We start from the raw sequence: 62,756 nt of genomic DNA on the forward strand, positions 1-62,756 counted from the left end.
CATTGTGGTCACATGATGTCTTGCTTAATGACCATGTCACTTAGTGATGGAGTTGCTGATCCCAATTGTGATCATTAAGTGAGGACTACACGGTGCATATTTTGTAGGCATATTTCAACACTGCTTATTTGCATTACACTGTATAACTAATTTAAAATACACAATATTCTATTACTAACTATAGGGAATGGAACTGGAGAGAAGTTAGGGGAATCTCAAGTCCCTCTGTTGATACAATTTTGTCTCTTTCTGCATAAAACGTTCCAATTTTTTTCTCAGTCTCTGAGTGTAGGTTTAGCTGATTCTATCTATCCCATTATTCTTCCTAAACTAGATCCAGTGAGTGACAATGGGCAGAAGTTGGGCCTGATATTTTGCTGGTTAATATTCTCTCCAAGTTTCCATGGTTTAAGATGATTTTTACAAAGCCAAAAAAATCCAATCACATTCAACATTCAAAACAGTATGAAGTGCTCTTTACTGAAGTTCAGAAAACAATCTAAACATTTAATATGGCTGCTCAGAACAGTAGGAGGAATATTGGTAAAGATAACCCATTAATGGAGAAATTACTGCGGCTCCAAAAATAGTGACAATCTGAAAATCAGAAAGAGGGGCAGGACTGACAAACTCTCGCTTTACTGCTATGAGCAGTTAGTACAACTTTTTGAAAGTTAAGTCACTCAGATTTACTTGACTCCATATTGGCAAGAATTAGGGTGATGTCTGCCATATTATCGGGGATTGTTTTGGGCCTGTGATGTCTGATGAAGTGGATAAGGTCTTCTCTAATGTCCTCTGCCACCTGTAGGCTAGATCCTTGCCCCTCTTGGCTGCTTCATGGACCTGGGGGTGGGGGATAGTTTCCTTGATCTGGCAGATTGTAAACACTTCATTAAGGGAGACCTTGCCAGCTGCCTTAAAGGAGGCCATGAAATTCAAAGTGAATATTATACTAAGAGAAAACTGGTACAAGGTATTTTATTGCTAGTATATTACCCTAGTGCTGATTGCCAAAATAGGCAACTCGTTTTCTAAAAATTTGGAAATGCAGTTGCCTGGAAGTTGGGTGGCCTAGAAATGTGTCAATTAAATTATCAGGTTGAATCATTCTTTCATGTTTGGTGGCAATGCTGTGAAGTCCAACAATTCTGGAAGATGATTTAATATAGAATGAAACAAAGCTTAAAGGTCCAATTCTCTTTCTTGCTATTTTTCTGTTAAATATTACTAAACCTTTATCCCTACAAAGTAGCAAGTCTGTATATGATAACAGCTGACACTTTATGCCTTTTATTGGAAATCACACATAATTCTCTCTTTAAAACAATGGCAAACTAAGCTGTGGGAGTACACATCAATGTCAAAAATAACTTCATACCTGAAAAACAAGTGTGAAACTGAATTCAACTTGGAAACCATTTATGGATTATAATTCTTTGTATGGATTTCTATTGCATCCAAAGTTTAGGTTTCTCTTAACAGAAGACTTTAACGTATTAGCTTCTGCTTGAATTATTAAATAAAGATAGGATTTTTAAACTTGATAGAAACTTTTGTTTATAGTTCTGATTTATGATGCATATGCAGATCACTTTATTACTGAAGATTGAGTTAATCTTAATGGTTTTGAAATCTCAAATTAATACAAGAAACTTTAATATACGGCACTGATCTAACGTTACACTGATATTTTACTTTATTTTATACAGCCTGTAAATCATTTTCTATTCTCTTTTTTTTCCTCTTTTCTCCCTGTTAGTATTCTCAGTTTTGGTTGTTTTGTTGTAGACATTTCATTTTGTTGTAGACATTTCTGGGTAGCATCAACAATACATGGGAGAGACAAGTTTGCTGGTTTACATATAACAGCTTGCCTGCCAGTCTTGGCTGGAGTGTTTTTTTAATAGTCCCTTGATTGAGATATTACTGACTGTTTATCTGATGCTATTTCCTGCCAGACAGCCAGTTTAGTACAGTGGTTAAGGCATCAAGTTAGAAACTGGAAAACAGCTTTTTAAAATTAATTTTCATTGCTTTCCAAAGTAATAACAGAAAAAGAAAAAAACAAAAAGAAATAATACACAAAGATACATATATTATAAAAAAAAGAAATATATAACAATTACTTTAAAAAGTGAGAAAACCTGTAACAGAAAAAGTAAAATAAAAATATGAAATATTTCATTACAACAGTAAACAGTTACAATTCTATATATATTTATCTAATGCAAATATGATACATATATACATATAATAGAATCATGCTTTTCCCTAAACTACTGTATGTTGTATAAATGAGTCCCATATTTCATTATACTTATCCATACAAAGTCTACATCTATAGGCAATCCTCTCATAGGTGGCAGGTGTAACAGGTCTTCAATCCATTGAGTAAATGGGGCATATGTTTATCTTTCCAATGCTGCAATATCAAACTTTTAGCCATAGTAAGGGCACAGAAAATCCATTTACATTGTCCAGTTGTCAAATTCCGTGTACTAGGTATGTAATTCAGGAGAATATTGTCCTCTGAAAATTTTAACTTTTGTCACACAGTCACATTTATATGAGCCACTACTTTCTCCCAAAACTTAGTAAGTATAGGACATTGTAAGAACATATGTTTTAAAAAGGCATTGTCCTTATTACATCTCCAACACAATGCTGTCTTAGTCTTTTTATATATAAGCATAATGGAGTCCAATAAATTCTAAATATTATTTTTTGTTGTACAAGTTGTAATTTAAGATCTATTGACACTCTTGCTATAGAAGTTTAGACACCCTTGCATTGTCCAGGCAATATAGAAACCTCTAATTCTTTATTCCATTCATTTCTTAACTTCTGCATGTCAAACTGATTTGTTGATAACAAATATCTATAAAAGCTAATAGTAGTTTTCTAGTTTTAAAGGATTTAACAAGTTGTTCTAATATCTCAGATATCTCAGGAGCTGAAAATGCTGCTGGTCCAAACAATAGTGTTAACAAATGTTGTAACTGTAAATATTGCCATTGGGATACATCAAGTAGTTGATATTTATCTCTTAAAACAGCGTATGAAAAATTCATCTTCATCATCTATTAATTGGTCCAAAGACAATATCCCCACTTCCATCCAATTTTTCCCTATCACCATCTTTTTCCCAATTTTTAATGTTGGATTTCCCCATATGGTCAATTTAGCATGGGAAAAAGTATCAAATCTTTTTTTATTAGACAATACATTCCATAACTTTCTGACATAATTGTTTCCAGAGATACTAACATTCTGTTGTATTTAAATCCTAATACCGTCTATCCAACCAAAGGTGCTATATGTATATTCCAATGTTGCCCAAATTGGAAAATTAGCACCAGTTGATGGCTTCCAGTATTTAATATTTGGCAATACTATAGATAAGCTTGATGATATAGCTCCAGATTTGGAAACCGAATCCCCCTTCATTAATTGGTAATTGCATTTTCTGTAAAGATATTTCAGAATTGTAGAACCCCCCACCCCCACCTCTAAAATTAATCTGGGAATAATGTTCATTTTGAGAGCATTCACCTTTCCCCAAAGGGTGAGGTTTAATGACTCCCATCTATCCATATCTGAAGAAACCCCTTTATATATTTTATTGTATTAGCTGTTACTGAGTTAAATCCTTTGGTATATACATACCTAAATATTTAAGGGATTTGGTACAAATACAGAATTGATATTCCTTAAACGGATGGGTAACCAAATTTTCACCTAGAGGCATCAATTCCAATTTGGACCAGTTAATGGAATATCCTGCTATTTTACTAAAGGCATCTATCATTTGCATCAACACTGGAATAGTAGTGTGAGGCTTAGTAATTAACAAAAGAATATCATCTGCAAATAAAACTAATTTATATTGAACTGAATTATGTACTACTCTGTAAATCTCCTGTGTTGTCTAATAACACAGGCCAAGGGTTCCACAAAGAATATGGAAGAATATTTTATATATACATATGTATAAGTATATAAATAAAAACTGGGAAACTGTAGTTCTAGTCCCACCTTAGGCACAAAGCACCCTGGGTGATTTTGGGTGAGTTACTCTCTCTCAGCCCTAGGAAGGAGGCAAGGGCAAACCACTTCCAAAACCTTGCCAAGAAAACTGCAGGGACTAGTCCAGTCACCAGGAGTCAACAATGACTCAAAGGCACCCTGCCACCAAAAAATTATCTTGCTTATCTAGGTATTGATTGCTGGGGAAAATGTGCTCTGAGCTGTTTATTTCCTTCCTTGACTTTGGGTTATGCCTTTTAGATAGTTCATTTTTATGCGTATGTTGATTATTCATTTGTCAAAATGTCAAGCTTCCAGGAATTCTCTAACATTTCTGAATTTGGCTTGATCTGAAATGTCAACAGCTTCCCAGTTGAAACTATCTATGTGTTGAGAAATAAAGGGATTTGCATCAGATCATCTGACTGTCAGTTGATGTTTCTGGATACATTCTGCTAATCTTCTACCTGTCTGTCCTACATAATGGCACTTACGTTTTTATATTGTATGTTATAGATGTCCCGTTTTTTCTTCCTTGGTTACTGGGGCTTTGGGTTTGCTTAAGATATTTTGAGGGGTTTTGTTGGTTTTGTGAACTATAGTGATGCCAAGAGGTTATAGTAGCCTGGTTGTCTTGGAAATGTTTTTGAAGTGTGGGAGAGTTATCCTTTTCATAGGTTGTGATGGTTGTAATGTTATGAGTTGTATAGCTAGGCACTTTTTAATGTGTTTTGTAGGTATCTGTTATGTTGGAAGATGTTGCATAGGTAGTCTGTTTTCTCTTTTTGGAGTTTTGGGTTGCTGAAATGTGTTCACTCATTCATTTTTCTTATACGAAACCTTTTGATTATATTTATACTTTGTTATGCAGGTCTTTTGGCTATCCTAAATATTACAGTACAATATATGAAGCCACTAAGAGAAGCAATCTGATGGTTGGGGGTTCAGTACCATCAATATACTAATGATAATCAGTCTTATTTATTTATTCATTATTTATTTATTTATTTTCTATCCCGCCTTTATTTTTATAAATAACTCAAGGCGGCAAACATACCTAATACTTCTTCCTCCTTCTATTTTCCCCACAACCAGCACCCTGTGAGGTGAGTTGGGCTGAGGGAGAGTGACTGGTCCAAGGTCACCCAGCCGGCTTTCATGCCTAGGGCGGGATTAGAGCTCTCAGTCTCCTGGTTTCTAGCCTGTTGCCTTAACCACTAGACCAAACTGGCTATATGAATATCAGTAAAAGCCCATTTTGGCATCTCTAGGTTACATTTCTTTAATTCTATAATTATGATTAAGCCAACCCAAAATATTATCTTATCAGTACTGGACTCCTGGGCACCTTTTCAAGAAGAAATTCATAGGCTTAGCTAATTGATAGAGATATGGTGCTCAAAAGGCAATGTTGTTTCATAAGATGTAGTTTGTCTTTTCTGAACCAAATTTATTACTGTTGCTGTTGTGATTATCATCATATTATATGGTGCTGCAAGATTCACTGGCTTTTGTAGATGGTCATTGGCTTTTGTAGATGGTCATTATTCATTCATCATATTTATCTAGCCACCCATGTCATAGAAAAGTGACTCTAGATGGTGCACAATAAAAAAAATCATAAAATCAAAATATTAAAGCAAGTATAATTAAAAACATCAACAATATTGCTACCCAGGCCAGGCTGGTGATGGTGCTGAAGTGTTATCTCAGTGCCTGGAGATTGTGAGGGTCTGGATGGGACACAACATGCTAAAACTGAATCTTAGCAAGATGAAGTTACTGTTTGTCCATTGAGGTTCTCTGTCTGCTCCAGCGATGTCTCTGGGAGGGATGCTACCTCTGAAGGAACACGTCCAGCTTCAGCTGCTGGATCGATTGTGGCTTTAATTGGGATAGCAACTTATATCACTGTCACCATCCATCCCAACATGGGGCTGCCCTTAAATATTATTCTGAAGCTGCAGTTGATTCAAGTGCAGCAGCCAGTATATTAGCAAGCATTTACCAGTGGGAGCATGTTACATCTGTGCTGCAGTCCCTGGATTGGTTACAAGTAGGCTTCTGGGTGCAACTTAAAGTGCTGGCACCAAGTTACCTGTAGGACTACATTCTCCTACTAGAATTGGCCCAATCAATTTAATCTTGCCAGGAAAAGCTCCCCACTCTCAGGAGCTGAAGGAGACCGAGGCTCAAAGACTGCTGCTCAGTAGCAGTACTAGCCCCTTGGAATGACCTTCCGTAATGAATGCCTTTTCTCAATAAAGTACTCAGACTCAAAATCAAAGTTTAAGTTCTGATTTTATTAAGAACCAAGTGCAAACGGAAAGAAAGCTGAGAATGAGAAAAGCGCGCCTAAAGTCAAACTAAATAGCCCGGTTACAAACAGCGTCCCCCCCCCCTTCAATCAGTACAAATCCACATTCCCAGGTGCTCCTAAAGAGCTCTGCTGATCAACGGGCAAAAAGTCCCTGGCATTAAAAAGATAACCCAAACACATTCCTGCTTGGCAGAGTGAGATACAGCTTTTGGTACAAGGTTTATCAGCAGCTCCCTCCCAGCCAGGAACGCGCGTCAGCGCTCTGGCATGCAAACCATTATGATGGACAAACACATTGAAACGATGAACATGACACCTTCCAGTGGAAGTTAAAGTAGCTCATAGCTTAATTTCTTTTTAGAAGCAGTTGAAAATGGAGCTCTTCCAAAGGGAGTTTGGCATGTGTTGTTATATTGGGTGACGTTTATATATAAACTGATGGCAACTAGGGTTGCTTATGTTTTACATGTTTTTAATGTACTAATTTTAACCAACTTTGCATGTTTTAATTGTTACCTGATATCTGTGAACCACTGAGAATCCTTCAGGATTTCAGTGAGATTCCAGAAAGATTTCCCACTGTGAAAAAGGTAGTGAGAGAAGTAGGAGATAAAAAAGCAGCAAAAATAACATGTTATAGAATGGAGAAGCTCATACATATTAAACACACACATAACCTCTCTCTCTCAGAACTCTTCTCTCTTCCCTATTGGGATATGAATGTTAGACTTTGATCAGCTGGTTTCCATCAGCCCACCCCCACACACACTTACACTTTATAAAGAGGTTTGGAGATGGATTCTGCTGTTCTTGGGCACTTTTGTCAGCATGAAAGTTCATGCCCTGACTTGGTATTTTTGTCTATCAATCATGCTTTGATCTCCTTCTCCTCGTATCAGGCCTTTGATGCATTATTGTTTTAGTTTATCCTGGCATGGTGTTGTGCTAACTCCCTTTTATACATACACCCATGTTTCCACATGTACTGTATTTCATTAAAAATCCAGCTTTGCTCAGACTGCAAATAAATAAATGAACCAGTAAAATGTTGGCTGTCTTCAAAGTAAGCCAGTGTCATGAGGATGAACAGACAGGGAGCTGATCCAGGCATGGTACAAAGACTATATGTGGAAATGTCCTCAGGATTCAGACAAACTGGCAGGTTTGGATGTCATCAGAGATAATCAGGGGCCTAAAATGAACTATGTGGTGAAATTAAGGGAATTGGGTATGTTTCCTAAAGCATCTCTCTGAACCTGCTGCTTGAACTGCTGAGATGCTTGATCACTCTCAAAGGCTTGCTGTGGCTGTTTTGAGGGCTATCTCACTTTATATGGTGAGCAGCTTTACTTCAGTGGCTCTTGCGAGGGCAATATGATAGCACTTTTCACATACCTGAAGCACCGTTACATAAATGATGTACTCTTCATCTCAACAGTACAGATTACAGAATAATAATCTTCAGTTATAGAAAGGCAGATTCCGCTTGAATGTTAAGAAAAACTTCCTAACAGTAATAGCAGTTCCAAATTACCAGGTAATGATCTTATATAGGAGCAGGAGGCAGTAGACAAAGAACTGACAGCACTGAGCAAAGAGAAAGCAAGGCACCCAGGAAAGATGGAAGGCTTTAAAGTAAGCTAAAGAACCAAACACAAAGTGATGTCACAGGGCTGTATTAAACTGAGCAGCAAGAGAGGGCTTGAAGAATGAGCACATATTGTCTAACAAAAAGAGGCCAAAGTTGAGGCAAGCAAACAGTCATATTCATCAGAAAGTCCATCATAATTGGATTTTCTAAGGCCAGGAGTTTATAACATTTGTTCCAATGAAAAGTTAGATATTTTCCATGAACAAGGACTGCTCAGACTTACTCGTATATATTTAAGTTTAGGGAATCTGTTACAAACTTTGTATATACTATTCATAGTAAGTGGCAATATCTGGCCACAAGTCTAAAACAGATATAGGGGTATTCTATTTTGACCCTACTTGGTCAAAATCTGGTTTCTGCACTTTGCCCGCTATTATCATTTTAACTTGGGTTGCAGGGTAGACCAAACATTTGGTTTCTGCAAAGACAAATCCAGGAAGAGGCCAGCATGGGTCCCCAGTGGCATACATGAAACTGTAAAGTTAAGAACTTTAAATCTGCCCCAATGAAAAAAGAGAGAGCACAAATTCTTGCAAAGAAGTATACAGAGAGAATACAGAATGCATAACAGCAACAACAGAGAATATGGCAAAAAACCCCATCCTTTAAATATATTTGAAGCAAAAAACTGATCAGGGATGCAGTTAGATTCATAGCAGTGAAAGGAATGCTCAAGGAGTAAATAGATTATAGATAAGGTGAAGGGATTATTGGCATCTGTTGTTACCAAAAAAATATAGGGCAACTAGTTGAACCTGTACTGATTTTATCAGGGAAGAACTGGAATTAGAAACTGAGGTAAACAAAAGAAGACAGTAAAGGACATACTGACTACCTAGCAACAAATCAACAAGTCTCAGCAGCAGCATCCAAGAGTTCTTAAAGAACTCAGATGTGAAATCACTACCTCCTATCAAAAATATGAAACTTGCTCTTTTAAACCAAGCTCTGTGCTAGAGGAAGGAAAATACCCAGAATGACATATTTTTTTAAAAAAAAGAGATTCAAAGGAGCTTTGGGAAATTATAAGTCACCATCATAACATCTGTTCTGAGAAAATTGGTGGAAATGGTGACCAAAGGGGGTGGTGGGGGAATAACTTTATTATATAGCCACCTAGAATCATATAAAAGTGACATAGGCAGCTGTATAAATATAATGAATGTATGTATGAATGAATGAATGAATGAATGAATGAATAAAATAAAATAAAATAAAATAAAATAAAATAAAATAAAATAAAATAAAATAAAATAAAATAGAACAGTAAGCCTTGTAGAAGGAAAACCATGGATTCTGCAAAGGTAAATTGTGCCTCAGTATCCTCTAGAAATTTTTGAGAATAAAACTTAGGATGGGGATGGAGGTGACTCTGTTGATACTGTATATCTGGGCTTTGAAAAAGCCTTTAATGAGAAAATTGAATAAGCGTAGGCATCATGGGATAAGAAGACCTGGCTTTTATGGATTGCTTACTGGTTCAAAAACAGAAAACAAAGAGTAGGAATAAATGGGCAATCTTCTCAACAAAGGGAAATAAAAAAATGGTTCATGAAAGATCTGTATTGGGACCAGGCTTTTTTGTTCATAAATGTTCTTGACTTAAGGCTAAGTAATGAGCTAGCCAAGTCTATGCATGATATTAACCTATCCAGGATGGTAGAAATAAAAAGCCTTTGTGAAGAACTCTGTAAGGATCTCTTTAAATGGAATGGTCAACCAAATAATAAACGCAGTTCAATTTAAGTAAGTATAAAGTGATATACATTGGGCACAGCTCTTTATATGGAGTCTGAGCAGGTCTATCCTTGTATTTCTAATGCATATAACACTTATATACTATTACTTAATCTCTATCCTTCAATTATTCAAAATGTAAAGGTAAAGGTAAAGGTTTCCCTTGACGTAAAGTCCAGTCGTGTCCGACTCTAGGGGGCGGTGCTCATCTCCGTTTCTAAGCCTTGGAGCCGGCGTTGTCATAGACACTTCCGGGTCATGTGGCCAGCATGACGACTCGGAACGCCGTTACCTTCCCGCTGAAGCGGTACCTATTGATCTACTCACATTGGCATGTTTTCGAACTGCTAGGTGAGCAGGAGCTGGGACGAGCAACGGGAGCTCACCCCGCCGCGCGGTTTCGAACCGCTGACCTTCCGATCGACAGCTCAGCGGTTTAACCCGCAGCTCCACCGCGTCCCTCATTCAAAATGTACCTAGGAAAATAACAAAAATCCAGCTGGAATCAAACCATGGGCCCAGCTAATCCAATATTCTGAATCATGCTAGATCCAACATGGCATCTGCAGCAAGCCAATACGACATGCCCACATTTGATAGCAGCAAATTTTGTTGTTTAACTATACACTGAGGAAAGAAGCATTTTCTTCTATTGATCTGGAGCTTTCTGCATTTACTTTTAATAGATGGTCCCAAGTTCTACACATGGGAGAGAAAACTTCTGTCTACGTTTTCCATACTATGCATGCTTCTGTAAGTCTCTATTATGTCTCTCCTTACCCACCTTCCCTCTAAGCTTAAAAAAAGCCTTAATTGCTATAGTCTCTCCTCTAATCATGCTGCACCTTCTCAGCGCTACAAAATTTTGTGGTGTTAGCCAGAATTGTAATCCGATTTCAAGTGCAGCCATTCCATAGTTTATGATATTGGCAATTTCATTTTCACTTTTGTAATACTCCTAACATATTATTTTTGGTAATAATTGGATATTGAATAGACATTTTGAGCTATTCACCATGACTCCAATATTCCTTTCCCAGTCAGTCAGTGCGGGAATTGTGTAAATATGCATCAATTTGCACTTGCCATTTTGAGAGTCATTCATACTGCTTGAAAAACCTTTTGTAGGTTTTCACTATTCCTTTTAATTTTATTGTTTTAAATTTTACCACCCTGAACAAACTTGGTTACTTCACTGCATTTGTCTCAACAGGAGCCCCTTAGCACATTTCTCTAATATGAAATCTGACTATTTGTTCCCACTGTTTCATGATCTTACTACTACCTGTCCTCTTATCTCATGGCTACTGAGTTTCTTTAGGAACTTTTGATAAGGGACTTTACTGAAGGCTTTTACAATATTAAAGAGTTGCATACAATTTCACTGAACACTTTAATAGTGTACACTGAATGCCACTTGCCCAAGGCTGAGTCTAGTTTGTTTAACTGAAACACAATTCCTAACAGAATAATAGAAAGTTACTTTCATTAGCCAACATCACAATCAAGTTGTAAATATTCTACTTTTGCCAGGGAATAATGAAATCCATAAAATTCATCAGTCACCTTAATAAAAGACGTTTGCTTTCTTGCTCTAAAATGATCTTGCTCTAACTGAAAGCAATAGGAATAAGCAACAGACTCCAAATTGTAAAGCATATCATGAAAGTATTTATTGTGGTTTCAAATGATCTTATGACATTCATGTACGTTTAAATGTTCATACACAATAAATTAACACCATTAAAAATAAACTTCGTAAAAAAATATAAACTTGTTTAAGCATTGCATGGTTCAGTAGAGATTTATTTCCAACTCAGTGTGGTATCTTCATATGCTTCATAGCTGTACCACATTTCTCTGAGTTCCAGAAGTACATAAATTTCATTTGAACGCGTTGGCTGCCTTTTACACTTTCGTATTCTCAGCGGATGATTCTGAGATCCATTGACCTATGAGTCAGAAATCACATATTTCTAACTAAAATATTACTTGCATATTATGTGAATCACTAAAATAAGTTCTGTGTTTAAAAAAATTCCTATGTTTAGCTGAATCTAGCTCTGCATGTTCACTAAAAGCTGCTTTGCCTTTGTTTCACTAATAATTACCAGCACAGTTGGATCCTGAAACTGCTTCATCCGTCTAGGTCTGAAAATCTGATTAATATTTTGCCAGTTAGGTGAACCTCACATCCTTCTGTTCCTGAATCCATGTAACTTTTCATACAATTTTGTGAAGTTTCTTTTGAGTTGAGCTCGACTGTGGATGACTTCATGGAACCATCCATGCAGCTTTCTTGCCAACAGAACAGAAGTGGTTTGCCTCTGCTGTTCTCTGAGTTTTTTTAAAAAACTTTCCTGTTTTGCCTACAAGTTGAGATTTTCAGGGGGTGGGGTCTTCCCAACCAAGTACCAACCAGGCTTGACATAATTGCAGAGCCCAAACAAAGAAAGCCAGATGCTGCCAACTTACTATGTTTTGAACTTTTTATAACCTTCTCTGTTCTTCCAAGTGGATTATCTGTACTGAAAAAAAACTAAATTCTCCAACCCATCAATATACATTAACCAAATATATTGATGGAAAGATGATGAGGATTGATTGCTGTCCACTCCGATTCTTCAAAGCTGCCTATAAGCCAAAATGCCATGTAAAGGTCTGCCACACAGGACAGACCTTTACATCTCTGATCTAAAACGTCCAAGCTGAATTCTGCCATGCTACACAAAGCCGTTTCTCCCCTGGTCCGCTTCACACACTTCCAGGGAGACAGCATGGGAAAATGCTTAAGACGACACTTCTGCACCTTGGCCCTAAGCATATCTGCAAGTCAAACCCATGTCCCCATTTTTTCCCCGAAAGCAGGTACGCAGAGGACTGCGCAGTCTTCTCCCCGCCATGGTAAATTGGCGGACCTCATTTAGACGGTAAACTTCACCTGAAACGGGCTCAGCTTTGAAATCTGTGAATAAAGCTCTCTTTTCCTTACCCAAAGTATTTCTTCCTGGCATCGAAATCAGGGGTTCTAGATCAGACTATGTCACAAGCACGCGACAGCTGAACTAAGAAGCAGTTTCAGCCATTTACGCGCAGTAAGGGCGGTTTCCCCGGTCAGTTAGCACTATTTGCAACATCGCAAGCCTGCTTCCCGCGGATTTTCGGAACCCCCAGCTCGTTGAATCCCCGGTTCTTTTACCTCGGAGTAGCCGTCGCAGCGTTCTTTCAGGAGGGTGTGGGTGAAATTCCAGATTTCCGATGTAGAAAAGTACTTTTTGGTGAAGTTGTGGATGCAACCCAACAAGGAAGCCTGAGGCTTTCCGGCGCGGAAGAACAAGAGAAAAAAAGTACGAAAAGGGTAACTAAACTAAGGCATCCCTGCAGCTATTGGCCGAGAACTGGCAGCTCCTTCCGCCCCGTGCAGCTTCCTCCAATGGGCGCCCAGTCCCATCAGCGTATCAGAGGTGCGGCACATCATTTGAAAGAAGATGGGTTTAAAAGCTTTCCGGGAATGCCTTTCTCCCTGATCGTAGGGAGACGCGTGCTCAACATGGAGTCGCCCCCTGGTTAGCTCCAGGTAAGCTTTAGGAGCGTGCCAATTATGTCGAGCACCAAGGAAAGTGGATCTATGGATTGACGCGATATAAAGAAGCTCCGAATTTTCCTGTCACCACACTCCTTTTCCTTGGAAAATGTTTTATTCATTTTATAATAGAAACTTCCTTCTAACATATTAATTTGCTTGGAGCGTTTATTTGCTGTTTTAGGGATTGGGCAAAGCTATGTGAAAAACATTTTGGGTACTGTTAGTAGCCAACGGGGTTGAGACCATCGATAACCTGTTGATTTTCCCTCTGAATACTATGTACATAAAAGAATGAATTACAGATGTACAATTTATAATGTTTGGAAGGCTGCAAAGAGAATAAGTAAAACATGCTATAATGGATTGGTGTTGTGTCTGGTTAGTCCTTAAGCATTTTGAAATTGTATTTTCCAAGTAACAAAATCTCACCTTCAAGGTACAACAATTCTTAGTGTTCTGATTAGTATTATTTGCCTACAAAGGAAGAATAAAGCAATGTGTGGTATACATATGATCCTCAAAATAATTTTTTAAACAAGAGAGTTAATTAATTTTTGATAGGAAAAAGTTAACAGGCAGATAATTATACCCAAAAATATTCAGGGATTCTGTCTGTCTAACCCATGAGGAATCTTGTAATATGCTATATTGTAAATTATTATGAATCATTATTTAATTAAGGTGTATTCTTAATAAAGAATTACTAATCATTTAGTTACATTGTTACGGCAATATGCACATCTAAAAATGGTTTTCTAGCTGATCTTACTTTCCTCTTTCGCTCTTGGGACAATTCACTATAGATTTATCCTCTGCATACACTAATTTATAATTGGTACCATTTTGTACATTTTGTTAATGGATGCTAAACACTTCTGCGTCTGTACAATGCCCAAGAGAATTCTGATTCAGTTAGATAAAGACAGATGAAAAAAGAACAGAGGAAAACAAACCTTGCTCAGCTCCTTTTCAATAATATTCTAAAAGAAATTACAGAAGAAATTAAGTAAATGTGTTTAACATTTTTTTAGACATTTTCACTAAAAACTGCTTGGAATGCTTTAATCCCAAAAGTTATTGTAGAAGTAAAATGAATATTTTTTAAAAATGCAGTCACCCTAAATCTTATGTTCTGTCACTTCTTTAAAATAAGCCCTTTTGAATTTCAGTGAGGCTTCCAAATAACAGTGCTTAAAACGGGACTATCAGGATATAGCATTCCTTATTAGTCTGTTCTTAATCCTTTAAAATTTAATCTATGGAGATATAAAATAAACTTATGACTCCTCACTATGCTAGCTTTGTTCATTAAGAATAAACAAAGACATTTTTATGTAACTTAATTATATCTTGAAAAATTAATAAATAAAATGAAAAAAAAAATAAAGACATTTTCATTCTGTGGTAGAAAATCCAGCATGGCCTGAATTTTGAGAGATGATGGTAAAACTTTCCACTTGAAGATACTACCTGCATTTTAAGTCTTAAGGCATTTACTCTTAGAGAACCTGTCACTGACTGCAACTATTGCAGACACTGTCTAATAAGCTGTGTCTATACATTCTCCCTTCATCCCAACCAGTGCCATACCTGTAGCATATTCCGATAGTCTGTCTTGATAGCTGTATGGTTACATAGAGTAAAACTGTAAGCTCCCACAATTGCATAGAAAGACAAGTGAGCCAAGCCAGTACAATGCAGAAGAAAAAGCACTTTGCAAGATACTATACGGTGGAGGAAAAAGAAACAAACATTAAAAGCAATTCCCATTTTCTACCTATTGCAAACATTACATTAATCTTAAATATTAGAATAAAGTTTGCTAGAAATAAAAGAATGAAGCAGTGTTCCCATCCTTAAACTATGAGAAGGTAAGTGCATCCATTTACCCATGATGACTCTTAAGAATATCTTTGCTTCTGATTCCCTGCAGTGGGATCTCCCTATATATTTACCTTTTTGCCTATGGGCATTCCCCATTTGAAGGTTAAAGTTGAACTAGATGTCTCATCCTTACCTGCAAATAAATAATTCATAAGCAAAGCATTATTCCATCACCAATTTCTAAAGAAGCAAAGCTGAAACAGATACTCAGATAACTAAACACCAAGCAACTTTGGACAGGATACCAGAAGGAGATAATTCCATCAGGATCTTACTGTAAATTATGAAAATACTTCACTAGTTTTAAAGAAATGATACAGGCAAAGAATCTTCCTGTATAATGATATCTATATAGTTGAAATGGGAGTGGGGGGAGGAACCCTTCAAAAGCACCCAGATTCACTTTAAATTTCAACTTTAACAATTCAGTTTTTTGCCATGGAGGTAAACTTTGCAAATTTTTCCAATTCATTGTTTCTAGTTAGGGAGCAAAAGCCAATAAAACATGTTGGGTTTTTTCAATTTCTTTTTTAATTCTTCATGTAACTATGGCTCTGTGTTTAAATGATCAGTTCCACAGCGTATTTGAAAAGAAGTTCAGGAGATAGGATTGTAGCTGGACACTCTCACTAGGTGGTGCTGCCACATTCCATGAAGGATTTCAATGAAGTGAATATATGATTTCCTCAAATAATTTTCTTTTGCCATCTAGTTTCTTAATCGTTTTGTTAAAGCCTTGCTAAAATGTGAGAATATGCAAGTATTTTGTAAATCTTCAGTTGGCATATTATCCTCAAGATGGATTTTGGTTTTGTTTTTTTTTAGTCAGCACAGCTACAATTATATTTTGCGTATCTTTGAAAATATGGAGCGTATTTGCATCCTGATATAGCAGAAAACATTCTATCTTGAGAATGTATTTTCCTAGATTGCATCTCTATTAGTTAATCCTGCCTAATGTTGCTGTAACTGACTTTTTTCTATGAATCAGAACAGATTATGTAATCTCCATAAAACATGTTAACATCAAAACTACCTAGTTAATCTCTCTTCTATCTTCTATCATGTGATGTGCAGATCTCAGAAAGATAGAAATAGAGCTGACTTTAACCACTGAGATTTCTGTTTCCAAAAGAATTGAACAATTACTTGCTTGTTATGTCCAGAAATTTTGGGAGTCCCTGCAACTTCAACTCAGTGCCTCTATCTGATGAGACCTAGTTTGTACCTATGGAGATTCTCTATCATGCCATCCAAAAATAAAATCTGCTGAAGCAGGCACAATTATCCTCTCCTGAACACCGAGTTTTTATTCTTCTTTTTAACTTTTATTTGATGAAAACATCCAGCAGACCAATAAAGATATTCCTTTAATGGGAATTTTGGATTTTTTAAAAAATAAACCTACTGCCAAGCATAATATGATAGATTGCTTTGATTAGAAACATACAAACATGCTTATGAACAATTTTTCTATTTAAATATTTTGGTCGTTTTAGAATAAGTTTCCTCCATAAGTATCTGATGTAAAAATATTATACATAGGATATGTTTATATAAGTTATATGAAAGTGAAACACAATGGAGTGTTATTTATGAACACCTAGAGTTACATTCCTGATACATTTTGAAATATATAATGTTATTTATTGTTCAAATTTAGCCACCGCCCATCTCCCCCAAAAGAGGGACTCTGGGCGGTTTACAGTAAAATCCAGCACAAAATATAAACATTAAAATCACATAAAACAGTATAATAAAATATAGTAAATAAATAAAATCCAAGAAAGGTATAAAATCCAGGCTGGTGGGAGGGACTCTAGGGTGCAAGCCACCCCCAAGAATGGTTATTCACTTTCCCGCCCCAGGCGAGACGGCAGAACCAGGTCTTCAGGGCCTTCTGGACGGTCAGGAGTGAGGGGACCTGCCTCACCTCCGGGGGCAAGATATTCCAGAGAGCGGGGGCCACTACAGACGGGGACGGGGTCCGCAACATGCCCTCTCTGGATGATCGGGTGGGGCGGGCCGATGTAATGGGGATGAGACGGTCCCTCAGGTAACCTGACCCCATGCCATGTAGGGCTTTAAAGATAATAACACCTTGAATTGGACCCAGAAGCAAACTGGCACCCAGTGCAGCTCACGCAGCAACAGTGTTACATGTGCTGACCTACGGGCACCAAAAATATCCCGCGCGGCTGCATTCTGGACCAGCTGAAGCTTCCAGATACGCTTCAAGGGTAGCCCCATGTAGAGCGCATTGCAGTAGCCTATATGGGAGATAACCAGGGTGTGTGTGACTGGAGGGCTTCTCGATCCAAGAACAGGCATAACTGGCACACAACCCGAAGTTGCGCAAAGGCCCTCCTGGCCACGACTGCCACCTGCTCTTCAAGCAGGAGTCGTGAGTCCAGGAGAAACCCCAGATTACGCACTGAGTCTGTCTGGGGCAGTGCAACCGCATCCAGAACTAAAGATGACAATTTCCCGGAAGATGAAGCACCATCTATCCACAGCCACTCTGTCTTACCAGGGTTCAGTTGAAGCCTGTTGTTTCCCATCCAGGCCCCCACAGCCCCTAGGCACTGAGAAAGGGCAGTCACTGCATCACTTACCTCCCCTAGGATAGAGATGTATAATTGGGTATCATCAGCATACTGATGATACCTCAACCCGTGGTGACAGATGATCTCACTCAGTGGTTTCATGCAGATGTTAAACAAGAGAGGAGAGAGAACCGAACCCTGCGGCACCCCACAATGGAGGGGTTGAGGGTCGGACCTCTCCTCTCCTATCACCACCGACTGGGACCGGCCCTGGAGGAAGGAGGTGAACCAGCACAGAACTACGCCGCCCACCCCCAACTCCCTGAGCCGTCCCAAAAGGATACCACGGTCGATGGTATCGAAAGCCATTGAGAGGTCAAGGAGAGCCAGGATGGATGCACTCCCTCCATCCTGCTCCCGCCAGAGATCATTCATAAGTGCGACCAATGCAGTTTCTGTCCCATATCCTGGCCTGAAACCTGACTGAAAGGGGTCCAGATAATCCGTTTCATCCAGGACTCTCTGGAGTTGCAATGCCACCACCTTCTCAACCATCTTCCCTAAAAAGGGGAGGTGGGAGACTAGACGAAAATTGTCCAGCACAGTTGGGTCCAGCGATGGCTTCTTGAGGAGGGGACGCACCAGTGCCTCCTTAAAGGCAACCAGGAACACCCCCTCACTCAAGGATGTATTTACCATCGCTTGGACCCAACCACACGTCACCTCCCGAGCTGCCTTCACCAGCCAGGAGGGGCATGGATCTAAATGACAGGTGGTGGCATTCACAATCCGGAGGATCCTGTCCACTTCCTCGGGTCCAACTGGATCAAACTGCTCCCAGATAACAAGGCTAAAACGTTCCCTCGGTATCTCCACAGACTCTGCTTCATGCATGGAGTCCAACTTAGACCAGATCCGAGTGATTTTATCCTGCGGATGCTCAGAAAACTCTTCCACACGGCTCTGTAGGTGTGTCACCGGGCCCACCTTCCCCTAAAGGGTATGTGTGATCTTAAACAGGGCCACTGGACGGCAATCTGCGGATGCAATAAGAGTGGAGAAATACTGCCGTTTCGCCACTCTTACTGCCACAAGGTAGGCCTTAATAGCGGTTCTAGCTTGTGTTCGGTCAGATTCGGTCTTTGTCTTCCTCCAGCAGCGCTCTAGGTGTCTCTTAAACCTCTTCAAAACCCTCAGCTCCTCCGTGAACCACAGGGAGTGACAGGTTGGATGAGGCAAGAGAGGCCGCACAGGTGCGATCCTGTCCAAGGCCCCAGCCACTTCCCTATTCCAGGCAGCAGCCAGGGCCTCCACTGGACTGTGCAGCAGATCCCTGGGCATCACCCCCAGCTCCCTCTGAAACCTCACTGGGTCCATCAGTCGCCAAGGGCGGACCAACCAAATGGGTCCTGCCTCCCTGTGGAGGGGGGCGTCATAGGAGAATCTCAGGGCCACCAGGGCATGATCTGACCATGACAATGGGGATAGATGCGGCTCTCCCCTCAGATTACGTTGCCACTGCTCCGACAAGAAGACCAAGTCCGGAGTGAGACCACTGTCTCGAGTTGGGTCCCGGATGATCTGGGACAGGCCCATGGCTGCCATGGTAGCCATGATCTCCCGAGCTGCCTCCGAGGCACGCCCCAGGGAAGGCAGATTGAAGTCCCCCAGAACCATAAGTTTGGGGAACTCCACCACCAAACCTGAGACGGACTCCAGCAGCTCAGGCAGGGAGGTTGCTACGCAGCAGAGGGGCTGGTACAGTAGCAATACTCCCAACTGTTCTCAGGAACCCAACTTAAAGAACAGGGTCTCACACCCGGCGACTTGTGGGGCAGGGCCCCTGAAGGCCACCAGAGACTCTCAGATGACAACAGCCACCCCTCCTCCCCTACCCTGGTATCTCAGCTGGTGCCACACCCGAAACCCAGCTGGGCACATTTCCGAGAGGGCTACCCCCACTTCTGAGTCCAGCCAAGTTTCCGTGATACACGCCAGGTCTGCCCCCTCCTCTGCGATCAAATCGCATATGAGGGGGCCTTTGTTAACTGACTTGGCGTTATGTTACAATCATATCGATGTCAGGCTTGGGTGACAAGCTGGTTGGTTAATTCCTGTCATGATCAATGGATCAACATTTGGTTGACTTTAAAAAAAATAAAAAATGGACTGTATCTGCAGGAAAAACACTAGGAAGAAAAAGAACCTCACAATCATACAGTATATGCTAATTATTGCTACTCATTACATGACCTAGATCTATTGAGAATTTAGCAGATTGTTTTATTTGGTTGATTGTACTGTATTCACTAATTTAATATTTCATTACAAAGTAGCTGTAGAAATGTATAATTCAGAAACCGTACTTTACATTCCAACTGAAAGTAACATAACAGTAATAACTGAATTTATTTATTTTTTAAAAACGGGGACCTGTCTATTGGAAGGAGCCATCCTAGCTAATGGGCTTAATAGATAATTATGGTACAGGAACATAAAAGACAAAAGTTTAAAAGGACATATTATAAGACAAAGTTTGATAGAAGTATGGAACTTTATGAAAAAAGGAGTAAGTCCAGCAATTTCACTGCTAGCTTCTCCCTTAAATGCTTTTTATGCTGGAGATAGCAAGAAAAGTGCAATTACATATGCTGATATGGCCCATTCAGATTTCATGAATAGACTAAAGGCACAGAAAGAATTATTTGGTGAAGGCCGGAATATACCATGGGTGATGTACTTACAAATTGTTGGAAGAATAAAAACCGACCTCAAAAACAAGAGAGGGCTTCTAAGAAAAATGACAGAATTTGAAATACTTGTAGAAAATTGAGATGATGTTTTAGGATGTATATACAAGCTGTTAATAGATATGACATGGAGACATAAAAATAAAACATGGTATGATCAAATGGATGCAAAGCATCAAAGAAACAATTGCAATACAACAATGGGAAGAACTATGGAATGAGTCAATAAAATTCCAAGTTAGAATTTAAAAGAAAATTGGTACCAAATGTTTTATAGGTGACATACAACTCTGTCAGTAATTGCCAAGATACACAAATGATATAGTAATACGTATTAGAAATGCCATGATATAGAAGGAACATTTTACAATATGTAGTGGACATGTAAAAAACTCAAAAGTACTGAAAGAAATACACAGCGCCATTCAGAGAATTTAAAAAACCAAATTTGAATTGAAACCACATTTTTTAAATTATGCATAATTTCAGGACATATCCACAAAAATATCACAATTTATTAAGATACAGGAGCAAGGATAAACTTAGCACAACACTGGAAAAGAGATAAGTTAGTGAAGATTTCAGACTGGGAATTTAAACTTGGAGAACATGCAGCAATGGCAAAATTAACGGCATACTGTATATTCACAACAGAGGTTTGACTAAATTGAAGCAAGAATGGCTCCCATATAATATATATTATCCACCAAGGCAAATTTAGACATTTACAGAAGGCTTTTAAGGGGAAAAATAACTGATTACAGAAGTTAAAAATATGAAATCTTTAAATGTTTATAAATATTGCATATTGGTTGGAATAAAACAGGGGAAATTAGAAACTAAATACTGTATTTACTCCATAATATTTAAGGTACACTTTCTTTTTTCTCTTTTTTTCCTGTTACGGGATTTATCTCTAAGCAATAAAACAGTGGGATATTGGCATATAGCTCAGAGATTTAAGAAGACCTTTAAAATACTAATTCTTTTCATTAAAAATAACTCAGTGCATTCTATTTTTTATGGTTAATCCTTCATCAACAGAGTTGTTGGGAGTCAGGCAGCATACAAGTTCAATAAATTATTATAATTAATATACAAAGCACTTTGTTGTTTATTCGTTTAGTCGCTTCCGACTCTTCGTGACTTCATGGACCAGCCCACGCCAGAGCTTCCTGTTGGTTGTCAACACCCCCAGCTCCCCTAGGGACGGGTCCGTCACCTCTAGAATATCATCCATCCATCTTGCCCTTGGTCGGCCCCTCTTCCTTTTGCCTTCAACTCTCCCTAGCATCAGCATCTTCTCCAGGGTGTCCTGTCTTCTCATTATGTGGCCAAAGTATTTCAGTTTTGCCTTTAATATCATTCCCTCAAGTGAGCAGTCTGGCTTTATTTCCTGGAGGATGGACTGGTTTGATCTTCTTGCAGTCCAAGGCACTCTCAGAATTTTCCTCCAATACCACAGTTCCAAAGCATCGATCTTCCTTCGCTCAGCCTTCCTTATGGTCCAGCTCTCGCAGCCATATGTTACTACAGGGAACACCATTGCTTTAACTATGCGGGCCTTTGTTGTCAGTGTGATGTCTCTGCTCTTAACTATTTTATCGAGATTTGTCATTGCTCTTCTCCCAAGGATTAAGTGTCTTCTGATTTCCTGACTGCAGTCAGCATCTGCAGTAATCTTTGCACCTAGGAATACAAAGTCTTTCACTGCTTCTACATTTTCTCCCTCTATTTGCCAGTTATCAATCAAGCTGGTTGCCATAATCTTGGTTTTTTTGAGGTTTAGCTGCAAACCAGCTTTTGCACTTTCTTCTTTCACCTTCATCATAAGGCTCCTCAGTTCCTCTTCACTTTCAGCCATCAAAGTGGTGTCATCTGCATATCTGAGATTGTTAATGATTCTTCCAGAGATTTTAACTCCAGCCTTGGATTCCTCAAGCCCAGCTTGTCGCATGATGTGTTCTGCATACAAGTTGAATAGGTAGGGTGAGAGTATACAACCCTGCTGTACTCCTTTCCCAATCTTAAACCAGTCCGTTGTTCCGTGGTCTGTTCTTACTGTTGCTACTTGGTCGTTATACAGATTCTTCAGGAGGCATACAAGATGACTTGGTATCCCCATACCACTAAGAACTTGCCACAATTTGTTATGGTCCACACAGTCAAAGGCTTTAGAATAGTGAATAAAACAGAAATAAATGTTTTTCTGAAACTCCCTGGCTTTTTCCATTATCCAGCGGATATTGGCAATTTGGTCTCTAGTTCCTCTGCCTTTTCTAAACCCAGCTTGTACATCTGGCAATTCTCGCTCCATGAACTGCTGAAGTCTACCTTGCATGATCTTGAGCATTACCTTACTGGCATGTGAAATGAGTGCCACTGTTTGATAGTTTGAACATTCTTTAGTGTTTCCCTTTTTTGGTATGGGGATATAAGTTGATTTTTTCCAATCTGATGGCCATTCTTGTGTTTTCCAAATTTGCTGGCATATAGCATGCATTACCTTGACAGCATCATCTTGCAAGATTTTGAACAGTTCAGCTGGGATGCCGTCGTCTCCTGCTGCCTTGTTATTAGCAATGCTTCTTAAGGCCCACTCAACCTCACTCTTCAGGATGTCTGGCTCTAGCTCACTGACCACACCGTCAAAGCTATCCCCGATATTGTTATCCTTCCTATACAGGTCTTCTGTATATTCTTCCCACCTCTTCTTGATCTCTTCTTCTGTTAGGTTCTTGCCATCTTTGTTTTTGATCATACCCATTTTTGCCTGGAATTTACCTCCAATGTTTCTAATTTTCTGGAAGAGGTCTCTTGTCCTTCCTATTCTATTGTCTTCTTCCACTTCCGTGCATTGCTTGTTTAAAAATAATTCCTTATCCCTTCTGGCTAACCTCTGAAATTTTGCATTTAATTGGGCATATCTCCCCCTATCACTGTTGCCTTTTGCTTTCCTTCTTTCTTGGGCTACTTCTAGTGTCTCAGCAGACAGCCATTTTGCCTTCTTGGTTTTCTCTTTCTTTGGGATGTATTTTGTTGCCGCCTCCTGAACAATGCTGCCAACTTCTGCCCAGAGTTCTTCCGGGACCCTATCTACTAAGCCCAGTCCCTTAAATCTATTCTTCACTTCCACTGCATATTCCTTAGGAATATTGGTGAGCTCATATCTAGCTGATCTGTGGGTCTTCCCTAATCTCTTTAGTCTGATCCTAAATTGTGCAAGAAGAAGTTCGTGATCTGAACTACAGTCAGCTCCAGGCCTTGTTTTTACCGACTGTACAGATGTCTGCCACCTTTGGCTGCAAAGGATGTAATCAATCTGATTTCGGTGTTGTCCATCTGGTGAAGTCCATGTATAAAGCCGTCTCTTAGGTTGTTGGAAGAGAGTCTTTGTTATGCAGAGTGAGGTGTCTTGGCAAAATTCTATCAGCCTATGTCCTGCTTCATTTTGTTCTCCCAGGCCATACTTACCTGTAATTCGAGGTGTCATTTGACTGCCCACCTTAGCATTCCAGTCTCCTGTGATGAAAATAACATCTCTTTTAGGCGTGTTGTCCAGTAGGTGCTGCAGATCCTCATAGAACTGCTCTACTTCAGCTTCTTCGGCATTTGTGGTTGGGGCGTATATTTGGATCACTGTGATGTTAGATGGCTTGTCCTGAATTCAAATTGAGATCATTCTGTCGTTTTTTGGGTTGTATCCAAGCACTGCTTTAGCCACTTTACCATTAATTATGAAGGCTACTCCATTTCTTCTGTGGTCCTCTTGTCCACAGTAGTAGATCTGGTGGTCATTTGATGTGAAGTGGCCCATTCCAGTCCATTTCAGTTCACTGACGCCCAAAATGTCTATCTTTAATCTTGACATCTCACCAATAACCACATCCAATTTGCCCTGGCTCATAGATCTTACATTCCAGGTTCCAATGGTGTGTTGATCCTTAGAACATCGGATTCGCCGTTCACCACCAGCACCGTCGGCCGCTAGCCGTCCTTTCGGCTTTGAGCTAGCTGCGTCATCACATCTGGGGCTAGTTGAGCTCATCCTCTGTTCCTCCCCAGTAGCATTTTGACCATCTTCCGACCTGGGGGTCTCATCTTCCGATGGTATACCGACATATCTCTGGTTATACTGATCCATTTACTTTTCACGGCAAGAATACTGGGGTGGGTTGCCATTACCTTCCCCAGGGATCGCATTTAGTCTGACCTCTCTGTCATGACCTTCCCGTCTTGGGTGGCCCTTCACGGTTTAGCTCATGGCATCATTGAGGTGCTGAAGCTCCAGCACCACGACAAGGTAACGATCCTTTGCTGAAGTACAAAGCACTAACTGTACAATTTTTGTAATTTCTCTGTCTCCTTACTTTGTATTTTTTTTAATTTTTTCACTTGTCTTTTTTAAATGATTAACTTAAAAGAGGAAATGCTTAACTCTCATAAAGTCTTGTGCAAGATCACCGAGATCTTGTGAGCTTTCATAGTTTGGTTTGTGAGTTTTGATTATCTTTCTTACAAAATTAATTTCTTGGGGTGGAAAGGTGTAAACCTGGGGATGATGAAAATTCTGCCACCTGCAGGCACCATCCTGCTATTAGCTTTAAATAGTCCGGCCTTCCTCTTATGTTCTTATTTACTTATTTCCTATTTCTTTTATTCATAGACATATAACCCTGAGATAATTTCCCTGCATAATTAAGCAAAACATAATAGTTTATCTTATCTCAATTTTGTAATATATGCGATATTACTCTCTGTTTGAATTCTGAGTAGTTGAAATAAATGTCGTTGTTTTGTTAAGCTTCAAAAAACGGGGGGGGGGGGAGGGTGAACCAACCATTTTTTTTCATATCTTCAGAACTGTGAATACAACCTGAAATCATTTCAAAAGCTAATATCTGTAGTTTGTTCCAGCATTTAATTTTAATACTTAAGCATTTAATCTTAATTTCTTAATAAAACCTTCATGACTTAAAATTCATCCACATTTTTAATCTTGTTTACTCAGTTGCCAATTAGTATGATGAAGTTGAGAGGGTATCCATTTTGCTGGAAGATGCTGTACAGATGATCTGTTTCCTTCTTCTGGTGTTCTGGGTTGCTGCAGTGTGTAAGTGCTCATCTGAATAATGTTCTTACACAGCTTCTCTTGTGGGAGGTTGGATTGTTACTTTGGTAATGGAGCACTTGGTTGGTGGGGGTAGCTTTCCTGTAGACTTGTGTTTCTAATTTGCCATCATTTCCTCTACTGATGAGGATGTCCAGGAATGGTAGTGAATTTCTTCCTCCCTTGTGAATTTTATTCCATTAAAGATGTTGTTGATGGTTTCATGAGTTTCTTCCAGTTGTTTCTTTTGTATTATGATGAAAGTGTCATCCACGTACTGGATCCATACTTTGGGTTGTATGTGTGGGAGTGCTATCCTTTCCACTGTAAGAACATTATTCAGACGAGCACTTAACACACTGCAGCAACCCAGAACACCAGAAACAGGAAACAGATCATCTGTACAGCATCTTCCAGCAAAATGGATACCCTCTCAACTTCATCAAAAAGTGCCTCACCACCCAACCCACTACAACCCAACCAATAAAAGCTATGAAAAGGATAACACTGCCATACATCAGAAACATCTCAGAAACCACCAACAGACTGTTACAACCGCATGGCATCACCGTAGCACATAAACCAACTAAAACTCTTCAAAACTTACTAAGTAACCCAAAAGACCCAATAGCCCAAGAAGAAAAAACAGGAGTTATTTACAACATACAATGCAAAGACTGTAACAGCCACTAGGTAGGACAGACAGGCAGAAGACTAGCAGAGCGCATCCACGAACACCAACTAGCAGTCAGAAGACACGATGAGAGCTCCTTAATTTCACAACACATGGACAGACTTAACCATAGTTTCAACTGGGAAACTGTGAGCATCCTAAACCAAGCCAAATCCAAAAACACCAGAGAATTCCTGGAAGCCTGGCACTCAGACAAAGCAGCCATCAACAGACACATAGAGGTAAACAACATTTATGTACCATTCAAAAGAGACAATAGAAAAGCCAAAAGACTAGTACACTCCCTTGCCAGTAATCAACACCCAGATATGCAAAAATCAACACTAGGATTAACACAAGATGAACAATCACACAGCATAATACACCCTAATCAAGGAACTATTAACTCAGGCAATCAACCAAGCAGCAAACAACCACCCGATCAAAGAACTCCCAAGGAGAGAACAACACCCCTACCAACACAAGCAGGGCAAGCCACGGTATATAACCTGAGAGCAAGGCCCTCTCCCTGTTCGCACTGAAGATGTTGCCTAGTCTGGCAATGAAACATCTGCAAGAAAACATCAAGGCTCAGAGAGCACAATGGAGAACACAGTTCAACCCTGAGTTACAAATATTCGCTTCGATGGTACCCCACATATAGCCCAGCATCTTTCACAGTTGGATCGTTACTGCAAAGAATGACCAACCTCATCAGACTAGCATCCCATTGTCCATCATCTTGTTTCTTACATAATGAGAAACAGTTCTGGAAAGCACATGGGTAGAGCATGAAGGAAACAGGTTTACTTCTGCTCTCCTCCCCATTACATCTCCACCACTTGGAAATTATTTTCTTTCCAAGGTCATGTATATTTCAGCCGATTGAAGCTATTCATTTACTTCTATTTAGAAGATCTATGGATTAGGAAGAAGTACAGGAACTGGGAAAAAAGAATAGGTCAGTCTTCTGTCAGTAACTGAAGATCATTTTCCTACTACCACTGCAAAAAAAAAAAAAGAGAATGATTCGTAGAAACTCCACCCTGAGCCAGAGAAAAGAGTGGGCAGGAGCAATTATGCAGCATTTATGGATTAGGAAGAAGGAACTGGGAAAAAATAGGTCCATCTTCTGTCAGTAACTAAAGGTCATTTTCCCCCTACAGTACCACTCATCAGAAACTTTTACTGCAAAAAATGTGAGAATGATTCATAGAAACTCCACCCTGAGCCAGAGAAAAGAGTGAGCAGAATGGGCAGACCCAGGAGCAATTATGCATCTTTTGGAAAACTGTCTGACTGTAACATGTCATCTTTTTAAAAAAAAGTTACTTTCCTTAAATGGAAATTTATGTCATAATTAAAAGGGCTCATTAATAAAAACAGTACTCACATTACTCCCTACAATATTCACTATTGGGTGGCCATTTAATGTTCTCTTTAGTGGAATTGATATTCAAGTAGTGTTTCACCCTTATCCAGACACTGACTTAGGATGGCCTCAAAATGTGCAAAATTGGTTAGGCTTTGTTATCTGTTGCTTGGAGGGAAGTCAGATGATTGGTAGTATTACAAATAAAGTCAGGACAGGCATCAGGAAGGGAACTGAGAAAGCAGATTGCAAAATGATGTAATTTCCTGCTGATCTTAATGTTAAGCCACAGACAAAATACACTATCCCTTAGCACAGCGTATGTGAATCTATAGTGACTAGATTCCTACATGCTACTAAACTATGATTTAACTCCAGGTGTTGAATAACTCACTATTGGGGTGATTTATAAATCATGTTAAGCGATAAATCAGTTACAGTGGCTGGACTTGTCTGATCTCACTAAGTAGAGATCAGCAAGTCATATTAGTACAATCTGTGAAAGCTTTATATGTACATCTGTATGTGTATATGTTTATTTTTTAAATAGTTTTATTAAAAGATTTTACATAAGTAATAAAAATACATTCAAAGAAAAAACATATAGTAAATGTAAAAAAGACAAAAGACAAAGAATAGAAAAAAGAAGAAAACAACAGAACAGAAATCATGAATATATATACATATACATATACATATACATAATATTCTCACGCATATACTGTATATACTGTATATTCTCACCGATAGGGTTGAGAAGGGAATTTTTTTTCCAGGCCTGAAGGAGGTAGTACCAGAAGTACCAAGGCCTGAAGGAGGAACTAGAACAGATGTGGAAAGTGAAGGCCAAAGTGGTCCCAGTGGTGGTAGGGGCACTCGGGGCTGTGACTGCTAAGCTGGGAGAGTGGCTCCAACAGATCCCAGGAACAGCATCGGAGCTCTCTGTCCAGAAGAGAGCAGTGCTAGGAACAGCTGAGATACTGCGCAGAACCCTCAAACTCCCAGGCCTCTGGTAGAGGACCTGAGGTTGAGGAAGACACATACCACCCACAGGGGTGAGAAGGGAATTTTTTTTTATACATATACATACGTGTGAGTGTGTATGAGAGAGAGAGGGAGAAAGATTGAGAGTATGAAGTAGCTTCCAATCTTCCTTTCAGCAGTTATACATACAATTCTAATCAAACCTCTCTTTCGAAGATTTCATCATAATTCCCTTCTTTCTATAACTTAATCTTTCTAATCATCAAAACCATAAGTCACAAAATCATTTTCTTTCTTATGCAAAAAATCCATAAGGAGTTTCCAGTCACTGATGAATATCAATAATGACATTTGTCTAATCAAAGAAGTCAGTTTATCCATCTGAGCAAGTTCAGTCAATTACACCAACCATACCTCCATAGTGGGTAATCTCAAATCTTTCCGTCTTTGTGCATATAGTAATCTCGCCGCAGTAATCATATATTGAAATAATCTTCCATTGCTCTTTTCTAACTGTTTATCCATCAGTCCTAAATGGAAAAGTTCTGGCTTCAATTGAATACTAATCTTTAAAATCCTCTGTATCAATGTATGTATTTGAATCAATTTTTTTTTAGCTTTTTTACATGTCCACCAAGGGACGCGGTGGCGCTGCGGGTTAAACCGCTGAGCTGTCGATCGGAAGGTCGGCGGTTCGAAACCGCGCGGCGGGGTGAGCTCCCGTTGCTAGTCCCAGCTCCTGCACACCAAGCAGTTCGAAAACATGCAAATGTGAGTAGATTAATTGGTACCGCTTCGGCGGGAAGGTAACGGCGTTCCGTGAGTCATGCTGGCCACATGACCCGGAAGTGTCCTATGGACAACGCCGGCTCCAAGGCTTAGAAACGGAGATGAGCACCGCCCCCTAGAGTTGGACTCGACTGGACTTTACGTCAAGGGAAACCTTTACCTTTACCTTTACATGTCCACCAAGCATGGTAAAATGTCCCTTCATGGTTGTTCACATTTCCAACATATATTTGAAATGCCTTTATACATTCCAGATAATTTCTCTGGTGTCATGTACCAAAAAAATTCTCTTTAAGATCATAACATAACGTAAATTTCAACCCTTTTAACCACATATTTTCCCACTGAGCCATCCGTATATTATAACCAAAATTCTTAGCCCACTTTATCATATGTTCTTTAATCTGTTCTTCCGTTTCAAATTTCAACAAGTTTATACATTTTGGCAATTACATGTTCACTGGTACACAACTGCACTTCAAATTCTGTCTTACTTTGCTTCATACCATAAGTCTTTCTATCCATTTTAAATCTTTCTGATAATTGTAATGGGAAAACCATTGACAACTATGTCCTTCTGCCATTAGTTGCTCTCTTGATTTAATTTCATATTCCCCTTGGTGATTCTCCAATATTTCTCCAAAAATAAGAAGGTGTCATACCATAAATATCCATGCCATCCAAACCTCAGGTTGTGGTTCTCTAACTTTAAAAGTCTTTTCTTTCTCTGCAACACCCCTTATTTCATCCAAACCAAACAACAAGCTGCAAAATACAATTTCAAATCTGGTAAACCCAGTCCTCCTCTTTCTTTTGCATCTTGTAATGCTTTATATTTAATTCATGTTTTTTTCCCTTGCCATACAAATTTAGATATATCTTTTTGACATTGTTTAAATGGTACATCAGTTGTCAAAACAGGTATTGTCTGAAGCAAGAACATCATTCTAGGCAAAACATTCATTTTTATCACAGAAATTCTCCCTAACAGTGACAATTTTAATTTCTTCCATCTTAACATGTCCTTCTTAATTTCATTCCATGTCTTAATGCAGTTATTTTGAAATAACATATAATTCATATTTGTCATAATAACACCCAAATATTTTACTTTTTTCTCCATCTTAAAATCAGTTTTCTCCATCAGGTCTATTTCATCTTTTTTCATCTTTTTTGTTATCATCTTCATTTTCTAATGATTAATCTTAAAACCTGCTAGCATACCAAAGTTCTTTAATTTCCCATTAATGTTTCTACTTCAATAGATCCTCCAAAACTTTCATAGATGATAGATGATCTATTAGGTCATCTGCATATGCCCTTAACTTATAAGTTTCTTTTTTAGTCTTAACTCCCATGATTCTCTCATCTTCTCTTATGTGTCTATTCAATACCTCAAAAACTAAAATGAACAAGAGTGGAGACAGCGGGCATCCTTGTCTTGTCCCTTTTTGAATCTCACAAGGTTTTGTTAGTTCTCTATTAACAATTATTTGTGCTTTCACAAATAATAAATCAATCTTACCCATTTAATAAAATTATCTCCAAGGTTCATGTTCCAGAACTCTAAACAAGAAAATCTAGTTCAAATTATCAAAGGTCTTCTCTGCATCTAAGAAGATCAATGCAGCTTGTTTTTCATTGTGTTGCTCCAAATATTCCAGAATATCCAAGACATTTCTAATATTATCTTGTAATTGTCTTCTAGGTAAAAACCCACATTGATCTTCATGAATAAAGTCCTGTAAAATTATTTTCAACCTTTCAGCCAAAATCATGGTAAACAATTTATAGTCATTATTCAGTACAGGTAGTCCTCGCCTAACAGCCATTTGTTTAGTGGCAGTTCAAACTTACCATGGTGCTGAAAAAACTGACTTACGACTGGCCCTCCCACTTATGACTGTTGCAGCATCCCCGTGGTCATGTGATCATGGTTTGGGAGCTTGGCAACTGGTTCGCATTTATGACCATCGCAGCATCACGTGATTACATGATCACCATTTTTGACCTTCCTGGCTGGCTTCTAGCAAGCAAAATCAGTGGAAAATCACATGGTTCACTTAACAACCACCTGATTCGCTTAATGACCGCCACAAAAAAGGTAATTAAATTGGGTCAAATTTGCTTAATGACCACTTTGCTTAGCAACTGAAATTCTAGTCCCAACTGTGGTAGTTAATCAAGGACTACCTGTAAAGATTTTGGTCGATAATTTTTTGTTACTGTTGTGTCCTGGGCCTTTTAGATATTAATGCTATATTAGCCTCTTTCCAGCTGCCAGGAATCTTTCCATTCTGTAAAATAATACTGTTCATTGTAAAGGTTGTAAAAGTTCATCCTCAAAGCATTTATAGTAAGAGGCTGGCAGACCATCTGGACCAGGTGCCTTTCCTGTTTTAGTCTTTTTAATAGCTTCACAAACTTCCTTTATTGTTATAGGTCCATTCCAAATTTGTCACTGATTCTCTGTGATTTTTGGTAAATTCTATTTATGTAAATATTCATCCACTTTTCCTAAGGAACTTTCTTGACCTTTATATAAAGTAGAATAATACTGGTAAAACACTTTTTTCATATTTGTATTATCTGTTATTACAGTATTTCCTTCTTGTAAAAGTATCACTTTTTCTTTTTGCAATTTATATGCCAATGACTTATATGCCAACCATTTCCCCAGTTTATTTGAAATTCAAAATTTGTTTTGCATTATTTTTTTTTAAAGAATTTTATTGATTTTCAAAGTATAGTTAAAATACAAAATATAGAATATAAATAAGACAGAGTACAGAACTAAAGAAAAAAAGAAAAACTATGGAAGTGCAGAATTAGATAGAAAGCAGAAAAAGAGACTTCTGACCTTCTCCAATACAGATATAAATGTGTTTTATACAGATATAATCTCTTACCATTAGTTAAACCTTAGTAACATTTCTATAAAATCAGACCATTTAATCATCAAAACCCAAAATCAAAACTTCATTTTTTTCAGACCCAAGCAAATAGTCTAAAAGTGGTTGCCAAGTAGAAACAAATCCAGACACAGTATTTCTCTTATCAATGTTGTTAGCTTAGCCATTTGGGCCAGTTCTATTAGTTTAATCATCCATTCATCCACTGTAGGGATTTGTGAGTCTTTCGATCTTCATGCATATAAAAGTTTTGCTGCTGTAATCATATCTAAAAGCAAAATCCCATGTTGCTTCTCAAGCTGTTTCTCCATCAATCCCAAGAGAAACAGTTCTGGTTTCTTTTGTAAGTCCACTTAAAGAATCTTTTGAATATTAACAATTCATCTTTATTTAGGCTGACCATATTTCCTTGAGACAAAAATGGGACTTTGGGATGGCAAAATGGGACGGGGTTAAACTTATGTAATATTCCGTATTCATGAAAAAGACGATAAAAAAAGTTTTTAAAGAGTTTTTAAGATCCATTTGCTGGTCCTTAAACAGATTACTGTATATATAAAAAGATTTTTGTTTTCATTAAAATGATAAAGTTTTATTACATGAACATATTGAGCTAACAATTATTCTTCAGTGACAGAAGTCACACAAAAATTTAGGTAGATGTAGAGGGGGACTGTATTTTATCGCTTTCACCATCACCATATCTCATAAACGAACTGATGTTTTTAACTGAAGCTAGAGTATCTTCAGCATCCTTATGTCTCTGGCTACATAGATGTTGGTTGATGTCACTTCTACCTCCATGAGCAATGGAAAAATGGATATTACAATATCGGCATACCACTTTTGTTCCATTACTGCACAGTTTGTCCAGTTCAATAAATTTGAATTCCTTCTGGAAATCGTCATTAAAACTCCAGTTTCGCCTCTTTGTCTTTGGCATTGCAAGGGTAGACTTCAAGCTATAAAAAGTATGAAGTTTAAGCTATAGAATTTAAGCTATAAAAAGTAAGACTTAAAAATATGAAGTTTAAAACAGCAATGTATTACTTCCCATTTTCCATTGAAAGGAGAGGACTCACGATCACCCACAAGGTCTGGGTCAAGGTTCCCTTTGACAATATGGCAAGACTAGAAATATAGGGCCAATTGGCAGCAGGGCAAGGTCTGGGTCAAGGTTCCCCTTGGCAATAGGATGAGACTAGAAATATAGGACCAATTGGCAGCAGGGCAAGGTCTAACTAAGGCACACTAGAGTTTGGACTTGACTAGACAGGTCTGCAGGAAGGCAGATTAGCAAGGGTCTGGATTTGGCTTGACAGCAGCAAGACAAGGCATGGCAAGAACTTCTTGGCAACGATAGGGGTATGGCAAGGAACTTCCTGTAGTACCTTACTGAAACAGAATGGAGGCAGTCGGAAAGAGGGAGGGTGCAGGAATGAAGGTTGACAGTGGCTGGAAGGGCGAGGCAGGTTCGGAGGCAATGGTAAGCTGGGAAGCTGCAGGAGGGGGAGGTGTAGCAGTGGTTGGGTCGGGAGAGGCTGGTGTAGGGGTGGGGTTGGGCAGAGAGGTTGCAGGAGGGCTGAGGGCGGCGACGAGCTGGGACGGGAGGACAGGAATGAGGCAGAAGCAGGCTGGAGAAGCTCAGGAGGGCTGAGGGTGGTGGCGAGCTGGGATGGAAGGACAGGAACAGAGGTGGCAGCAGGCTGGAGAAGCACAGGAGGGCTGAAGGTGGCGGCGAGCTGGGGCAGAAGAACAGAACAGAGGAGTCTAGTGAACGGTGGTTGACAACCTGTTCCCTCTGGCGCGCCCTTTTATTTTCTTCCCGCCATTTTGGCCTGAGAGCCAATTGGCTTCTTTTCTGCTGGGCGTGCTTTTCTGACCATCTTCCACTGCACTGATTGGTGGCAGCAACTCTTCCTCTTGCTCAGCTGTTCCTGCGGTTCCCACTCTACGTTTCCCACTGGATTGAGAACTACTGCCAATGTAGTAAAAAAGTCAGCCTCCTTTTCAATTTCAATTTCAATTTTTTCCCGCTTTTCCCAATAATGGCTCCGTTTTTTAAAAAATGGGACAAATTTGACATTTATATTAAAATGACAGGATGGTTGGGAAATGTTAAAAAAATGGGACTGTCCTGTTCGAAACGGTACGTACAGTCAGCCTACCTTTCTCTCTCTCTCACTGTCAAAATAGATAATTGCCTCTGTAGAAGTGTGATTTGGTAATAGTTGTCCTCTCTGGGGATATTTTTAACTCTTCTTTATTTTATCTTATCCAAAATCCCTTTTATTTTCTCTTGCCTTTTCTTTCTAAATTCACTGTTACTGTAAATTCAAACAGGGACTGGATGAAGAAATTAAAAATGAATTAGTGCGCCAGGGAACACCAGCTACCCTAGAAGGTTTATATCAACTGTCTGTGGTCATAGATGCCAGGCTAGAAGAGCTCAGACAGATGCAGCCAGGGAGAAACAGGGCCCTCAGAGCGCTTCCAGGATTTCCAGCTCTCTCCACAGCATCTCTCTACTCAGGACCACAGGAGCCGATGCAGATCAGGGCGAGCAGGAGGCTTATTTCCGACGCTGAGAGACAGAGAAGGAGAGAGAGAGCCTTCTGTTTCTACTGCGGAGCCCAGGAGCACATGGTGAGAGCTTGCCCAGCGAGAAGCCAAGCAAATTCCATAAGAGCCCCAGGGCAAACAGCAGAACCAAGAGCCACCTCCACCTCGACTTCCAACCAGGGAAACTCCGTCAGTCTCCCTCCACAGAGCTCAGCAGGGAAACCATCAATCAATTAAGAAGGACTCATTCCGAGGATTCCAGGCAATCCTGTTACTACTTACCAGTCATAATGCACGTAAACCCAGAGCACCAGGTCAAGCTAGAGGCCCTCGTGGATTCCAGAGCTTCCACCAATTTTATTGATGTACAGACTGTACAAGACTTCAACATCCCAACCATAGAATTGCCACGTCCCATAGGAGTTGAGACCATTGATGGCCAGCCCCTCAAGGCAGGGCCGATTAGAAGTTTCACAGAACCTTTGCAACTAGCCACAGGAGACCACACTAAGTGGATCCAACTTTATGTTACTGCATCACTTAATGTGCCTATAGTCCTGGGCACACCTTGGCTGAAGATCCACAACCCATTGTTGAACTGGACTACGGGAGCAATCTCCTTCCTAGCTAAGGAATGCCAGCACCACAAGATTCAAGCCGCTCTTCTCTCTCCAGCAACCAACGCAGTCACGGAAGCAGGGGGGGTCCAGTTGCCAGCCAAGTATGCAGATTTCGCAGACGTTTTCAGCGAACAAGAGGGCACACCACTACCCCCCCATAGGGACTGTGATTGCACCATTGAGTTGATACCAGGAGCCAAGATTCCAGCAAGGAAACAATATCCCATGTCTCCCAAGGAACTAGCCACCTTAAAGGATTACTTGGATTCTAATCTCCAAAAGGGTTTCATCCAACCATCTACTTCCCCAGCGTCTGCTCCTACCTTCTTCGTACCAAAGAAGCCTGACCCGTTGGCACCGGCAAACCAGGAGGCACCCATGAGAGTTGTGCATGATTTCAGTTCCCTCAGTAAAGTCACGGTCCAGGAAAATTACCCACTCCCCCTAATATCTGATCTGCTGGATCGCTTACAGAAAGCATACATTTTTACTAGGTTGGACCTCAGGAATGCATACAATCTGATCCGGATGAAAGAGGGGCATGAATATCTGACTGCCTTTGATACCAGGTTTGGTAAATTTGAGTACCTTGTTTTGCCCTTTGGCTTGTCTAATGCAGGAGCCATATTTTCCCGATTTATGAATCAAATTTTCTCTGATTTACTAGATAAGTATCTGGTCATTTATCTAGATGACATATTAATATTCTCTGAGGATGCTACAACTCATGTAACCCATGTGTGTAATGTCTTACAAAGACTGAGAGAGAACAAGCTGTTCGCCATGCTAGAGAAGTGTGCCTTCGATTTAACTGAATTACATTTCCTGGGCTATAAAATATCAACAGAAGGTATATCCATGGATCCTTCTAAGGTCCAGGCAATTCTCTCTTGGCAACCCCCTCGAAATGTGAAAGAGGTACAAAAATTTCTAGGGTTCTGCAATTTTTACAGGAGATACATAAATAAATTTAGTGACAGGGCTAAACCCCTCACACAGCTTTTGAAGAAAGGAAAAATTCATTTGGGGGGGAGGGAGCAAGCAGCCTTCCAAGAATTTAAGCAGCTCTTTGCATCCCAGCCGCTTTTGAAGCATCCTGATCCCACAAAGCAATTCATAATGCATTCAGATGCTTCAGATTTTGCTATCCTGGCTGTTTTATTGCAAAACAGAGAATACATTGCTACCTTGTGCATTTTTCTCCTGCACGCTCTCACCAGCAGAGAGAAACTGATGTTTTTAACAAGGAGTTGCTAGCAATTAAAGCAGCATTTCAAGAGTGGAGACACTGGCTAGAAGGTGCAACCTTTCCTGTGAAAGTTTGCACCGATCACAAGAATTTACAGCTTCTACAAAACACCAGATCCCTCACCCCACAACAAATCAGATGGAGCCAGTTTTTCTCCCATTTCAATTTGTTATTTCTTATGTTCCCAGGGCACAGAACTGTTTGGCAGATGCACTGTCTTGATCCATTCAGGCAACCCCCGCCATTCACCAGGAGGTACAGGCTACTATATTACAACCTCACAACTTTCAGCAGTCTATGAGGGGGAACCAGACAGAGATTTTAGCAGTAGGCAGACAAGCAGAGGACCTATTTACAAGAGTCAGAGCTCAGCAGCAACAGGACCCATATTCCAGGGCCAGGATGAATGATCTTCAGAGGGGCCCACAAGACACTGCCTCCTCATTTAATGTGGAGGCAGGAATCCTCTGGCATAGTGGGTGATTATACATTCCCCCCTCATTGAGGGAAGAAGTATTGAGACTTTGCCATGACCATCAAACGGCAGGCCATGGAGGTGTTTTCAAAACTCTCCATAGAGCTCTGAGAGACTACTGGTGGCCTAAGATGACTGCAGACATAAAGGGTTACATTGCTTCTTGTCATACCTGTAGACGAGCCAAGCCTCTCCCAGGGAAGCCCACAGGACTCTTGCAACCCCTACCCAGTAGGCCTTGGGATACAATTTCCATGGATTTCATCACTGATTTACCCCCGGTCCAGGGACTGACTTCCATACTAGTGGTGGTGGACCTTTTCACTAAAATGGCACATTTTATTCCTTGCAAGGGCCTCTCATCTGCACAAGCCACAGCGCAGTTGTTCATGGACCATGTTTTTAGGTATAGAGGCATGATAAATCACTTGGTGAGTGACAGAGGCCCTCAGTTCATTTCCAGGTTCTGGAGGGCCCTTTTCTAGTCATTAGGGGTCCAGATCCACCTATCATCATCACATCATCCGGCTAGTAACGGGCAAGCTGAGAAAATTAACCAATTGTTACAGCAGTATCTCAGGTGTTACACCACTTATCAGCAAGACAATTGACCAGCCCTGCTCCCCATGGCAGAATTTACTTATAACAACTCTGCAATCCTCTACCAAGATGTCTTCTTTCCAAGCACTCTATGGGGTTAACCCTCGGGTGTTGCCCACCTCCTCCCAGCAGGGAACTGTTCCAGCCGTGGCTGATTTTCTTAAAGAGCAACAAGCCGCACAGGAGTTGATAAAGGAGCAGCTGAACAGGGCAAAGAGTGCTTACAAGAGAGCTGCAGATGCTCACAGACAAGAGGGGCCAGCGATTGCAGTAGGAGACAAAGTGTGGCTCTCTACCAAGTTTTTGACCTCTACCAGGCCCTCCAAGAAGTTGGACTCTAAGTTTGTGGGCCCTTTCACTGTGGTACAGCAGATAAATCCAGTGGCTTATCACTTAAAGCTGCCAGCATCCATGAAAATCCATCCAGACTTTCACAGAGCCTTGCTAGCAAATGCACCCCCACCTCCAGTAATTGTGGAGGGGGAGGAGGAATACGAAGTCGAGGAAATTCTGGACTCAAGGAGGAAGGGAAGGGGCATCCAATATTTAATACACTGGAAAGGGTACCCTGAGGAAGAGCACACGTGGGAAAATGCCAGAGATGTGCATGCACCAACGCTGGTTCATCGATTCCATCAGCTTTTCCCTCACAAACCCAAGCCTTGCACTCTACCAAAGATTCCTCACTTGACTGAGCAAGCAGAGGAATCCCAAGCAGAGGAGTTCGTAAGTTGGTGACCTCCACCCCCACCAGAGGCTCTGAGGCCAGAGAGAGAGGAGGAGGGAGAGCCGCAGCCCTCCACCTCCAGCTTGCATTTCCCAAGGGGGAGGGAGGAAGAATCTTCTAATTATCTATTTTCCAGCAGCAGCCACCTGGGCCAGAAGCGTTATCAGACCTGGAGAGCAGCACTGATTTGTCTTTGGAGGAGTTTTCCTTTGAAGAATTTCCATCATTGCCCAGTTCCCATGGGAGCTTAGAAGGAGACATGGACTCTCATGAGAACTGTGGAAGGGAGGGGGCTGAAATGGAATGTGAATCTGGAGGGGAGGGTGATGTCATGAGTACTGATGGTGAGCAGGAGGGGGCCTCTATCCAGGGGGGAAAACACATGCGTAGTACTGAGTTCAGCAGCCATTCAAAGAGACACAGATCAGACCCGCCTTAATTTTTGTGGTTTATCTGTCTGGGTTTTTCCCACGCTTCTTCAGTTTGTTAGGATTTTCTGTCTAATGTAGCAGTAATAAAACACTAGAGACCTATTCCTTGTCTCAGCGTGGTTCCTGGCTGTTAGGACAGTTACATTGTATAAAATATCCTTTTACAAAAGCTTTGCTTGCATCCCAAACCATTCTTACTTCTGTGCCTTTATTAAGATTAGTCTTAAAAATTCTTTTAACTTCTTTTTGCAATCCTCCTCTACCGTTTCCTTTTGTAACAACATCTCATTCAATCTCCATCTGAAAGTCATTTTTCCTTTTAAAAGTTAAAGACACTGGGTTGTGGTCTGAGAAAGTCTTTGGTAACATCTCCACTTTATGAACATTAGTAGCCAAAGTCTTAGAGATCCAAATCATATCTATTCTTGAAAAAGATCTATGTCTTTCAGAAAAATAAGTATATTCTTTTGAGTCACAATTTTTATATCTCCATACAAGCTCCAAACTGTCCATTAAAGAAAACCTTTGGCAGTTTGCCTTGTGTACTTTTAGTATTTTTCTCAGAAGTTCTATCTTTTTGTGGGAAAACCACCCCATTGCAATCTCCTGGGAGACATCCAATCTTCATACGGAAAGTCCAATAGTTTATCATAAGTCCTTTGTAAAAATGCTGTTTTATCTTCATTTGGGGCATAGATTCCCCATATCAAAATCTTAGCCCTCTGTAGATTAACTTCCACCCCAACTTATTTGCCATAATCATCAGTCAATATATGTTTTGGATATAGCTGAGAATTTATATACAAAACAACTCAGTTTCTTTTTTTTTATTCCTGCTGAAATGAATTCTCCACCCCAATTTTTGTGACTCAAATATTTTATATCTTTTTCCTAATATGTTTTTTTTGTAAGTAAATCACATCTTGTTTTAACTTTTTAAAATAATGAGTTCTTTTCTCTTTTGTGGAGCATTTGCTCCATTTACATTCCATGTTAAGCATTTATAATCCATACTTACCACAAGATTTTAGAAAAGGCAGTTTTCTGTAGTGCCTGACATGGCATTATCTTCAGAGTCCTGTGTGGCGTTTAGTCAGATCTGTCACTGTCACTTCATTTGCATTTCCTCCAATTCTTCTTTGACTTTTTCCAAGAAATCTCTTGCTTTCTACACAGAGTTCAGTCTGAACCTCTTCTGTTTAAAAGTAAAAATCAGCCCTTCTAACTTACGCCATCTAAATGGAATCTTCTTCTAAGTTTGTCTGTCAGAAAAAAAATACTATTTTCTCTTACATAGTTTTCTAATTGGAATTTCCTTAACTACAATTACATTTGTATTATGAATCCTTAATCTAGTATTAAAATGCTGCTGCAAAACTTGATCTCTAGTCTTCTTCCTGACAAAATGCACAAGACATCCCTTGGAACATTTCTTAATTTTGCAAATCATGTATTGATCCTATAAACCTTATCAATCTTTGTCTTTGATTGTTTCATCTCAATCCAAAAAGTTAGACTTAACAATCTTTTCTCTAGGATCTTCCCCATGGTCTTCTGGAATTGTTCAGAATCTTTAAACAAATTTGTTTCTCTCTCTGTTCCAGTAATGCCAAGTTGTCCAAATCTTTCTCCATTTACAGTATTTATAACTTACTTTCCAAAACTTTTACTTCGTGATTAATTTGTTTTACATCCCCAGCCAACTGTCTTACAGATTCTGCAATCTTAACTTTTTTTATATCCTTTTTTATCCCAGGAAATCCTTCTTCCATTTCCTTTTCAAAAGCATCCAAATTATTGGGAACTCTTGCAGTCATCCTCTTGCTAAATTCTTCAAACATTTTCTGCAATAAATCTGGCATGATGCCTTATCTGTGCGTTATTCTAGTAAACCTCTCCTTCCTTCTATTTTTGCTGCTTTTCTTGTGGTTGCCATTATGATATTTATGACTGCAAAGTGAAAGTATGTCAATTACTAGGATTAAAGTAAAAGGCAAGGATCTGCTTTCTTTTTCCTGTTTTGCTTTTCTCTTTACACTTCAGTCCCAATTAGCGCTCCGTAGTTACAGTCAGAGTGTCTGGCTCGTATTACCCTTATTTTGTAAAATCCACCAACTATCTACTTTCCTTAATAATAAATAATCAGCATTCCCATGAAGGTCCAGTCTGTTTAATTTTACTATTTTCAAAAGGACTTTCATCAGGAAAAAAATCCTTGTTTTTTAAAGTTGCTGTCCCTTTTATCCATTTAAAACTTTCTTAACTCACAGTCTTGTTCAGCTTTTTGCTTTTAAGTTAAAATCCTTTAAGATAGTTTTTCTTTCCTTAATTCCAAAAGGAAGATGACTCACTGAGAGTCTTTGTTCTTTCCTGTCATTCAGAAGATTCTTCTTAATTTTTAAGTGTATCCAAAAGTGTTTAAATAAGTGAGGCTTTTTGCAGGTCATGTCCATAAAGGCTACACAGTGGTTTTGAGCGGAATGATAATCCCTTGGCTCCCAAGCTGCTCAACTCATGTTTGACCACAAGAAACTCAATTCCTGTGGTATCCTCGTGAGGAGCAGCTATCAAGAGCAAAAGTGGACGATCTCTCCTTCTCCAGAGAGACTTTTATCAGCCAGAACTTGCTACCTGGCTGCCAATCTTCACCCTGGTGCCGTCCCCGCTCACAGAGATGCTCGCAGGGACATCTAACCCACCACAGGTCCTCACCTGGAAGCCTCTGTGGGTGTATATTTAGAGGCCAACAGATTGGCCAGCTTCTAATCTTCCAGGCCTTAAAAAACAAAGTAACAAACCAAGACCATTTTGGTACCATCACAATTTCTAAATAATTTAAAACTGAACCCCTATTAAAAGCTTTCCATTCATTAAAAAGTTTAAAAGATGGTTTCTGAAATGAAATTCTGTCTGTAAATGACCTGATATCATTTTGTGGGCATATCATCCCCCAACATAAGAGGCAATTGTATGATGTCTGTGGCTTCAAAAACTTATTTATGGTTTTAGAACATTCTTTTGTTCTTCTGGAAAAGAAAAGAAAAACAGAAATATGCCTTCCTGTTAAATGTAGCAACTTTTAACCTTCATCTTTTGTAAAAAATTGCCTTTGGCCAAAATGACAAAGTTTGCCACCCCCTTCTTTTGTTTAAATATGTATTTCCTGGATTAATGGTCTGTTCTTAAACCTATTCTTAATCCCAATGTTTAGTGCTGTTGTTTGCTGGAATAGTAGTAGTAATATATTAAATCTGTATGCCACCCACTTCTCAAGAACTCTGGGTACTGAACAGAGCAAAATAGGTTCAAAGAGTATTTTTATGCTATGTGGGTGAAAGCTATCCTTAAACATGTTTTAGAATAATGGGCTGAGAATCCATTATATTAAAATATGGGTTTTTCATTCTGGCTTAGTGTGTGTAAATGTAGTCATTGTGGTTTCACATCCATGAATTATGGCTTTGCTTAATAAATGAACCCACCCAACTGTGGCTTTTGTGTGTGTGTGTGTGTACCTTCAAGTAAATCTTGACCCCTGGAGACTGCCTGGATAGTCTCTGCAATTTTCTTGGCAAGATTTTCAGAAATGGGTTGCCACTGCCTCCTTCCTTTGGCTGAGAGAGAATGACTGGTCCAAGTTGCCCAGCTGGCTTCGTCTCTAAGATGGAAGTAGAACTCACGGTCTTTGGCTTAGTGTTTTAACCACTATACCAAACTGGCTCTCAACTGTGGCTTAGTTAACAATATATAATTAAGCAGCCTAGCAAAAAGTATGAACCCATGCACTATCCTAATATGTGATTTTATTTTACTGGTAGGGTTATATCATCATCATGACTAAGGCTGAGGATTGAATGCATATACGAAGGTCAAGAGTAACTGACGAAGCAAATATGCAAGCTGGAAATATCAGGGATGCTTTAATGATTTGAAGAGTTGCTTTAGATATGGTTAAAACCCTGTGAAGGGTTTGTACAACTCTACTAAGCAGGGCCAACTCTGCTTAATTTTTCAAAATCAGCCAAGGTCAGCCTTGTGTTACGACCTGGCAGGGTATTTTTAAAAAGCCGTGGTTGTTTATACAGCATTTTTGAGACAGTAGGGTTACAATACTTTCCCCGTATTTAGTCTCAACTGCACATAAAAAACAGGCAAAGCTTTGATTACACCATTGTGGCCACCATCTTGACTTTTTGCTGCCAAGTAAAAATGTAATTGTTATTGTGAAGAATAGAGAAAACAGCCCATTTGAAACTGCCCTTTATCTATTCTGCTAACAGAGTTGGCTCATATCTCTGTGTTAACATGAGAGACACAACTTGGCCCCCAGTCCTCTTGGCATTTTGAAGCAGATGATTTACAGTACTGTTATCTTTTTAACTGCTGTGTATATGCAAATGCTTACATGCTGAGACAGTATAAATATACACAATTTTTTTTAAGCTGCATACTTGTGAATGCTGTCCCCTACGCTCCCTAAAAAGAATTTTCAAAAGAATTTCAGCCTTATTTTTAATCCAAACACCACAATCTCTATCTCCAAGTGTAGCATAGGCAGAAATTCATGAACTGGATTTGATTACAAGTAGTCCTTGTTTAGTGACCACAACTGGGCCAGCAATTTGATCATTAAGTGGTTGCTAAGTGAAACCACAACTGTGCTTATCATCTTACTTCAGATTTCATTTGCTTTACTGACCTGCGAAGGCCATAAATGCAAAGATTGGTCACAAAGTTACTTTTTCATCACCATCGTTAATTGTGAACACTCACTAAATGAGGCAGTCACTAAAAAAGGACCTGTACTTTATAGCTAAACTTTAAATAAATTAACTCAGAAATAAAGCCACAGTGCAAACTACATATGTATAATCCTGTATGTGTACACACGCACCATGAAATCTGTGGGCCTTATTTAAGAGAAAATATAGGCATTGCACTAAGCCTATACTAAGCTATGGTTTCTTTAACTGTAGTTTAATAAAACAACTATTTGCTGAATTGAACAATGTACGAAGTCTTAAATAGGTTAAAGTACCTGACCAACCTTGTTTGGACACAAGTAGGGCTGGACCTGGTTTGATGCAATGGGATACCACAATAGAAGACCAGCATTATAAACCAGAGCAGTTAAAGAAAAATCCCAGAAGAAAGCAACAGCTAGCCACTTCCCGGCTGTTGCCACGAAAATTACATAAAAGCACACCCAAGGCAACATCAGGCATCAAGGTTGACTTGAAGGAGGCCACAAACTAGCTAACCATATTTTAGCCTAGCATGCAGCATGAATCCAGCTGATGTGATTAGATTAGATTCAGGGTCTCATGCAAATCCAAAAACTGACTTAATTCAGTCTACCGAGATTAAGAAAACCAAGTGTAAGTCTGGGCCAAAGTCGGTCAAGGGACTCTCCCCTAGGCTGTTGTTTTGAAAGCGAGGCTTGCTTTGCTGCCCACAGTACCGTCAAAAATCATTTGCTGAGACGATTTCTCCCAATCCGATCACTTTTTCCTCTTGCACATTTACTCCTTCCTGGTATAGTATTAACTGAGATTTAAGAAACACGTTTTTGGCTTTTTTTGTGGAACAGACGCAGGCCATGAAGGGAAGCGTTTCGGCCGGTCGTCATCCGGCTGAAACCACGCGTTAGCCCTGCCACCGCTGATCTCTTCCCTGTGTTTGCCCGCTGGGGACAGCTTTCTCTAGACCGGCGAGGCTGGCCCATCCCTTCCGAAGATCAGAGCCTTTGAGGTCACGTTGCGGCTGGAAACGTCTATTGGGAAGGTGTCGCTTCCCACGAGAGCAGCGTCACCACCCTGCCCTGCGCTTCTTTTCGAACACTCAAGCCTCGCCCCGCGCGGTGGTTGAGCCCTTCGCCGATGTCAGGCGCTGCGCATGCGCTTCGCTGGGTTCGTACGTCGCGCTCAGCGGTACCGAGGGACGTTTGGCTCGGTGTGGTGTGTGAATCCAAAGTGATTGTGATTTGTTGATCATACTTGCAAGTGTGTTGTGCAAATTGCCAGTGATTGTGCTTTATTTAATAAGGTATGGCTAAGGAAACACGGCGCGTGTACTCAGCCAGTCTCGTACCTGCCCTTCTACCTACCGAGAATAGAAACCTCTCTTGGGAAAAGAAACATCTCGTAGGGAATGCGGGAAGGAATCCCTTTGCCTCTCCTCGACGGCTATTTAAATTAAACGCACTGGCTTCCGTCGACTTTTTTTTTCCTTTTTAGGCACAGGCACCCATGTAGTTATTTATGAGAAATCCAAGCGGCGCTTGGAGGCCCCCATTTTGATTAGAACCCCAGGTACTTAAAGTCGAAAGTTAAAAAAAAAAAGGAACGGTGTACTTTGGACTCAGACGTTTGCTCACAGGACCACAAATTTCAAAGCTGCTGCAGTGCAGAAACTAAGGACTTACTCAAAGTTTGCCTGCTGCGTTCCAAAATTTTCAGTTACGTGGGGCTTCTCCCCAATGAACAAGGGTTTGTGGTATTTTAGGCCAGTTTCAGAAACTTCCCTTTAATTCTGAGACGAGCAAGCTTTTTGTGGCCCAGAGAGCTTCAGCATGGTTTGAAAAGCCAGTGAAATAATTAGGTGGAGTGGATTGGACCATTTGAACCTGTGATTGAGACCATTATTTTCTGGTTTCATTACCAATGAATTTGGAGGCAGTGTTCTTTTTATTTTAAAAGATTATGCTAAACTTAGGCATATGCTACATTTGTTGTATATTTGTTATCTCAGAAAAGGGAGGTATTTAGCCATTTTTAATTTAACCAGATTTAGTCTCTAGTGGCTGCAAAAAGAAAAAAGTTTGGGCATTACATTGCCCACTTTTGCTTTAGTTTTCCCATGTTCCCTAATGGCTAGAATGGGATTTATTTCCAAGTTACTATGAACGGGATCAAACTGGAAGAATACTCACCTAGGAATAGATTCTAGAGACTTCAGTGAGACTTATTCCTGAACATCACCATCATTGTATACAACTTAATCCCAAACATAGTTGGAATGATTAAGTGGTATTTACACTGAGTGTTACAGTCCCATCAAATCAATACAATTTACTGTCAGATAAGTTTGCATGCCATTTTAAAAACAAAAATAACTCATAATTAATGTTAACTGAGTTTGAAAATAGTTAATACTGCATTGTTGCTGTTACAAAGTAAACGTATATTTCAAAGTGTTTAAAAATATTCATGGTTTTATTTATTTATGGGATTTATAGGTCATGTCAGTCTGTTACAACTGGGTGGGAATTGTACTACATTTGGGGATGGTTCATTTCTTTTCCTGACCCTTAAAATATAAGCTGATATGTCAGATACAAGGGAGTTAGCTAATTTTATTTTTATGTGTTTGATTTCTATCCCGCCCTCTATTCTAGCAAGTATTCAAGTTAGCTATTCTTAACCCAAATGGGACACACAAAAAACACATTGTGTTTGATTGATGTTGGCTGATTGTGTTTATAAACCCAGCCATTGTTTGTAAGCCATAGTTTATAGTACAAAATGTTATGTGGTTCGTGCCATTGTGGTTAAGTCAATAAACCACATTTAAAACAAACTGGCTATGAATTTTGGGAGTTATAATCCCAACAAGTCTGAAGGATACCCAGTAGTGGAAGGCTGCTTTTAGAAAATATTAGTCCTTCTAAAAAAAGGAAGAGATCATGACTATGCCTCACAGATTGTTTCTTGTGATAATGCTGAATGAAATGAGCTCTAGCTGATGAAACATTAAATATATATTTTTTTCTTACGGACAGCTGTGTTGCAGAAAAAAAATAGTTACGATCTTCGTTGGCTCCGCTTCTTGCACTTTACCAGCAGGAATGCCTGCCCATATAAACAAGCAATAATGCTTGTTTCTACCTCATGAAATCAGCAAAGTTCAGAAAACCAAATAGTTTTAAAAAGCATCAGATATAAATCAAGTGTGAATAGTAATTGTAGGTTGTGTAAAAAAATTCAAAGAGTCTGTTAGCCCCTTTTAAGACTAACAACATTTATTATAAGGTATAAGCTTTTGTGAACTGCAGCTCACATTATATTACATACTGCCATGGAGATAACCATTTCAGAGGAATTCCTAGATTTACAAAGTACAATACTAAGCTTGTTTAGTCATGTGGATTTAATAGGGTTTACTCCTAAGTATTACAATGTGTGTGTAGAGTTGTAGAAAAGTATTTATTTATATTTCTCTGTAGCTAGTATTTGGAGATGGGGAAGGGTGGAAGAGGAACAAAATCTTAGTGGACACCAGTTTATGAAAATTTGGCAATTCCTTCTTTCCCTAGCTTGACATATTTGCATCTGTTGTTAGGATTTTTATATTGCCTAAAAGCAATTGTGGTATTCGATTTTTATCAAGATAAAGAAACATCTCATAAATTATCACTTTATTGAAATCATGATTACTTACTGGAAAGGAAAACATTAATATATCCTTGTAGACCATACTTATGCAGCATTTATTAATAGATATATGAATTACATTTGGGATTAAGGAAGGGTAAAGTAGAGATGTAATCTCTATGCTAATAGTAACTTCTTCTGTGTCTAGATCAGTATGTGGCCAAAATGGGACCTTCCATACTCAAGTGAGAGATATTAGAAGGCTTAGGAGAAACCCAGATTTCCCAAGGTAAGCAAAACAAAAATAAGGGGAAATCTTAAAGGAGAAAACACCCTCCCCATAACAGTTTATATTAGTGTTTGACAAGCTAATTTACTGTTGTGGGAAGAAACAGAAAATTGTTGGTGTTGATAATGGAATTACGTACCCTAGCAAGGAAAATGATTGTCTGTCTAGAAATTGGAACAGGAGAACCCTAATAACAATGTCTTCTACTATTTCATCTGGTCCCTATATAAAATCTTTTTAACCAGCCTTCATAACTCAGCTTTTGACAGCAAATTCTATAAACATGTTATGCGTATTATGGTAAAGTACTTACATTTTTCACAAACAATCTGCTCCAAAGCTTTTCCTCCAGCTGGATGGTTTCAGTTTTATATGGTCTAGGCGGAAGCCACAGGGCTATCACAAGGGGAAAGTCTGAGCTGTCTGGTTTGGTAGGCTGTGGTGCCTAGGGTTGAGAAGTCAGCCCATTTTCTTACACTTTCAGTCATTTCTAACTATTATGTCCAGCTTACAATAATAGCTTAGCCAATGAGGTAATCCCCTTCCTACCTCAAAATAACTAAGTGAAATAACTGGGACTGCAATGCTGATTCTTAATAACTCCACCCTAAATGGGTGGGATAAGAAAGAGGCAATATTTTTCAATTCTTGATGGATAAAATCTTGCTAAGATGCTACATAGCAAATATGTTCAGTTTTAAAGAGATCCATTAAGTCCATCATTTATCAATATCAAAGACTCAGAGTTAAAAAACAACAACTTAACAAATGTACTTTTTCTTCATGCAGTGCACTGAATGAGTCCAGCTCTGCTACCCATTCATCAGAATTACAGGATTTTGCCTCTTCCTCTGCCACACCCTATGTATGTTTTGACTCAAAGCAAGTTGTGCAATGGATATGAATCGTGATGAAGAATGGGGGCTTGGAAAGATGTTCCTGAAGAATTTTCTAACTCTAGTCTAAATTATCCTCCCCAAGCTGTATTTTCACAGTAAAAAGGATATACCAAGAACATCTAGGGATCTTGTGTTTTTAAACTGGAAAAATTATCACACACAGAAATAGAGATAAGCATCCTCTTCTTGCTAATGTATCCAGACTGTCCAGTTAAACTTTTCAAAAGCTTCAGAGGAAAAATGACAGAACTTTGCATTGTGTAGTTGGAACATTTATTGATGGGCCTACACTAAACTTCACCAGCTGGAGTTTCTTGACATATAGTACAAACAGTACAAACATAAGTGTCCTAACAGCCAGGAACCACGCTGAGACAAGGAATAGGTCTCTAGTGTTTTATTACTGCTACATTAGACAGAAAATCCTAACAAACTGAAGAAGCGTGGGAAAAACCCAGACATATAAACCCCAAAAGTCAAGGCGGGTCTGATCTGTGTCTCTTTGAACGGCTGCTTAACTCCTCAGTACTACGCATGCATTTTCCCCCCTGGATAGGGGCCTCCTCCTGCTCACCATCAGTACTCATGACAATAAGGATAAACAAACATTGTAAATACAAGGAGGAATCTGAGTTCATGGTGCCACATGATCTGTCTTGATGAGTGCAGCACTTCCAATTATCTTTCTCTTACTTTGCAAGATAGGAGGAGGAGATACATTCAGAGTTCCACTGCCACTCTCTAAAGTGACAAATGTTTATGTCTTCAACATATTTTATGTTGTCACTCAGGGGAAAACAACTTCTGGGATGACTTATAACAGAAAAATAAACATGCATGCATAAAGTCACAATAAAAGCAGTAACTAAAACCAAAGTAGTCTTAAGAGATAAAATAATAAAAAGCAACTTTTATTCTCACCCCACATCTGTATCTCCACGCTCTATAGAATGTATAAAACAGTCTGGCTGGCCTACTTGCTAGAGTACAAACAAGTATTATTTGTGTTTAATAACATGGAACGGTTGCTTCTATTTTTCCTTCTAATGTTCTAGATCAGCCTTCCTCAACCTTTTGACCCTGGAGGAACCCCTGAAATATTTCTCAGGCCTTGGGGAACCCCTGCACATTCAGGCTCAAATATAGGCCAGGAGTTCCAAAATTATTATATTCGATTCATGGGTAGGTCTGTATACATGCATTAACAATGTTCTTAAACTAAAAATAAAGAATGAAGCTTATCTCTTTAATGTGAAGTTGCTGGAATTTGAAATAATTCTTTAAATAAATCGTGATCTCCCAGGGAACCCCTAGTTACCTCTCGTGGTACCCTAGGGTTCCATGGAACCCTGGTTGAGAAACCCTGTTCTAGATTGATGCTTACTCTAGATGCATTGTAAATAAAGCGAGAGGCCATCAAAAGAAAATGTACACTGCTGCTGCTACCTTTGATAGCTATCAAAAAAGTGTAAGGTTATAGAAAGCTGGCATTGCCACCACTAAGAAGCAGATCTTTCTTCCCACTGACGATAAGCAAAAATATGCTGAGGTTTTGACGAAATGAAGTAACTGGGGTTTATTCAAGTCTTTTAGTCCAGCCTTTTCCAGCCACTGGTAGGATTTCCCAATGTCAGCACCTCAGCTATCTGTTAATGGTACATTCTGTGCAGGGTCTTGTCTTGCACTTCCTCTGCTTGATCTTTCTCCCATGTCTGCTGCTGCCTCAGGCATTCTCTCAACAGCTCATCTTCAGGTGCCATCTTATTGATACACTCCTGGATACTCTGGGTCTCATCCAAGACAGTGGCTTTGACACTCACCAGAACCTGCCCTCCCTCTTTCTGCCTGGTGTACAGTCTCTGGGTGTTGGACTTGGGGTGGAAGCCTCCGTAAATTGTGAGGAGCTTCTGGGTCTTCACATCAGCAGCCTCCACGTCCTCCTATGGCTAGCTCACTATACTGGCAGGGTATCTGATGACTGGCAGAGCATACATATTGATGCTATGGATCTTGTTCTTCCCATTGAGCTGGCTCTTTAGGACCTGTCTTATCCTTTGGTGGTACTTGGTTGTTGCTGTCTTCTTTGCCTTCCCATCGTGGTTCCCATGTGTCTGTGGGATACCAAGGTACTTATAGCTGGTCTGTGTGTCTGCTATGTGGCCTGCTGGTAGTTCCACCCCATCAGTCTTAACTACTTTTCCTCTCTTTACTACCATCCAGCCACACTTCTCCAGTCTGAATGACATCCCAATGTCCTCACTGTAGATCTGTGTCAGGTGGATCAGTGAGTCGATGTCTTGTTCACTCTTAGCATACAGCTTGATGTCATCCATGTAGAGGAGGTGGCTGATGCTAGTTCCACTCTTGAACTTGTATCCGTATCCAGTCCTTGTGATTATCTGACTGAGGGGGTTCAAGCCTATGCAGAACAGCAGTGGGGACAGTACATCACCTGGTATATGCCACACTTGATGGTCACTTGTGCAAGCTGCCTTGAGTTGACTTCCAGTGTTGTCTTCCACAGTCCCATTGAGTTCTTGAGGAAGGTCCTGAGTGTCCTCTTGACTTTGTATAGTGCCAGGCATTCACAGATCCATGCATGTGGCATTGAGTCATAGGCTTTCCTGTAGTCAATCCAGGCTGTGCTCAGATTGGTCTGTCTAGACCTTGAGTCTTGGGCAACTGCTCTATCTATGAGCAACTGGTGTTTGGAGCCTCTGGCGTTGTTCCCAATGCCATTCTGAGCTGTGCTCATGTACTGGCCTATATGGTCCTGCAGCTTGGCAGCTATGATGCCTGATAGGACTTTCCATGTTGTGGGGAGGCAGGTTATTGGCCGGTAGTTGGATGGTGTTGTTCCCTTGTTGGGGTCTTTCATGATCAGCACTGTCCTACCTTGTGTTAGCCAGTCTGGGTGGGAGCCTGCTGCTAGCAGCTGGTTCATTTGTGCTGCTAGGTGTTCATGCACTGCTGTTAGTTTCTTTAGCTAGTAGGTGTGAATCATGTCCGGGCCAGGTGCTGTCCAGCTCTTCATGACCTGCTGTTGGATGTCTGCTACTGTGATGGTGACTGGTTCCTGCTCTGGGAGGTTTCTGTGGTCTGTTCTCAGGTCCTGCAGCCACTTTGCACTGGTGTTATATGTCTTCTCTTTCTCCCATATGTTCTCCCAGTACTGTTCAGTTTCTGCTGTTGGTGGCTCTGCTGTTATTGTGTTGTTGAACTGCAGCTGGGAGTACACCTTGGATGGTTCTTTGGTGAACAGGGCATTTATCTTCTTGGCCTCTGCTTCTCTAGTGTATCTCCTTAGCCTGGTAGCCAGTGCTGTGAGTCTTTGTTCAGCAGTCTCTAGGGCTTCAGATGGAGTCAGGCCCTTGTATTTTTTCAGTAGCTGAGTCTTATCCTTAATCTCCACACCCTTCTGTAGTTCCACCAGCTGACTAACTTCTCTCTGAGTTGCCTTGATCTTAGCCTCCAACCTCATTTTCCAGGGTGGGTATGTACTGCTGTTCTTCTTGATCATGTAGCCAAGCTTCTCCAGGATTACAGTGACTGTAGCGTATACTAGTTTATTGGTTTGAGTTATGGTGGTAGTAGGGGTTGTCATGAGGGCTCTTTTGGCATCTTCTAGCATACTATCTGATGGTACTTCTCCACTGAGCCTTGGTAATCGGTCTCAAGAGTTGACTGTAGCTAGTTTGTCCATGATCTTTTGCCTCATATCAGCTGCTGTGCTCTGTAATGGAGGGAGTGGCAGCAACGTTCCACCTTCAGGTGTTGGCTGGACCTCCAGTTGTTCTTCCAGGTCTTCTGGGATATGATGTGTAGTTGGTCTATCTCAAGTTGTGAGAGCAGCTTCCTCTTAACTATGTTGAAGCTGTTTCTCAGTGTAGTCTTCTGTCCATCCATAGTTTCCTCATGCATTTCATATATCCTCTCTCATTAGGTCTGCTGTTGTAGTAGCATTCCATCAACTCCAGGTTCTCTTGTCTCATCCATGTATGGTTTGTTCCAGTAGCCCACTTATCAGATTGTCCTGGTTACCCAACTTCTGATGCGGACCTTGTTAATCTGGGCGATGTCCGAGCCAGCATGACTCTCTTAGTTTGTGTCACTCTTATATTTGAGGTAGGCAGGTGAAGCGTTAGGGATCTTTGCCCAGGGACCCCTACTGGTAAGATAGGGACAGCCAGGATTTGAACTCCAATCTCCCGCTCCAAAGGTGGCGATCTAACCCCTACGCTATCCAGCCGCTCTAGATATAGTGTTTACAACATGTTTAGCTTCAGTTAACTTAACCATATTTTACTCAATCCAGTTTTTTCAATTCAAAAAGTATACTGAACCATTAGCTAATCACATGGACTGGATTAACCCAATTTGCTAGGCTAAAATGAGTTGGCTAATTTGTGGTTCAGTGTGATATGTGAACACAGCCATTTTAAAGAGGAAAAAAAGTTCCAAAATGATCTCTCTCTAAAACAAAAACAACAACTGGAAGACAGGAATTGCAAGACTGTACTGTCTCTCTCAGTATTCCTTTCCCTTATTTAAAACCCAAAATGAAAGCAAAAGTAAAAGCTATTTGACAGGAGCTCCAGATAGGATATCAAGTTCTAATGGCAGGCATTGTAGTGGTGGATATATTGTTGTTTTCAAAGAAATTTCTTTTACAATGCTATTTCAACAGTGTAATTGTATTACAGTCAATTCTTTAAATTGTTTGACTTGACTCTAATGATTGGATTTTCAGGCAGCAGCATCCATAGGAAGTTTTGTTGATTTCCTGTGGGTGCTCACTTCCATTTATCCCCTCCTGGTTTATCAAGGTAGCAGTTGATACTAATTTTCTGGTGAGGCCATTGGCTGTAGAGCCCTCTCAGTGATGAAGCCAGAACTTCCAAAACAGTGTAGGCTGTGCTCTATCCACAAATGTGGTCTCAACAAGAAACTCTCATCTATCCTGCCCAGCATAGATTGTCCTGTTCATAGTAATGTCCTTAACCATTTGTTTCACAGATGCTTACATCTTAACATCCTCTGGCATTTTGCCAAACCTGGATAAAATCCTGATCCAGAGAGAACCCAGAGTGTTCAGCTTGTGTCAGACTTTCTGGGAGCCTGACAGCAAGCACACAAACCTCCAGAGAGAAATCTTAAGAATGTTTGCTTGAAACTTGTTCAATCAACTGCACTCAAACCATGGATGCCTTTCCAAGCTAGGCTTCTTGTTGAGCTAATCATGCTCATCTGAATGCCTTTGCAAGCATGAAAAGGAAACTTTCCCATCCAGAGGCAGCAAGCCTCAGGCCTTTGGATGAGAATCTGAGATGCTCACATTAAAGCAATGCATCCAAACTGTGATTGCCTTACTAAATCCCTTGCTACTGCTAGGAAAAAACCTCAACATCTTAGATGCCATCAGTTGGCTAGAGTGAAGAATAGCCCCTGCTGCCTCTTGGGGCCATACTGCACCACAGCACAAGATGTTTCTAGTGGATGGATTACACCACAATTTTAATCCTCTTGTGGGTAGATTGTATTGTAAACTCAAATGCCCCTAGCAACCAGACTCAGAATTTAAGCCATAAAATTAAATCCAGCCAAAAAGGTGTGGCTCACCACTAATGAATGAGTTAGTGAAACTTGATCTCAAAGGATCTGCAGCAGCTAAACCCCAAAATAAATTACACTGATGACCAAGGCCAGGGAGTGCTAAAGCTAGAAAAGTCATATGTTTAAGTAAATATGAGAAAGCCTGGGAAAAAGAAGAGAAAGGTCTAAAGGTGGTTGAGAATGTGACAAACCCCAGGATAGTTTATCAAGAATGAGCACAGTCTTGAGTGCCACTAAGAATCCTGGACCAAGACAGTGCAAAAGTATATCAGGCTCCTAGAAAAGTTTGCCATGGAACTGAGCACGTATGAGCAAGGAATGGCAAGTAATTTGAAAGGCAGAAGAGAAAAGAGAATAGACAGCATCCTATAGTCAGCAAAGAAATGCTTAGGAATAGAATAATAGAATCATAGATTGGAAGGATCAATGCCAATCTGACTAATCCTTTGAGTCACCTGTTTAATCACATATCTACAAAGGATTCATTTGGGATTTCCTGAAGCAGCCCTTCCTTGTTTTTAAGAACATATATTTGCTTTCATATATTTGTTATCAAGGGGCATTGCCCAGTTTCCAAGAGAATAACAGAATTTGGAACACAGCCTGGAACACTTAAAAGAGATCTTTAAAAAATTGCCTGTTGTTGTGCCATTTTATTATTAGCAAATGTGATCCAAACTGGAGCTCCATATAAAATTTGAGATGCAATTTTGGCATTAAAAACTTTTATTATTGTGGGATCAAATCCTCCTTTTGTGTAAAAATATTGAAGCAAGGCTGTTATTGTAGATTTTGCTTTCAGAAGGATTGTCTTACAATGATGTTGCCAGGTTGGAGCATGGTTAAATAAAATGACCAAATAACTAAAATTGTACATTAACTAAAAGGGTTAATGTACAATTGGCTGTATTTTGTAAAAACGAGATACTATGATAGATTTTTTATAAATAGAATCCTTGAGACTGAATATTCTATCTGCTGTTTCTATTGTTTTGAACGTAACAATTGCTCTTACTTTAATAATTAGCAAATAGGTACTCAGCCGTGCTAATCATATTTATAGTGATGGATGGAATTAAATGTTGGATCAATTGAACAAAATGCAATTGAGATAACGTTCCTTTAGGTTTTGAATATTTTATGAAGGCCAATTTATTAGGCACAGGTTTAGGATTCCAGGGTATATTAAACAACTTAGTAATGTCGTTCTTACACTTACCACATCTGGGGTTAACCATAGTTGGATCTTCTGGCACTAAAGGACATAAGCTTTGCATCAACAGTTATTTGAGTTTGACAAGCAGTTGATTTTCTCCTCACCAGGTTCAACTGTCATTAAATTAGAATTTATACTGTTATTATTTTTATGATCTATGTTAGAAGCCCTCTTTGATTTCTTACTTAACTTCTTAAAGTATCTTTCTTTTCCTTTCTGTTGTTACTAGGCACATCCATAATATGAAGCAGTTTGTTAAATTTCAGCTTCCCGGCTAGTTTACTTGCTTTATAGTTCTTTTTATTTATCCTTTTTTTTTTCTTCAGCTGTCCTTGTTTCAATTTATGCTTTTTAAATAATTTCTGTATATCAGAATTATTTGAGTTTTAATTTTATTTCCTGGAAATCAATAATTTGCTTGTTACTTTGGGCATTGTAAAAGGTTATTTCTTTGCGCTGACCCTTTAACTGCATCACATATTTCCACTTTCACCATTTGTTGCACCAATTTAGTGAGAGTAAACAGGAGGTCCTTACACTCAGTTAAAAAGTTTTTAATTAAAGGCAGTTCCACATCCCATTTCATACTTAATTTATCAATTGATTCCTGCAATTGCTTCGAAGTATCCAACGTTGGGTAGAAGGCTGTCTGCTGTAAAGCCATCATTCTAAGTCTAGCTGGCGACCATGCATCATCAAAAGATAAGTTCTTTTTATTTGTTTTCATTATGAATCCTTTGCCCGAACTGTAGATGTTATCATTTCTTGGGGTGAGGCTGTGGCTGTGGCTGAGTTCACGTGGTCTTGATTGCCAGTAATAGCAAGATTCACTCTAGTTTCACTAATTTTTTGCTGGGGTAAAAGAGGACCGGTCATGAGATGTTACTCTGACATCAGTATTCTTGGTCAAAATCTGGCTGTTTGCAGTCTCTGGAGAAATAAAATAATCAGCAATTTTTAAAATAAGAACTTTATTCATTTTTAAAGTATAGTTATAATAAAAAATATAGAATATAGAAAAGCTAGAATATAGAACTAAAGAAAAAAAAACTATAAAAGTGCAAAACAGCCAGAAAACAGAAACAGAAGGTGACTTCTGACTTTCTCCAAAACAGATATGAATAAGTTTACAAATATAATACATTAGTTAAACCTTAGTAATATTGTTTCTATCAAAACAAACCATTTAATCACTAAAACCCAAAATCAAAGCTTCATTTTTTTCTGACACAAGCAAGTAATCTAAAAGTGGTTGCCAAGTACAGATAAATACAGAAACAGTATTTTCTCTTATCAACGCTGTCAGCTTAGCCCTTTGGGCCAGCTCCACCAGTTTAATAATCCAATCTTCCACTGTAGGTATTTGTGGATCTTTCCATCATTGTGTGTACAAGAGTCTTGCTGCTGTAATCATGTATAAAAGCAAAGTCCCATGTTGTTTCTCAAGCTGCTTCTCTATCAGACCCAAAAGGAACAGTTCTGTTTTTTTTGGTAAATCCACTGAGAATCTTTTGAATATTAACACATCTTTGATCCCAATTTTTTTTTTTAGCCTTCTCAGAAGTCTACCAAAAGTGATAAAAAGTCCCTTCACCAAGAGAACATTTCCAACAAACATTCATTACTCTGTTATACATTTTTGACAACTTATCAGGAGTTAAATACCAGAGATACATCATTTTATAAAAATTCTCTTTTAAGTTATAATTCAAAGTAAATTTCAACCCTTTGTTCCACATATTTTCCCATTGCTCCAACATAATATTATATCCAAAATTCTTAGCCCATTTAATCATACATTCTTTAATACGTTCATCTTCTAAATTCATCTGTAACAACATTTTGTACATCTTTGTAATAACATCTATAAATCCACCTTTGGTCCTGGATGGAGTTGCACTGTCCCAGACAGACCTGGTGCGCAATCTGGGGGTCCTCGTAGACTCACGGCTCCTGCTCGAAGAGCAGGTGGCAGCCGTGGCTAGGAGGGCCTTTGCACACCATCAGGTTGTGCGCCAGCTGTGCCCATTCCTAGACCGTGAGGCTTTGCTCACAGTCACTCATGCCCTTGTGACCTCCAGTCTGGACTACTGTAATGCGCTGTACATGGGGCTGCCCTTGGAGAGCATTCGGAAGCTTCAACTGGTGCAGAATGCAGCTGCATGGATAGTAAATGGTGTCAGGTACTCGACACATGTAACACCACTGCTATGTGAGCTGCATTAGTTGCTGGTGTGCTTCCTGGAGCAATTCAAGGTGCTGGTTGTCACCTTTAAAGCCGTTCATGGCTTGGGGCCGGGTTACCTAAGGGACTGCCTTCTCCCAGTTGTTTCTGCTCGTCCAATTCGATCTAGTAGGTTGGGTATGCTGCGGGTCCCGTCAGCCAGGGAGCGTCGGTTGGTGGGAACTAGAAGGCATGCCTTCTCTTCCGTAGCGCCTGCCCTCTGGAACTTCCTCCCTCCAGAAATTAGGATGTCCCTGACCCTGTTGGCCTTTTGTAAGGCCATGAAGACCTGGCTTTGTGCCCGGGCCTGGGGCCTCGAGCGTGTGGATGGTCCTGTCTCTTCACTGTAAACATCCATACATTGCTCACTTGGCAGCCATGTATATTTATTTTGTATTTGTTTTATATTTTAACTGTTTTAATTGTAATTGTTTTAATTGTTTTATAGTTTTATTGTTGTAAGCCACCCAGAGTCACTTGCTGAGATGGGTGGCTATAGAAATCAAACAAACAAACAAACAAGCATGTTCATCATTTATACAAAGTTCCATTTTAAATTCAGTTGCTTCATTAGCAAATTTAAAATTCTTTTTATCCACTTTAAAACGTTGTGACAACTGCACATAACCAATGACACGTAAAGCCTTCCAACTCTAACAGTTCCCTTGTTTTAAGCTTCGGTTCACCCTCTTCAAAGTTTAATAAATCTCTATAATTTAGCCAACTTGTTCCTCCCACATTTTCTCTTCTAACGAATGCTTCATGAGGTGACAACCACAATGGTACATTAGGAGACAGTCTTACTTTATATTTATTCCAAACCCTCAGTATGGCACTCCTAACAAAATGATTTTTAAAATCCTTATTAGCTTTAACTTTATCATACCACAAGTAGGTGTGCCACCCAAATCTCAGTTCATGTCCTTCAAGTTGTAATAATTTCCTGTTCTTCAAAGTTATCCATTCCCTCATCCAAAGCAAACAACAGGCATCAAAATACAATTTTAAATCAGGTAAACCCAAACCTCCTCGTTCTTTAGCATGTTGTAACAATTTATATTTAATTCTTGGTTTCTTGCCTTGCCAAATGAACTTCGAAATATCTCTCTGCCATTGTTTAAATGGTAAATCTGTCATCAAAATCAGTATAGTCTGAAAAAGAAACAGCATCCTAGGCAAAACATTCATCTTAATCACAGATATTCTCCCCATAAGAGACAATTGTAATTTTTCCCATCTTAACAAATCTTTTCCCCCATAATTCCAAATTTTAACATAATTATTCTGAAACAACTTATTATTCTTAGTTGATAAAATCATCCCCAAATATCTGACCTTTTTTTCACTCTTGAAACCAGTTTTACCCATCAACAATTCTTGATTGGACAAGGTCATGTTTTTGGTTAACATTTTTGTTTTTTGTTTATTTACTTTAAGACCCGCCAATGACCCAAATTCTTTCAGTTTCTTCATCAGATGTTCTGTAGTATCCAAAGGATCCTGTGATATCAAAACTAAATCATCAGCAAAGGCCTTCAGTTTAAAGACCTCTTTTTAAGCCCTTTATTTGTTCATCTCTTCTAATGTCTCTGTTAAGATTTTCCAAGACCAAAATAAAGAGCAAAGGTGTCAAAGGGCATCCTTGTCTTGTTTCTTTTTGTATATGACATGATTCAGTTAACTCATCGTTCACAGTGATGTTTGCCTTTTGAGGTGTATAAATTGACTTTATTCCTTGGATAAGATATTCTCCAAAGTCCATAATTTCCAAGACTTCAAACATAAAACTCCAGTTCAAATTATCAGAGGCTTTCTCTGCATCTAAAAAGATAAGAGCCGCCTAACACTCATTATGATATTGTGGATATTCTATAATGTCCAAAGCAAGTCTTACATTGTCTTTTAGCTGTCTTCTGGGTAAGAACTCACAATGATCATGGTGAATAAATTCCAGTAATTTTTCTTTCATTCTTTCAGCCAGTATTGAAGCAAATATTTTATAGTCATTGTTCAGCAATGAAATTGATCTATAATTCTTAATTAAAGAAGGGTTTTGTCCTTTCTTTGGTAAGAGTACAATGTTAGCTTCTTTCCATGAATCTGGCATTGTGGACCCTACCAAAACAGAGTTTATCAATTGTCTAAAAGGTTGAAGAATCTGATCCTCAAAACATCTATAATATAATGCAGATAAACCATCAGATCCTGGTGCTTTTCCCAATTTAGTTCTTTTATGGCTTCAACTATTTCAAAAGTAGTTATAGGATTATTCAATATTAGTTTCTGTGACTGAAAGTTTTGGTAAATCTTGTTTATTCATCAAACTTCTTGTTTTTTATATAATCAGCAATTTTTAATTGTCTCAGTTCTGAGTTACTTAGCCCAACTTCCTGTGTTAGAGGTTGCAAACTGAGTTGTGCATGGCCTCTATGAATGAGAACCATTATATACAGTAACTTGTAACTCTATATCTTCATTTAATTTAGCATATACTGCAAAACAACCATTAATAATTCCCAAAGGCTTTATAGACTTCAATCAGTATTTCCCACTGGTACCTTAATATTTGTTGTAGTAATTAGGTTATCTTTTAAAGTCAGGACTAGGAGGATTTCCTTTGCTTTCTTCTTACTAAAATAGTCTTTGATCACTTCTTTTGACATAAAATCGGCCAGGAATATAAAAAATAAAATATTTTCCAGAGGAGCTGTCAGGAGGCTCAGCTTCTCACATTGCCATCTTAAACTGGAAGTCTCCTAATATTTTAGGAATGTTTGTTTATAGTTTGAAACCACAAGAACAGGAAGAGACCTCTGTTCAAAACGGAAAGGAGAGTAAGGTAACCGCATGTTTTGCCTTACTGTATCTTGGTTTCTAGCTGGGGTGGAGATTGCTTCTTTCTTAAAAAAATACAAGATGTGAATCTGAGGAATATGGTTTATCTGGAAGTAGGGGGCAATTATTCTCCTGGAAGATGTCCATGAATCCCTAAACATCACAGAAGCTTTTACTTTGAAATTGGTAATTGTTTAGGTGTATTAATACTTGGTCTCAGCGTGAGGGAGTTTTTTATTTCAGTACCTTACCCTACCCTAGATAAAACATAATTAATAAAAAAATTAATACAGAGTATATGCTGTTGAGAGCCAGTTTGGTATAGTGGTTAAAGGAGACTGTGAGTTTTAGTCCTGCCGTAAGCACGAAGCCAGCTGGGTGACTTTGAGCCACTCACTCACTCACTCTCTTTCCTTTATAGGAAGAAGGCAATTGCAAACCATTTCCCAAAAACATTGTGAGAGAAACTGCATGGACTGGTCTGTGTAGCCACCAGGAATCAAGGCTAACTTGAAGACACAAATAATAAAATTGCTATCAGCAAGACTAAACATGAAAGCTATAGTGTGTCATATAGTGCCACCAGTACCTACTAATTAAATAGACTTTGAACTTAATGTTCCTTGATATTTCATAGTTGATGGACTGGTTTACAGGTGGTAAAATAAGTTTTCTCTAGATGCTGCAAGGTTCAGGCATTGGAGTCTTCAGCTGAAAGGCTCGCACATTTATAGATAATTTCCAAAGGTCTCAAGCGAGTTTACAAAACTTAAATGAATAAAAGGCTTAAAAATGATAAAGAATCCTTATTAAAATAAAGCAAAACTTTCCTTTATCTGTTCAGTTATCCCCAGACCAATTCCAGTTTCTCTGTTTACTCTTTGCACTCCATTAAACCATTTGAGTTATCTGCTGGGACTCTACCATTTCCATGCAGGTTTTCCTATTTCCACCCTCAATACCGCACTTCATCCTTATGAAGCACAGTGAAAGATCTGTATCTTCCTTTCCATTTTTGGGATGGGGTGGGTGGATTGGCTAGCTACCTAGCTGGACACATTCAAGAGAATAAAGACAGCAAGCAGTTGGAGGTACTTCATAACTTAAAGCAATCTCAGCCATTCTTAATAATTTTTTAAAATAATTGAGAGGTACTACTACCACGATATGTAGTTCAGATAACTGAGAATGATGCTAGCAGATGTGTAAGTTCATGTTAGGATCAACCTTGTCAGCCAGGTCAAAAGGCGAGGGGTAAAGCTAAGAGCAATCTACAACTGGGGTGACAGCAGATGAGTAATAGCAAGAATGAAGGAAGACAAACAACCTAGAAGAAGGAACTCCGAAATCAAACCCAGAACATGGCAATAGCAAACCATTCTGCATTGCTGCCAAGAAAACAGTATGAGTATGGCATAAATATTTAGACAAATTTGGGTGTCAGATGATAAGATCCTCTTGTTGGAAGACACTCCTCTACTCACTGGAGAAGTATGTTGACATAGTAGGCTAAAACTGCAAGGAAATCTGTTAACTACTGGTGCCAGTACTGAAAAAAGAGTTTGTTTTGGAACATAGAATATGAGAAGAATGAAGCAAGAAAAACTTCACATTGTCAAAGTGGAAATGAAGCAGACTAAATTGGATGTTTTAGGAATGAGTGGACTTAGGTATACCAGAACAGGATATTTTAAATCAGATGACTACATGATATTCAGGGCATGAAACTAATGAAAGAGTGGAGTGGCAATGATACTTAAAAATGTGCTAAACTATAACTTAATAAATGATACAATCATACCTGTTATATTTTTGTTACAGAAGTGTATGCCCGTATGACTCAGGAAAAAGATATTCTGTGGCAAATTGCAAGGGCTAATAAATGCAGCATCCAGAGAGGACGTATTGTGTGACTGGAATGCAAAAGGTGGAGAAATTTGCACAGTGTAAACACAGTAATGCAGGGCACAGGTTAATAGAGTTTTGTAAGATAATTCTTAGTTTATTGTTACTATGTGTTTCAAGCAACATGCATGCAGACTTTACACCTGGAAATACCGGGTGGACAAGACATGAATCAAATTGTTTATGTAATAGGAAACAGAAAGTTGAGAAGTGCAATTCAGTCAGCCAAAGCACTTCCAAGTGCAGATTGTGGTGCACAGTGATTTAATATTACAAGATAAAAACTATAAGCGTGCCAGCAAGATTTGATGTGGAAGACATAAAAACAGAATAGGATCAATATTAAATAATAGATTTAGTATGCTTAACTTTAGGTGTAAGAGAACTTGAAGA

The 62,756-nt window shown here is 39.4% G+C and overlaps 3 long non-coding RNA genes across 3 annotated transcripts; 1 reads left to right on the top strand and 2 right to left on the bottom strand.

Annotated features, from left to right (window-relative positions):
- Nucleotides 1-11,386: 11,386 nt before the first annotated feature.
- LOC134492574 (uncharacterized) lies at nucleotides 11,387-14,235 on the bottom strand. Its single transcript, XR_010067471.1, has 2 exons — nucleotides 12,940-14,235; nucleotides 11,387-11,692 (listed from the first exon to the last, which is right to left on the bottom strand). It is a non-coding gene; the product is annotated as an uncharacterized LOC134492574 (long non-coding RNA).
- A 501-nt stretch (nucleotides 14,236-14,736) lies between these two features.
- On the bottom strand, nucleotides 14,737-48,351 carry LOC134491542 (uncharacterized). Its single transcript, XR_010067340.1, has 3 exons — nucleotides 47,985-48,351; nucleotides 15,282-15,343; nucleotides 14,737-15,050 (listed from the first exon to the last, which is right to left on the bottom strand). It is a non-coding gene; the product is annotated as an uncharacterized LOC134491542 (long non-coding RNA).
- Nucleotides 44,898-48,588, top strand: LOC134491544 (uncharacterized). Its single transcript, XR_010067341.1, has 3 exons — nucleotides 44,898-45,055; nucleotides 47,591-47,671; nucleotides 48,461-48,588. It is a non-coding gene; the product is annotated as an uncharacterized LOC134491544 (long non-coding RNA).
- The last annotated feature ends 14,168 nt before the right edge of the window (nucleotides 48,589-62,756 follow it).

This window comes from Candoia aspera, chromosome 2, assembly GCF_035149785.1.
Source record: "Candoia aspera isolate rCanAsp1 chromosome 2, rCanAsp1.hap2, whole genome shotgun sequence".
Taxonomy (NCBI): Eukaryota; Metazoa; Chordata; class Lepidosauria; order Squamata; family Boidae; genus Candoia; species Candoia aspera.